This window comes from Gorilla gorilla, chromosome 10 (assembly GCF_029281585.2).
Source record: "Gorilla gorilla gorilla isolate KB3781 chromosome 10, NHGRI_mGorGor1-v2.1_pri, whole genome shotgun sequence".
NCBI lineage: Eukaryota > Metazoa > Chordata > Mammalia > Primates > Hominidae > Gorilla > Gorilla gorilla.
Genome location: NC_073234.2, coordinates 45002795 through 45066051, shown reverse-complemented (window position 1 = coordinate 45066051; position 63257 = coordinate 45002795). Strand labels below are relative to the sequence as shown.

Sequence of the window (63257 nt, the reverse complement as noted above, 5' to 3'; positions counted from 1 at the left end):
CAGAGGCCACGATATTATAGATACTAACAGACCCCGATATGGGGAGAAAAGCAAAAGCAGGAGCCTGAATATTCAGTGCTTTGTGAGCTGTCAGTTCTGTGTATAATGGCAGGAAATCCAAGTCTTAACTGCGCCCTTACTATGAAGGCTTTCAGAGCCGGCCACAGCCTCTGGGTCATGGGCATTAGTCTCACTGACACTCTGGTCACGTAACCCCACACAGCAGCTCACCCCACTTTAGCCACAGATTAGGAGCCGCAGACTAGCCCCTCATCGAAGATCCCCTTTCGTCACATCATTCTCTAGGGCCTCTGGGCCACCTCTCCTACTTGGCAGTCTTCTATGCTCTCTTATCTTGTGCTCCCCAGAGACCATGACACGACCCTGAAGTGATATTCCGCACCACTTTCTAAATCCTCTGGGTAGACGAGGCTTCAGGACCTTTGTGCCTCCCTAAGCCTGTCGTAGTCATTGACCCCAAGGACCAGAGCATCTTATCTACAAACCTCCAGCAGCCCCAAGTGAACAGCCTTTTTTTTTTTTGGAGACAGATCTTGCTCTGTAGCCGAGGCTGGATTGCAGTGGTGCGATCTCAGCCTCCTGAGTAGCTGGGATTATAGGCGCCCGCCACCACGCCCAGCTAATTTTTGTATTCTTAGTAGAGATGGGGTTTTGCCATGTTGGTCAGGCTGGTCTCGAAATCCTGACCTCAGGTGATCCACCCGCCTCGGGCTCCCAAAGTACTGGGATTACAGGCGTGAGCCACCGTGCCCAGCTGTGAATGGCCCTTTTATCTCACCACATAGCAGTAACAAGGATCAGAGGTCTCAGTATCCACCTAAGCCAGGTTTAGATAGATCTCCTTTACAAAGAACCGAGTTTCTAGCTTGGACTTGGAAAAAGAGATAGAAAACCCCTATTTTCTCTTCTTAATTTTCTTTATACTCAGCTTCACACCTAACAACCAATACTCTTCTGGCCTGGGGATCAGATAGTTAGGTCTCAGGAAAAAACTTTAGGCAATGCTCCAGAGGAGCACTGACCTCAGCTACCTTTGAAGACCCCGGTGACTTCAAAGCTTCACTGATCAATATTTGCTCCCCATTTAGCATCTCATAAAGGATTTCCACATAACCCTAGAATAGTCTGACCTGGTTCCTTTTCTCTGGTTAATTATCCACAGAGACTAACCAGCAGACCACAGGACTGAACTTCAGTGCCCCAGGATGAGACTACCAAAGGGACAATTATTGAGAGGCCACAGGATCATCTGTCTTGGAGCTTTAGTGATTGGGTGGGGAACAGCAATGCTCTAAGCCTCTCAACACTGGGTCCCAGAGCCCCTAGTGCCATGGGGACTTTATGGACTTGTTTTGAAGTTGTCCAATCCTGACATCGACTGCTATAAGGGCAATTGGAAATCACAGGATCAAAGGGGCTAACTGGCATCTCCCAGGAGCTGGCCTAGATTCCTTCTCAACACTGATGGGACCTGGGGAGGTGGAGAGAATGTTAAGGAAGAAAGATTGGCATGAATAAAGCAGCCAAGTGAGCTCTAGGTCCAAGTATAACTAAGTGCTTGGGAACTTGAAGGGGCAAGGGAGAGAAGGCTGAGAATTTAGGTTGTTGTGACCTTGGGAGGACCTCTTTAAAGTGTAGGGAGGCAATAGCACCCCCTAGTGGCAAAGGACAAGTGGGCTAATAAAATCTAAATTTAAACCCTTAAACTACAAGGTAAACCAAACTCCTCTATTTAATAGATAATAGCTAAAACTTAAACTGGAGGATCCCTTACTATTTGCAGATACTATCTAAATGTGGAACATGCATTATCTTTTTTTTTTTTTTTTGGAGATAGAGTCTTGTTCTGTTGCCCAGCCTGGAGTGCAGTGGTATGATCTCGGCTCACTGCAACCTCCACCTCCTAGGTGGCACACGCCGCCACGCCTGGCTAATTTTTTTTTTTTTTCTATTTTAGTAGAGATGGGGTTTCACCATGTTGCCCAGGCTGGTCTCCAAAGTGCTAGGATTACAGGCATGAGCCACTGTGCCTGGCCTGGAATGTGCATTATCTTAATCTTTGCAACAACTCTAAGTTTCAAGGTATTAAAAAATAAAAAGAAGAGAAAACCAAGACTTAGATGAAGTATCCTACCCAGTGTCATAGCTTGTAATTGGCATAGCTATAAATTCAGACCAAGGTCAGCATTACTAGGCTGTATTTCTTTTTTTTTTTTTTTGAGATGGAGTCTCACTGTGTAGCCCAGGCTGGAGCGCAGTGGCACAATCTCAGCTCACTGCAACCTCTGCCTCCCTGGTTCAAGCGATTCTTCTGCCTCCGCCTCCCGAGTAGCTGGGATTACGGGCGCATGCCACCACACTCAGCTAATTTTTGTATTTTTCGTAGAGACAAGGTTTCACTATGTTGGCCAGGTTGGCCACTGCGCCTGGCCCTAAGCTGTATGTCTTACATGACGATTGTGATTTTTTTTTTTTGAGAGAAGGTCTTGCTCTGTAACCCAGGCTGGAACGCGGTGGCATGATCGTTGCTCACTGCTGCCCAACGCCTCAAGGATCGCCTCAAGCGATCCTCCCACCTTACTCTCCCAAGTAGCTGGGACTACAGGTACTCACCACCACACCTGGCTAATTTTTCCTATTTTTTTTTTTTTTTAGAGACAGGGTCTTGCTATGTTGCCCAGGCTGGTCTTGAACTTCTGGGCTCAAGTGATCCTCCTTCCTTGGGCTCCCAAAGTGTTAGGACTACAAGCATGAGCCACCACATCTGGCAATTGTGAACTATCAGCTGCAACTCAGTAAGGGGATTTTTGAGTCACTGTCAACTGTCTCCTGGAGACATCAACTCACTGTGTTGCTATAAAGATATTTCGGCCGGGCATGGTGGCTCACGCCTGTAATCCCAGCACTTTGGGAGGCCAAGGCGGGTGGATCACGAGGTCAGGAGATTGAGACCATCCTGGTTAACACGGTGAAACCCCGTCTCTACTAAAAATACAAAAAATTAGCTGGGTGTGGTGGCGGGCGCCTGTAGTCCCAGCTACTCGGGAGGCTGAGACAGGAGAATGGCGCAAACCCAGGAGGCGGAGCTTGCAGGGAGCCGAGATTGTGCCACTGCACTCCAGCCTGGGCCACAGAGCGAGACTCCGTCTCAAAAATAAATAAATAAATAAATAAAAAGATATTTAAGCCAAGCAAGGTGGAATGTGCCTGTAGTTTCAGTTGCTAGGGAGGCTGAGGCAGGAGGATTGCTTGAGCCCAGGAGTTTGAGGCTAGAGTGCGTAATGATCACGCCTGTGAACAGCCACTGTACTCCAGATTGGGCAACATAGTGAGACCTTGTCTCTAAAAAAAAAAATAAAAATAAAAGATAAGGAACTATAGTCTTACTCGTCTGTAAAGACTTTCACATCCATATGTGAACTAGATAATAAATGGTGACTCCCAGAATACATAAAGGTAGGAGAGACAAACATTCGGCATTTGAAATGACCAGAAAGGGGGCTGGGTGTGGTTTCTCATGACTATAATCCCAGGCGTGGTAGTCTCAGCACTTTGGAAGGCCAAGGCAGGAGGATCACCTGAGACCAGGAATTCAAGTCCACCCTGGGCAACATGATGAAATTCCACCTCTACAAAAAATGTAAAAATTAGCCGGTCCAGGTGGTGTGCGCCTATAGTCCCAGCTACTGGGGTGGCTGAGGTTGGAGGATCAGTTGAGCTCAGGAGGTTGAGGCTACAGTGAGCCATGATCATACCACTGCATTCCATGTACTCCATTCCAGCCTGGGCGACTGAGCAAGCTTGTCTCAAATACTACAGCCCAGGCATTTTGGCTCACTCCTGTAATCCCAGAATTTTGGGAGGCCAAGACAGGCGGATTACTTGAGGTCAGGAGTTTGAGACCAGCCTGGCCAACATGTTGAAACCCCGTCTCTACTAAAAATACAAAAATTAGGCCGGGCGCAGTGGCTCATGCCTGTAATCCCAGCACTTTGGGAGACCGAGGCGGGCGGACCACCTGAGGTTGGGAGTTTGAGACCAGCCTGACCAATATGGAGAAACCCTGTCTTTACTAAAAATACAGAATTAGCCGGGCGTGGTGGTGCATGTCTGTAATCCCAGCTACTTGGGAGGCTCAGGTAGGAGAATCACATGAGCAGGGGAAGCAGAGGTTGCAGTGAGCCGAGATTGCATCACTGTGCTCCAGCCTGGGCAACAGAGCGAGACTCTGTCTCAAACAACAACAGCAAAAACAAACAAAAAATGACCAGAAAGGTAAAAGGGGTGTCTTATAAGGAATAGTCAGGAAAAATGGCTGAACAGAGGATATAATGCTTTTCCACTACAGATTACTAGAATCAGAGGGCATACATTCAAACTTGGAGACAGTTTTTCAAGCCATATTTAAAAAGTGCTATACTTTATACAGCCACTTGGAGACTCCACTACATAGAATGAGGTATAACAGAAAGATGACTGGACTAGGGATTAGAGGATCACTGGGGTTGAAGTCTTGGCTCCTTGCTGACTAGCAAGACTCTTAATCTCTCTGAGCTTAGTTTCTTCATCTATAAAATAGGAATAACATCTATTTCTTAGAGTTGTAAAGATTAAATGAGGCCAGGGAAGGTGGCTCACATTTGTAATCCTGGCACTTTGGGAGGCCAAGAGGATCACTGCAGCCCAGGAGTTTGAGACCAGCCTGGGCAAAACAGCAAGATCCCATCTCTACGAAACATTTTTTAAGTTAGTTGGGCCTGGTGATGCGCGTCTGTAGTCCCAGCTACTCAGGAGGCTGAGGTGGGAGCATTGCTGGAGCCTGGGAGGTGGAGGTTGCAGTGAGCCATAATCTCACCACTGTACTCCAGCCTGGACAACACAGCAAAACCCTGTCTCAAAAAAAAAAAAAAAAAAAAAAGATTAAATAAGTGTGTATGTGCTTGTTATACAAGTATTCAACATATATTATTTCCCTTCCCCATGCCATTTATTCCTATTTATTTATGACAGGGTCTGGCTCTGTCACCCAGGCTGGAGTGCAGTGGCAAGATCTCCGCTCACGGCAACCTCCTGGGCCCAAGCCACCCTCCCACCTCAGCCTCCTGGGTGGCTGGGACTACACGTGTGCCCTGCCTGGTTAATTTTTGTATTTTTTGTAGAGATGGGGTTTCTCCATGTTGCCCAGGCTGGTCTTGAACTCCTGAGCTCAAGTGATCTGCTGCCTCAGCCTCCAAAACTGCTGGGATTACAGGCGTGAACCACTGCACCTGGCCCTTGTCCTATATTTAAAGGAATATTGTACCTATGAATGCTTTTTAAGTTAAAAAATCCTATAAAAGTTTTTTTTTTTTTTTTCGGCCAGGCAGTGGCTCATGCCTGTAATCCCAGCACTTCGGGAGGCCAAAGTGGGTGGATCATTTCAGATCAGGAGTTCAAGACCAGTCTGGCCAACATGGTGAAACCCCACCTCTATTAAAAATACAAAAATTAGCCGGGCATGGTGGCAGGCACCTGTAGTCCCAGCTACTTGGGAGGCTGAGGCAGGAGAATCACTTGAACCTGGGAGGTGGAGGTTGCAGTGAGTCGAGATCATGCCACTTCACTTTTTTTTTTTTTTTTTTTTTTTTGAGACAGGGTCTTGCTCTGTCGCCCAGGCTGGAGTGCAGTGGCGAGATCATGACTCACTGCAATCTCAACCTCCCTGGCTCAAGCAGTCCTCCCACCTTAGCCTACTGAGTAGCTAGGACTACAGATGCCTGCCACTATACCCAGCTAATTTTTTTGCATAGACAGGGTCCTGCTATGTTGTCCAGGGTGGTCTCAAACTCCTGGGCTCAAAAGATCCTCCTGCCTCAGCCTCCCAAAGTGTTGGGATTATAGGTGTGAGCCACTGCATCTGGCCTAAACCTTTTTTTGAGTCTCACTTTATTGCCCAGGCTGAAGTGCAGTGGCGCAATCTTCACTGTAACCTCTGCCTCCCTAGTAGCTGGGATTATAGGTGCATGCCACTACACCTGGCTAATTTTTGTATTTTTGGTAGAGATGGGTTTTTGGCATGTTGCCCAGGCTTGGTCTCGAACTCCTGGCCTCAACTGATCTGTCCACCTCGGCATCCCCAAGTGCTGGGATTATAGGCATAAGCCACTGCGCCCAGCCCTAAAATGTATTTCTAAAGGACTAAATTTTCACATAATAAACTTTCCTGTTATATCTGTACCTCATTTAACACTGTCTTCGGAAATGTTTGTTAAGTTCTAACATTTTACTGATAAACTAAGTTAGAAGGCATCTGAAGCTTGATCAGATTTACAAGGTTAAGAGCATATGCTCTACCAAATACTGGGCTATAATTTATTATAATGAACCTCCAGAGGGTTCAGATAAATTCATGCATTCCTTGTGATATGAATTAAAACATGTGCAAAGCCAGGCATGGTGGTGCTTGCCTGTAATCCTAGAAACTCAGGAGGCCAAGGCAGGAGGATTGCTTGAAGCCAGGAGTTAGAGGCTGCAATGAGTTATGATCATGCCATTTCACTCCAGCCTGGGCAACAGAGCAAGACCCCTGTCTCGCTAAGATAGTAATAATAATAATGATAATAATAAAAAAAAAAGAGGTTTACAAAGTGTATCTTCCTGCTGGGCACGGTGGCTCACGCCTGTAATCCCAACACTTTGGGAAGCTGAGGCAGGCGGGTTACTTGAAGCCAGGAGTTTGAGACCAGCCTGGCCAACATGGTGAAACACTGTCTCTACAAAAAACTCAAAAATTAGCTGGGCATGATGGCACATGCCTGTAATCCCAGCTACTTTGGAGGCTTTGTCAGGAGAATCGCTTGAACTGGGAGGTGGAGGTTGCAGTAAGCCGAGATTGCACCACTGCACTTCAGCCTGGGCGACAGAGCGAGACTCTGCCTCAGGAAAAAAAAAACAAAAAACAAAAAAACCCCACAAAGTGTATCCTTAATCAAGCCTAGAAGGTAACATCCACCCTTTCCTATATAGGACATATCCTTTGTGTACCAATGACAAAGTCTCTCCAGCTGGAGAGTTCTTAACAGCTGTACTTTGACAAACCAGAAAGGTGCATCACAAGTAACTTGTTACTGATTAACATTAAATTTATTTATTTAAAACTATGAATAATTTGTTTTCTAAATTAAAACAGTTTTAAGTTTCCAGAAGAGAACTCTCTTTATTGTATTTGAGACAGGGTCTCACTCTGTTGCCTAGGCTAGAGTGCAGTAGTGCAATCACAGCTCAGTGCAGCCTCAGCCTCCTGGGTTCGAGAGATCTTGCCACCTTGGCCTCCAGAGTCGCTGGAACCACAGGTGCACACCATTATGCCGGCTAATTTTTGTATTTTTTGTAGCGATGGGGTCTCACTATGTTGCCTAGGCTGGTCTCAAACTCCTGGACTCAAGTGATCGTGATCCTTCCACCTTGGCCTCCCAAAGTGTTGGGATTATGGGTATAAGCCACCGCATTTGGCTTGAAGAGTACTCTCATTTATACTTCTGATAAGCTTTCTGATGGAAAAGAAAGGCATTTTTAGGCACGAAGCACAAAATGGACAGCACCTTGGGTATACTTTCAGGGACATGAAAAAATGTAATTATTACTTATATGCATCATAGAAGAAAAAATAAGGTTTATAATAGTTGGTTTGGAAAACTAGAGCGAACACAGCATTTCTTATGGATGACGGGAGAAGATGGAATTAACACCAGGCTGATATTAGTTGACAACAAATATCAGAGTGCTTGCTCTTTGCTCTAGTTAATTTGTCAGATTTCACAGGGATTTTTGGTACAAGAAAGCTTTGTGGAATATATGCATTCTATGCGCCAGGCTTAGTGCAAGGTATTATTAGAGAAAAAAGACTTAAAATAGAAGGTACTCTATAGCTATATTAGATCAGATCGGCACTTGGGAAAGTTAGCTTATAGACCCAGTTTTGCCATTAAATACAGAACTTCATGAAGTTCTATGGCTTCTCTGGGCCTCAGCTTCTTCATCAATAAAATGGGCAGAGGTGAACCAGACGACCTCTAAGGTTCCTTTAGATTCTAAAATGATGTAATTTTTAAAACCTTTGAAATGTTTATTCAGGTCTTCTCTCCTTGAGGTGTTCTTGGGACCGGAGATATTCCATTTGAAACCCTGAGACAACCATACCTCAAGCTCAGAGTGTTTAAGAATTTTCCGCCAGGCGCGGTGGCTCACACCAGTAATCCCAGAATTTGCGGAGGCCAAGGCGGGCGGATCATGAGGTCAGGAGATCGAGATCATCCTGGCTAACACGGTGAAACCCCGCCTCTACTAAAAATACAAAAAAATTAGCCAGTGCAGGCTGGGCGCGGTGGCTCACGCCTGTAATCCCAGCAGTCTGGGAGGCCAAGGCGGGTGGATCACGAAGTCAGGAGATCAAGACCATCCTGGCTAACATGGTGAAACCCCATCTCTACTAAAAATACAAAAAATTAGCCGGGCGTGGTGGCGGGTGCCTTAGTCCCAGCTACTCGGGAGGCTGAGGCAGGAGAATGGTGTGAACCCAGGAGGCGAAGCTTGCAGTAAGCCGAGATCGCGCCACTGTACTCCAGCCTGGGCGATAGAGCGAGACTCTGTCTCACGAAAAAAAAAAAAAAAATTAGCCGGTGTGGTGGTGGGCGCCTGTAGTCCCAGCTACTCGGGAGGCTGAGTCAGGATAATGGCGTGAACCTGGGAGGCAGAGCTTGCAGTGAGCCGAGATCGCGCCACTGTACTCCAGCCTAGGCGACAGAGCGGGACTCCATCTCAGAAAAAAAAAAGAAAAAAAGAATTTTCCAAAAGAAGGTATCCTTTAGGTTTTCATCCCTATGCCCCAGTCTGGAATCTCTACACACAGAATTGTGGACAGACTTATAGTCCAGATTGACAATGGCTAGTGATAGAGATAAGAAACATACACTTTATTGTTGCCACTGGCATCAAATTTAAAAGCTTAGGCTGGCAAGCAAGGCCTCTCATTAAACAACCTTCCTTACCTCGTCTGTCCCTATCTGATAAAGCCCTTACTTTTCAGCTGAGTTGGTCACATCCATTTTCCCCTTCCTGTCTCTGTTCTTGCTGGTCCCTCCATCTGGATGGGCAGGGAAGGAAGAATAATGCATATCCGTTATTTCCTTCAAGACCAAGCCCTGTCTTACTTTATGTTTCAACAGCCATGAACACAAGGGATTTCTAGAATTCTACACTACCATACACTATGTTCCCCTGCTTCCTCATGGAGGTTCCTCTATTCTCCACAATTAGACTCTAAAGACGTGGTATTGAGTGGGCACTGACTGAAAGCTTATCTAGTTTATGAGTGGAGTGGAATCTCAGAAGGTAGAAGTTCAGGCCTCTCCTACCTTTATCCTGTATCAATCCCAAAACTCTTCTTTCTCCTCCATTATCTTTCCTGTCTATAACTCCTTATCTTCAAGCTTAATGTAAGGGCAATTCCAGGCATGAAAAGACAACACAGTTTGTACTTTTGGTTTCATATTTTTTCAGTTCATTTCAGTAAAAACATAATATATAAAAGGCATTGCCACCATTTTCCCCTCCTGGGGGTGATCCATCAAGCCAGTGTGGGCTGCTCCAGTGGTTCATAGCTCATCATGCGATATGTGCAGGGCATGGTCACAAAGATCTGCAAATGGCAAATAATTTAAAGGAATATGCCATTCTCATACTGATATATGCCAGTATCAAGAAAATTTCCCAGACCAAGCTGACACAAACATACACCAACCACCATTCTGCAGAATATATGCTTATAAATGATAAAACATCCCCACTGTCCTCTCACCTGTATCTCAGGGTCAAGGGGACACAAATTCTGAAAGCTGACAGAAAATGTGGAGGAACACCCCAAGTCCCTAAGCCAAGGGAAATGGAAGACAGCTCTAGACCTAATAGCAGAGGTTTCTGGGATGGGGGTGTATGGATGAGTTAGGGAATGTCAGGTTCCACAGAGCTACTAGAACAGGAGATAAAGTGGGGGCAGCTTACCTGTTCGCTTACTGCAAAGTTTGTCTTTAACATTGTCAGCCTCTCGGGAAAAGAATTCAATGAGTTCATCCTCGTATTCCTCCACAATGCTCTCACACTGCCAACCCAAGGGAGAAATGGGTGACACAGGGCAATAAGAGGCCTCTTGCCTTCACTTCCAAAGAGGAGGACAAGGATATCAGCCTAACTTTCTAATTGGTTCTCCAACAACCCCTTAATGTCCAAGAACCAGCTACCGATTCCCATAGCTCACCGCAAACTTGAGGGTGCCGCTGATATCTGAGTCGATTCGGATGCCTTGTAGGTCCAGTTCACTGGATTCTCCATTCCGGCCCACTACACGTACGTAGTTCTTGCGATGGGTGGAGGGATCAATCTGTTCCCCATACTCCTTCATCCGGTCACATATCTCCTCCAGCAGCTCTGTGAGGTGGGCCTCTGAGCGGGCATAAGGCACCTAGAAATGTCCTCAGCCTTGGGTCACTCTCTTCTACCTCTGTACATTAGTAATTTATATCCTTACTTTTCTTTCCAAATCTAGCTCCAACAACCTATTCTAAAAAGCTTTCCCTCATTGATTTTAATTAGTTTTGTTTGTTTTTTGAGACGGGGTTTTGCTCTTGTTGCCCAGGCTGGAGTGCATTGGCGCCATCTCGGCTTATTGCAACCTCTGCCTCCTGGGTTCAAGTGATTCTCCTGCCTCAGCCTCCTGAGTAGCTGGGACTACAGGCATGCACCACCACACCCAGCTAACTTTTGTATTTTTAGTAGAGATGGGGTTTCTCTGTGTTGGTCAGGCTGGTCTCAAACTCCAGACCTCAGGTGATCTGCCTGCCTCGGAATCCCAAAGTGCTGGGATTACAGACGTGAGCCACTGTGCCCGGCCTAGTGTGGTTTTCATTTATTTTATTTTATTTATTTATTTTTTTTTTTTTGAGATGGAGTCTCACTCTTTCGCCCAGGCCGGACTGCAGTGGCACTATCTTGGCTCAGTGCAAGCTCCGCCTCCCGGGTTCACACCATTCTCCTGCCTCAGCCTCCCGAGTAGCTGGGACTACAGGCGCCTGCCACCACGCCCAGCTAATTTTTTGTATTTTTAGTAGAGATGGGGTTTCACCATGCTAGCCAGGATGGTCTCGATCTCCTGACCTAGTGATCCGCCCACCTTGGCCTCCCAGACTGTTGGGATTACAGGCGTGAGCCACCGCGCCCAGCCTGGTTTTAAATTAATATGGTTTACTTGATAGTTTCAAAGTACTTCTTTTTTTTGAGACAGGCCTCACTCCGTTGCCCAGGCTGGAGTGCAGTGGTGTGATGACTGAGGCTCACTACAGCTTGGATCTCCCCGGCTTAGGTGATCCTCCCACCTCAGCCTCATACAGGTGCACATCACCACACCCAGCTACTTTTTTGTATTTTTTTTGTAGAGACGGGGTCTTGCCATGTTGCCCAGGCTGGTCTCGAACTCCTGTGCTCAAGTGATCTGCCTGCCTTGGCCTCCCAGAGTGCTGGGATTACAGGTATGAGCCACTGTACTTGACAGTAGTTTCAACTATATGATTTTATTTTACCTCATTGTACAATTCTTTTTTTTTTCTTTTTTTTTTTTTGAGATGGAGTTTCACTCTTGTTGCCCAGGCTGGAGTGCAATGGCGCGATCTTGGCTCACCACAACCTCCACCTCCCGGGTTCAAGTGATTCTCCTGTCTCAGCTTCCCGAGTAGTTGGGATTACAGGCATGTGCCACCACGCCCAGCTAATTTTGTATTTTTAGTAGAGATGGGGTTTCTCCATGTTGGTCAGGCTGGTCTCAAACTCCCGACTTCAGGTAATCCACCCGCCTCAGCCTCCCAAAGTGCTGGGATTACAGGCATGAGCCACTGTGCCCGGCACCTCATTGTACAATTCTAAGAAACAAGACAGTTAACATTAGCTCCAAGTTATAAACAGAATTTTTGGATTAACCTGATCAACTTATACTTCTAATTTCTATAGATGAAGATAATTTTTTTTTAAATTATAGTTTAAGTTCTGAGATACATGTGCAGAATGTGCAGGTTTGTTGCATAGGTATACATGTGCCATGATGGTTTGCTACACCCATCAACCTGTCATCTACATTAGGTATTTCTCCTAATGCTATCCCTCCCCTAGCCCCCCACACTCCAACAGGACCTGATGTGTGACGTTCCCCTCCCTGTGTCCATGTGTTCATTAATATTTTATTTTTGGCCGGGCGTGGTGGCTCACGCCTGTAATCCCAGCACTTTGAGAGGCCGAGGAGGGTGGCTCACTTGAGGTCAGGAGTTCGAGACCATCCTGACCAACATGGAGAAACCCTGTCTCTACTAAAAATACAAAATTAGCCGGGTGTGGTGGTGCATGCCTGTAATCCCAGCTACTCGGGAGGCTGAGGCAGGAGAACTGCTTGAACCCGGGAGGCAGAGGTTGCGGTGAGCCGAGATTGCGTCATTGCACTCTCGCCTGGGCAACAAGCCCTAAACTCCATCTCAAAAAAAAAAAAAAAATTTTGTTTAAATTGAGACTAATATCCTCAGTAAGCACAGTATTAAAGACGTAGTGTAGGCTCTGTGAACAACAGCTATTAAAGTACCATAATCTTTTTTCTTTTCTTTTTTCTTTTTTTTTTTTTTTTTGAGAGGGAGTCTCGCTGTGTCGCCCAGGCTAGAGTGCAGTGGCACCATCTCAGCTCACTGCAAGCTCTGCCTCCCGAGTTCACGCCATTCTTTTTGTCTCAGCCTCCTGAGTAGCTGGGACTACAGGCACCCACCACCACGCCCGGCTAATTTTTTGTATTTTTAGTAGAGACGGGGTTTCACTGTGTTAGCCAGGATGGTTTCGATCTCCTGACCTTGTGATCTGCCCACCTCAGTCTCCCAAAGTGCTGGCATTACGGGCATGAGCCACCGCGCCCGGCCTTTTTTTTTTTTTCAAGACAGAGTTTTGTTCTTGTCAACCAGACTGGAGTGCAGTGGTGCGATCTTGGCTTACTGCAACCTCTGCCTCCTGGGTTCAAGTGATTCTCCTGCCTCAGCCTCCTGAGTAGCTGGGACTATAGGCATGAGCCACCACGCGTGGCTACTTTTTTGTATTTTTAGTAGAGACGGAGTTTCACCATGTTGGCCAGGCTGGTCTCGAACTTCTAACCTCAGGTGATCCGCCTGCCTCGGCCTCCCAAAGTGCTGGGTTTTGGTTTTTTTTTGAGACATGGTCTTGCTGTGTTTCCCAGGCTGGAGTGCAGTGGCATGATCACGGCTTACTGCAGCCTCGACCTCCTGGGCTCAAGTGATCCTCCCACCTCAGCCTTCCAAGTAGCTGTCACTACAGGCACATGCCACCATGCACTGCTAACTTTTGCATTTTTTTGTAGAGTTGGTGTTTTGCCATGATGCCCAGGCTAGCACTGTAATCTTAACATTGCCTTATATATTGCTTATTAGATACACCTTTGTGTACATGTGTGTTGTTTTTGATTAAAATTTCCTAATTATGAGGATAAGACCTTTTATTCTTATTTCTGTTTTTTCATTTTTTATTTTTAGCTCCGACTCAGATTTTGAACGGATGTTTGCATGTATACCACAGTGCTACATTAAAAACCAGTCATGGGGATGTGGAGAAGGGTGCTGATCAGGACTCCCTGTTTGCTAACAAATTCTACAGCAGAAACAAAGTATTAAGGTTTGCAGCCAGGAAGCAAGTGCATGGGGAATAAGCCTGCAGCTTCTTCCAAATGAGACAGAGCCAAATCTTTTTTCTGAGTCTGTTTTCTTCATTTCTATTAAACCAAGGTCCTTTTTAAGCAGTCGAATTTCATCCAAAGCCAGAGTGAGCTACTTTGTTTGGGGGAACAGTAACAGTTACCTCCACCACTGACTGGCTGCCATCTGGATTGATCCGGAAAGATCCCATCTGAATGGTCTTCTTGGGGTCCACCTGGGCAATTTCCCATTCTAGTTCATCCACCAGAGCCCTGCATGCTGGTGGAAGAGGAGAGAATGAGAGCAGGGGACAGGGTAGGGGGTAGGGTGTGAGGAGAATGGGATCAACCCAGGATTTCCATTCATCCTTCTCCCAGGCCTTGGATCTCATGCCCTCCCAAGGCTCTGCTTCCTCCACTTCTTTTTCCCGTTGTGCCTTTACCTCCACAGTGGAGATCCTGGCTCCTCCGAGCCCAGGCGGTTCCCAGCAGGGCCCCCAGAAGCAGGGCCAGCCAACCCCAGCCTTTCATCTTTAGCGTAATGGGGTCGCTCCACCTGGGTTTGAGTGGGAATAAAACAGAAGTGTGAGGAGCCGACTCCATTTTTCCCTGACCCCCCCCAATCCTCACCCCAAGGCTTTCAAAGGCCTCATTGTGACTCTGGCTCTACTTTCCAGGAAATGGCCGGGACACAAAGGGGCTTCTCTGTTCCAGCGCTTGAGGGCTCTGATTCCCCCAGGGTGGTGGGTGGGAGCGCGAGCTCAGGACTTGCGGCTCAGCCCCAGACTCTACGTGGATAGGTGAGGCCCTAAGTGTTGGTACTTTAGCACTGCATGCCTAGGGTTCACGGGGCTTTGTGGCAGCTACAGGAGGTAAGTTGGCGATTACGTGAGGACTACAGGCACTAGGGAACTGCCGGCAGGGAGCCCTCAGTCAGGCCAGGAGGCCAGCGAGGAGAGCAATAACTAGGGCCCATTTGGATCCTGCACCGAAGATTCCTGCGTCCCCACCTCCAGCCCGTAAGTGATTACCCGTACGGACACCAGCCCCCTTTCTAAGGACTCCGCCATTGCTTTCGCTTCAGTCCATCCCCAACCCTCAGCGCCCAGCGCCTCGCCGCCCGCATCCGTCCCACCTCTGCTCCCAGGGCCGCCGCCGTGGCCCAAGCGCTGGAAGACCGCTGGACTCTCACTTTGGCCCCAGTGGCTCCCGAAACTACACCTGGCTGCAGGGAGCAGGGCTGTCCGGGATTCTCCAGAGCGCTTCGCCGCCTGCCACACACGGGGTATCCCGGCGACCGCCTGACCTAGCTCCCCTGACGCTAACTGGTACCTAAGCGGGACTCCAGCGTGCTGCGGTGCGAGCCCCAATCAGACACCGACCCCAAACCCGCCCCACCAAACTCTCGCGCGAACAGGCAGCTTAAAAGAGGCTCCCGAACAGCAAGGACCCCGGTCAATCGCCGAAGGACCCAGACTTGCGTGGCGAACAGATCCACGTGACCACCAGGAGTCAGCCGTAGGAGTGGCCTTAAGCGACGACAGAGTCCGGGCGTGCTGTATGGGAGCGGCTAGTCGTGCGCGTGAGCCAGCCCAGGTGGGCTAGGACCTTCAAAACGGTGCGCTGCCGGCCAGCGAGCAGTCCAGGTTTCAATACCCAGGAAACTACATCTCCCAGGAAGCACCGCAGCACCGGACCCATCTTTGTGAGCAACTACAAGTCTCAAACTATCCTGGGACCTGTAGTTTGTCGGCTTACACAATTAACGGAAACCATACTGTACATCTTCAGTCTGACTTAGGGTACTGGGCAGCTATAGCAAAGACCCAGCATTGCCCGGAAAAGGCATAAATTATGCCCTTTTTTTTCCCCTTTTTTTGAGACGGAGTCTCGCCCTATCGCCCAGGCTGGCATACAGTGGCGTGATCTCGGCTCACTGCAACCTCCGCCTCCCGGGTTGAAGCAATTTTCTGCCTCAGCTAGGGTTACAGTCGCCATCCACCACTCCCAGCTAATTTTTGTATTTTTAGTAGAGACGGGGTTTCACCATCTTGGTCAGGCTGGTCTTGAACTCCTGACCTCGTGATCCACCCACCTCGGCCTCCCAAAGTGCTAGGATTACAGAAGTGAGCCACCGCGCCCGAACTAATTATACCCTTTCATATCCATAACTTTGGATTCCGGACCTTTACCTTCAAAGGAAGGAGAGGAAGACTGAAGCCAGAGAACCCACACTAGCAGTTCTCTAATGAGATAAATAACAAAGGATATTTTATTTTTATTTTATAAAACATGCAGTTTACAACAAAGTTTTAAAAAATGGAACAAAACTTGGGACAGGCGAGTGGGATGGAAGACAGATGCTTCTCAGCCATCAGCAGGAATAAATGAAGCCGGCAGCCAAGCTTTGTCCAGGATCCAAAGGCCCTTTTGGCAATGGTATTGGCAACACTGGTTTGCTTGGGCCACCAACACTCTACTTGCTGGCCCCTCCAGGTATCCCTGAAGCAGTTGGTGACTTGTGCTAAGTCTTGAACTACTGTGGTATCCTCTGTCACTGTCCAGGACTTCAATCCCTAGCCAGCTAGGAACTTACAGTTATGGTTCCAGGAGCTTCTCTGCCTGGATATTAGTCACCCAGGATATTAAGAATACCAATTACTTTCCATCTGGGTCAATTCTAGACTCCATGTCTGTACCACTGTTTTGCAAAGAATGAAGAAGGAATGAATCTGGCTCCTAGAACCTTTGCAACAATTCTGCTGTGTTCCAGTTCAATTAATAGCACCATCTGTGACCCTAGACTCTGAGCACGTCCAGTACTGGAAGTGGACAAGGTATAGCCAACTTAGGAAGCCATCTCCCAGTTCTGGGGCTATAGAACAGTAAAGGGAGAGGGCCGTGGTTCTTTGGGAAGGGTAGTCAGAGCGCCAGCACTGAGGAGAAGACAGCTGCATCTGTCAGAGACAAAACCAAAAGCATGATTCAAGCTGAGTGGAGAAAAAGCATCTTCTCATACTTCCTATGAAGGAAAAATGCAAGAGAAAAAAGGGCATGGACCTTCCCTGAACATTTTAGACTTGGGCAAAAGGAAGTTATAGTTAATGGAGAGTTTCGATAAAATGTATTTTACTGAATGTTAGAAGGATGAAGTGCTTTGTAAACTGTTAAGTGCTATTCTCCATATGTGCAATCAAAATCCACCCAATTGGGGGCGCTCAGGCTCATGCCTGTAATCCCAGCACTTTGTGAGCCCAAGGTGAGTGGATCGCTTGAGCCCAGGAGTTTAAGACCAGCCTGGGCAACATGGCAAAATCCTGTTTCTACAAAAAGTACAAAAATTAGCTGGGTGTGGTGGTGTGTGCCTGTTGTCCCAGGTACTTGGGAGGCTGAGGTGGGAGAATCACTTGAGCCCAGGAAGTCGAGGCTGCAGTGAGCTGTAATCACGCTACTGCACTTCAGCCTGGGTGACAGAGTGAGACCCTGTCACAAACAAACAAACAAAATACAAAATCCACCCAGTCCAGTTTCCCTTGTCCCATCCCAGGTCTTACTCTTGGGACTTGTTTGGCCCTCAGGCTCAGGCACCTTCCAGTCCATCTTTCTGCCCTTCTCATAAAGACCCTTGAGCACCTTGTGGAAAGACTCAGGCTCAGTGCCATTTTTGCTTAGCTCCAGATACTTTCGGTACAGCTGAAGGGCTGTGCGGGCATCCTCAATACTGTCATGGGTTTCCCCTTGAATCTTCAGGTCTGGGGTAAGTAAAGGTGGAATAGTTTGGGACCCAGCAAAGGGAGGTAGGAACATGTCTCCCCACTCCTACCTGACTCCAGAAAACTAAAAAGCCTGACTGCCCTTAAGGAAAATTGTCAAACATCTTCCTCAGTGCACAGAAGGGATATTGAAGTTAATTAAATCCATTAGTAACTGTCACCACTAACTGAGGGTCTCCCCTACTCCCATTTTGTCCTCTAACACTTTGCCTGCTTTTTCTTTTCCCCCCATGCTTTTATTTTTTATATTTAAATTTTATTTTAGATTTGGGGTACATGTGCATGTTTGTTACATGGGTGGGTGGGGACTGGGCTTCTGGTATCCCTAATATGCAAATAGTGAACTATGCACCCAATACGTAATTTTCAACCCTCACCCCTCACCCACCACCCCAACTTTTATTTAGAGTCCCTAATGTCATTCTTATGTCCATATGTACTCATTGTTTAGTTCCAACTTATAAGTGAGAATATGTGGTATTTGATTTTCTGTTTCTGAGTTAGTTCACTTAGTATGATGGCCCACAGCTCCATCCATGTTGCTGCAAAGGACATGATTTCTTTTTTTTTAAATGGCTGCTTCTGCTATTAATGTAGCAGGGGCCTACAAGGCAGAGCAACTCACCCAGAAAGTACCAAGCAAGGAATCGCAGGGAAATCATTCGTTTTCGGGGCATATGGAACAGGTAGACAGTGTCAAGGACTTGGTCCTTGGGCACCTGGCAAGGATAAAAGAGGGGGAGACTTAAGGTAGGGGACCTATAATTCCCCATTCTCTAAAGGCACAATGTATACCCTGAGGGGCCCACTCTCACAAGAAGACTCTTAAAAGAGCCCTGCCAAACCATCAGGTTGATGACCCGGAAGTCCTTCTGCAGGCCATGACCCACAAACTTGACTCCAATGTCAATGAGAAAACGAAGCTTTAAGTAGGTAGACTTGAGAGTTGTTAGGTGCTTGGAGGAAATTTTGGCATCGAGGTCACCAGGCTTTATACCCGAGTATTGAGTCAAGTAATCCACCACCTAGGAATAGAGAAAAGGACAAGCCTTTTTCGGGAAGTGAGATGGAGTCTTCCCCTATCACTCTTCCCTGGGTTCTTGAGCACTGTAAGTAAGCACCAGGGTGTGCCTCACTTGCATCTCCATATCCTAATACCTGCTCCTGGGTAGAGATATAGTCATCAATGAAGGGGATACCCTCATTGGGTCCCTGGCCCCGAACACAGGTAATCCTGGCTACTGACATCTGGCTTGGTTTAATGGTAGACTTGGTACCATCACTGCGTAACTCTGCTTCCTCCTACATGAGAAGAGTTAATAAGGAAATCAGAGAAATGCTTACAACTCCTAATATCCTCAGAGTTCTCTTCCAATGCCCCATCCCTTTGGTCTTGGTTACCTCATTAAGGGTGACAAACTCAGCATCCAGACCCACCAGGTCCCCAATCTGTGGCATCTCATTCAGCATCAGTGGAATAAAGGTAGTATGTGTTTTCCGCTGCTTCCGTGCCAGCGAGGCTTCAGCCAGCAAGACACTTGCCTCAATAGGGTTCTTGACTAGAAGGAAGAATGCAGAGGACACAGGGCTTGGATTGGGAAGTGACTAGGGGACAGAAGCCCAGTGTGGCTGATCATAGACCCTGGGTCTTCACTGTGATCCCTCAATAATCAAAGCACGTGAGAAAAAGATCATGTCTGATAAATGGGATAGGTAGACAGAGCAGGTCACATCACAAAATTATCAACAAACATGCTGAGAAAAAAACAGAAAAGACCACAGAGAAGAAAGAATAAGATTTTCACTTGGACCTTAGTTTACAGAATCCAGAAAAAGGTTACAGAGAAACTATGGTTTAAAGGTACCAAATAGGTACTTAATAAGGAGCTCATAGCCAGGCACGGTGGCTAATGCCTGTAATCCCAGCACTTTGGGAGGCCGAGGCGGGCGGATCACCTGAGGTCAGGAGTTTGAGACCAGCCTGCCCAACATGGTGAAACCCCGTCTCTACTAATTAGACAAAAAAAAAAAAAATTAGCCGGGCGTGGTGGCACATGCCTGTAATCCCAGCTACTTGGGAGGCTGAGGCAGGGGAATCGCTTGAACCCGGGAGGCAGAGGTCGCAGTGAGCCGAGATCACGCCATTGCACTCCAGCCTGGGCAACAAGAGCGAAACTCTGTCTCAAAAAAAAGAATAATTAGATGTAACATCATAACCTAAGCCATTCTGATCAAACATCCCCCCCTCATCTCATTTCCACTCCACTCTCAAGACTTACAGCTGCTTTTTTTTTTTTTTTTTTTTTAAGACAGGGTCTCAGGCTGGGCACTGTGGCTCACGCCTATAAACCCAGCACTTTGGAAGGCCAAGGAGGGTGGATCACGAGGTCAGGAGTTCAAGACCAACCTGGCGAAACCCTGTCTCTATTAAAAATACAAAAAATTAGCCGGACATGGTGGCAGGCGCCTGTAGTCCCAGCTACTCGGGAGGCTGAGGCAGGAGAACTGCTTAACCCAGGAGGTGGAGGTCGCAGTGAGCCGAAATTGTGCCACTGCACTCCAGCCTGGGCGACAAGAGTGAAACTCTGTCCAAAAAAAAAAAAAAGTGGTCTCATCCTATTGCCCAGGCTGGAGTACACTGGTGCAATCATGGCTCACTCACTGCAGCCTTGACCTCCTGGGCTCAAGTGATCCTCCCGCCTCAGCTTCTCCAATAGCTGGGACCACAAGTATATGCCACCACACTCAGCTAAATTTTTTTTTTTTTTTTTTTTTGAGACAGGGTTTCACTCCCGTCACCCAGGCTGGAGTGCAATGATGCAATCTTGACTCACTGAAATCTCCGACTCCCAGGCTGAAGTGATTCTCCTGCCTCAGCCTCCCAAGTAGCTGGGACAACAGGAGCACATCACCATACCCAGCTACTTTTTGTATTTTTTGTAGAGACAGGGTTTCACCATGTTGCCCAGACTGGTTTTGAACTCTTGAGCTCAAGTGATCTGCCCGCCTCAGCCTCCCAAAATGCTGGGATTACAGGCCATAAGCCACTGTGCCTGGCCTACACTAGGCTAATTAAAAAAAAAAAAAGAAAATTTTTTTTTAGGCTGGGTGTAGTTGCTCATGCCTGTAACCCCAGCACTTTGGGAGGCCGAGGCAGGCAGATCATGAGGTCAGGAGTTCGAGGCCAGCCTGACCAACATGGTGAAACCCTGTCTCTGCTAAAAATACAAAAAAATTAGCCGGGTGTGGTGGTGGGCGTCTGTAATCCCAGCTACTCAGGAGGCTGAGGCAGGAGAATCGCTTGAACCCAGGAGGCAGAGGTTGCAGTGAGCCGAGATTGCGCAATTGCACTCCAGCCTGGGTGACAGAGCAAGACGGCATCTCAAAAAAAAAAAAAAAAAATTTTTTTTTCAAAGAGATGGGATCTTGCTATGTTGCTCAGGCTGGATTTCGCACTTCTAAATTTAAGGTCTGATAAGCAGGAATCTCTTTAGTATCTCCAGAAATATTAACACTGGTTACCAATCCTAAGTACTTGCAAGCAATGTCCCAGATCTCATCCTGAAGCCCAATCTAAACTGTCCACACACTTGGGTCTACTATGTAGCACTTACTGTTCAGGTTGTATCTGGAATTGAGATTCCGTTTGACATAATAAAGGATTGCAGGTACTTTCCAATTCATGTCAAACTGCACAGCTTCATGCTATAGAAGAGAAAAAGCACTTATGGCTAATGTATATCACCCTTTTCCTTTTCTCCACTTCAGACGGAGGCCAGGACTCAGGTGCTAGTTTTTGTTTTTTTTCAGGTGCTATTTTTAAGTGCTAATGGTTTTTATTCCTGAGGATTCCTTCCTCCCTCCCTGTTGAATCTGCCTGGCATTCTATAGAGCCCTAAAGATAAGGATGCTAGGAAAAGGGGAAATGAAAGAAGAAACAGAACATGTTGCAACTAACCTTATCAATAGGTTCAATAAGAAAGTCATTGAACAGATACCACTGCTGGTGAGTAACGCCCTATGGAAATACAAAGAAAGCCTGTGGCGATACAAAGTGATGGCTGGACCACTGTGTCTCAGACTCAAGGACAGATCTGGGACTCACTGTGGCCATCCCAGGAGTGTTCCCGCCCTCTACAACCTCACTCACCTCCTTGCGCTGGTGGTAGGTCTCTCCAACTTTGATGTGAGCCACAAGGCTGCCCCCTGTGCGTGAGTCCAGGATGTGTACCACAGTAGCCATCAGGTCATACACACAGACACCATGCTCCTCCTCTGCCCTGGCTGGGCCCCACTGTGAGGGGGGTACCCAGGCTGCTAAGCTAAGTTTAAGGATGGGGAAGGGAGGGGAATGGGGACAGAGGACAGGGAGTTGGGGGTATAGGGGATGGGGGACCAGGGTGGGTTATCTCCATCCTAGCCCATCTAGGACCCCAACACTGAACTGAGTGACTATGGAAAATCCCCTAACAGGTAAATACTAGGCCTTATTCTCTTCCTTTTCCCTCTGCTAAGTTTCACCTTCCCCTGCCCTCCTTTACCTTCTGCCCCACCTTCTCTCCCTTATTCCCTTTCCTCTTCCCGGTTTTTCAACAACCTGCATCTCATCCCCATCAGTCCAATTGCAAACATCCAGCCCTTTGTTTTTGGTCATCTTCATGCGAATGGAGAAAGGAAGCCAGACGTTCTTCAACTCCTCAATGGAGGGACACACCAGCACACCCTCTGGACTCCCTAGTTCCTTCCTATCAGGTCAGAAGAATTGGAAATTTGTTCCGAAAGAGATCTTGATAAGAGGAACCACTGGGCAATTCAATCCTTTGACAGCTCCCAAGACAGCACCTACCAATCAGCCAAAGCAAATTCCTTGTTCTTGGAGATTTCCCCACCGTGTTTCTTTACTGCCATCTTGAAGGCAACCTGAACACAGAAGAAAAACATCCAGTTCTTCAGGAATGTAATCATATATGGAAGTCAGAAGGGGGATAAAATGAAAAATTATTCCGGAAGCCCTGTTTCTAGTCTGAGTCCTTACCTCAGCCTGCATTCTCCAGAAATCAGCCTCTTTTGAGCTGTTCACCTCACAGTTGATGACAAGAATATCTGGCAGATGGCGGATGTTGCGGGTCTGAATCTGACAGGAAGAAACAAACAAGGAATGGCAGGGAATGTACAGGAAAAGGAGTCTGGACAGGGAGCTGGGTCTGTGTCTTCAAACTGGGATTCCTCACTCCACCAGAGATCCCTGGATGGCAGTGCTGACAGAGCCAGCCCCACATGGGATAGTGGCTGAATCTCCATGGCAGGGCCAGGACTCTAGTCCAGTCCAACAGTCCACTCACCGTGGGCTGGTACTTTTCACAGGTGTCACACCAGGCCTGTGTATTCTGGTCCAGGCAGATGCTTCGCTTCAGCACCTGAGCAAAGTCATAGTTCTTCCCAGTTTTATCTGAGGGAAAATTAGATGCTATACTCCTGGTTCTCCCCTCTACCCACAGTTAGTCCCCAACACCCTCTCCCTGATACTACAGGACATTTTGGGGAGCCTTCCCAACTGAGCTGAAGGGTATACCACTTTTGCTACCATCAGGGTAGGAGAGTGTGAAAAGCAGGGTGGATGAGGCTCGCACGGTTTCACTGCCACAGCGGCAGAGGCTGCAGTTCTCCATCTCACAGCTGAAGAGCTGCCCAATAACAGAGTCCCCCGATGAGCAAAAGCTGCTAAGAGTGGAGAGGATGATATATGCACATTGAGGAAGTTAGGAGACCTTTTAAATCACAGAGGGGCCTGTCATGATGGCTTTAACTATTTCTATCCTGATTTCATACCTGCCTCCAGCACCTCGATAAGCCTGTGGTATTTCCAGCTCCTGCATATCTTGATGCAGTTGAGTGAGAATGAAGCGATTCCACCTCTGAATGAGCCTGGCCAGATTGCCCTTGCCTGAGGCCTCATCTGAGTCAGCCAGGATTAGACCAAGGGCTGAGGCCTCAGGAATAGTACGGAATGCCCGAAGAAAATTATTGCCCTGGAAATGTGTTGGTGGAAAGGGGTTATTTTGTCTTTTGTGTCCACCTTCCTTCCCCTTCCATTTTAAGTGTCTCCAAGTACTGACCTGGCAAGGGTCACCACGAGAGAGGTCCAACATGTGAAACAGGAAGCCCAGCTCACATGCCAGACAGAACTCCTTCTGGCAAAGGTGGTTTTGAATTAGACAGCGTACAGGCTCCAGGAAATAGAGCACCTGGAGGGAAAAGCAGAAGAACTGATGTAGGAAACTGGCCTGGGGGTGAGGAGAAATATGGAGGTTAAGTGAGCTGGTGGAAAATACACAGCAGGAGTCCACCGAAGCAGTGAGTCCACCAAACCAGTGGAGCTCAGAGGAGACTTGAAAGTTGTAGAGGCAAGAAAGAATTGTAGAGGAGACCATGGTAAAGAGAACACGGCTGAGGAGACCTGGAAAGAGCAGGGTCGAGAGCCATAGGGAAGAAGAAAAGCAGCAGGCACGTTCAAGTTATAGGAATACCCAACCCTTACCTGGATCATGCAGTTACAGTAGGCGTTGGGAATGTGGGGCTCTAATCCAGCAAACAAGGTCTTATTGTAGTGTTTGAAGTCAAAGTCCTCCAGCCCTAGCTTGGAATATTTGATGGTCACCTAAGGTAGAAATTGTCTGAGCAAGACAAGGATATTCTCAGAGTCCCCAAATCTTTCCAGTAGCCACAGCCTTTCCTAGAGCCTTCCTCCTGGGTCCAGGGTGGTAGTTGAAGGCCTCCTGACTGAGTCCTTCAATCCTTTCTCATATGACTTCCTTCCCAGGGTACCTTTCCCCACATCCCACAGGCCCTGATGTCCCCCAGCACCTTGCGGTATTTCTTAGAAACCATGTGGAGATGTGGTTCCTCTTCTCGTCCTACTGGTGACTCAGTGACCTGGCTGAAGCTGTCAAATTCACTGTCTGACTCCTTGAGTCTGTAGGGTATCTAGGGATTTTAGGAAGAGGTAACCTTGTTGGATGTCTTGTCATCTTTGGCTTCACACTCATTTATCCCAACATTGAAACAGCCACCAAGTCCTGAACCTTCTATATTCATAGCATTCTCAGCATCCGCTGCTTCCTTTCTATTTCCACTGCCATCACTCTGCTTCAGCACAGATGGACAACTGTGATGGCGTCCACACTGGTCTCCCTATATTCACTCTGTCCAGCACACCACTACCAAATTAACCTTTGCAGAATGCTGCTTTCTGTGTATTACTTTCTCTATTATAGACTGGTGTTCAAAGCTTCGCAATCTGGCCACTTCTAATTTTAATCGCTCACTACATCCCAATACCAACAGCTACTCCGGCCAGACTGGTATACTCATATAGTCCCCCTCAGATATGTGTTTTGCATTTATGCCTCGAGACCTTTACTAACACTCTTCTCTCATCTTGGATATTCTCCTCTGTTACTATCTACTTAACTGATATCCCACCTTTCCAGCTTAATACCCAGCTCTTTCATTACACCTTCCTTGGTCACTTTAGCCTGGAATAACATTTTTCCTCCAAACAGCTCTGGCACTAAATGCTTATGACATTCCTTCAGCATTTAACAACAGAACGTAATTTCTGATATGGCTGTCTTCTCTTCACCAACCAAATACTAAACTTCCTAACAGCAAGGACCCTAGCTTCTCTATCTTTGAATCCTCCCTAACACCTAGCATAGTTCCATCAATTTGGTTGGTTACCAACAGGATCTAAAAACAAAAGAAAGACTAGTAAAGGAAAAAGATAGGAGAAACTTCAGTGGGCCAGGGTCGGGGCTGACCCTCCACTCTGAACACACCTGATTGCGCAGCCTGGTGCGGGGATTGGGCGCATAGCCAATGAAGCCCACCTTCTTCATGGTGCGCAGAATCTCTGCATCCACGGGTGGTGCTCGCCTACAATCCAGTATAGTTCTAGGACTTAAAGAGTTGTGGTGTACACCGTTCCACTCCCCAATCCCCAGGGGTCCAGAGAAAAAGAAAATACTGAAGGTAGACAAAAATCAGGAAAGTAGTAGAATAATAACAGGGCTAGCAGAGAATTCTGGTATCTTGGCCCTTTGCCTGTCCCTCCCGCCTTTTGGCCCAGAGGTAGGGTACAACCTGGGAGCTGGAGCAGAGTTGGCAGCAGGCCAATCAGAGAGAAGTGTGTCAGTGGTGAGTGGGACAGGGATGAGGGAAAGAGGCAGCAGGTCCTGGCTCCAGTCCAGAGGAGGCAGTGAGTCCACGAGACACGGCAAAGCAAACTCAGTCTCACGGGAGTAGGGGTTGAAGGAAGGCTCCGGGGAATCAGTCCAGAGGTGCACACAGCCCTCAGAATCCCCAAAGGCCAGAGCCTGCTTGCTGGCTGACACATCAAATGTCATTAGCAGAGGCCCCACAGGATTCACATGAAAGATGTCTGCTGGGTTGGCCAGGCCTGTGGGTTCACAGAATTGGCACTGCCCTACAAAGGAGGAAGAAACCCACTGAACCCTAGAAAGTGAAAGGGAGCCATATTCTTATGCCCTTCCTATCCTCTTCCCCTGATTTCAGGACAAGATGGGCCCCAAATCCATGCCTAGAGACAGAATGCCACTTCATGCCTTCCATAAACCACAGATGGTTCGCTACTCAGCAAAGAGCAATTCTACAGTTATTTTGCCTACTTTATCTTTACCTTTTTCCATGTTCCTCATATTCAAGAAAATAAAAGCTCTAATCTCTGGCCAAACCCAAGTAAAACCTTGGGACCCTGATGAAAGGTTACTTCTTTCCCCAACAAAGAGGTTTCAGGATGAGTACTCCTTCCTGTTCTAGCTCTCTTTTGCTCATCGATCCCTCCTACCCAATCCCATATGCCCTTCATACCTGACTGAGAGATGATAGCAAGACGAGAAGTATATGTAGGAATGAAGCGCAAGAAGGCAGGATCCACATGTACTTGAAGAGGTGTGATGGCACGCATCATGCGCAAATCATACACCTTGAGGAAACGGTCGCAGGCCAGGCCGGTGAGGCGGCTGGAGAAGCCACAGGCAGCTAGCAGGTTGCCATGGACATCAAAGTCTGACAGACTTCCTGAGAAGGCATCAAACTCATGTTCCACCTTAAAAGTACGGAGGTCTCTCAGGGAAACCTAGAAAAAAAAAAATTCAGTCATCTGCAAAATCTGTTATCAGGAAAAATACCTGCCACCTACCTAACCCAGTGGGGTCCCTACCAAAGGAACTAGGGCTTTAGGACAGGGAAAGTTAAAGCACAGAAAAGGCAAACAGAGAAGCCCAGAGCCAGAAGGGGCTTCAGGGAGACTTCATTATCATAGAAAACATCAAGCTGCAAAATAATCTCATAGTAGAACATCACTGAGTAGGAAGTGAGTTCACTCCACTCATCCCTCACCTCCAATCCAACTACACCCCAGAGTTAAGGGAAAGCAGATCCCAATCAGGTATCTAGTGAAACAGGGCCCTGCAGTGGGAGGAGAAATGGAACTTGGCCACCTTGCCAGACGTGTGGCCGCAGAAGAAGAAGCGATTTGTCTGTCTCATGATGGTGACTCCAGGCGTCTCTACTGCATACTGGAGAGAGAAGCAGGAAAAACCAGTGAGAAGAATGATTTTTCCCACAGACCAAGGGAACAGAAAGGTCACACCCACATCTCAGGCACATTACCAGCCCAAGCATACCCTGCCCCCGCAACAACCTTAGACCCCACATAGGTCTTTCTTGCCCCAAGCTTGTACCTTCTGAGTCTCCTGGACAGTGTTAAGATCAATCTCTAGTATGTGATTCTGCAGCCCACCAACGAGTAGAGTGCTGCTGTCAGTCAGTAGGAGACTGTGCATATCCTCATTCTCATCCAGCCTGGTGGGGAGAGGAAAGGCTAAGGGGCCCAGGCCTTACAAGCTGCCAATCCCTTAGCCTTCCCACCCTATGAGGCATCCTCATTCCTAGTCCAGAGCTGAGAAGCCACTTACAGGTAATCAAATATAATGAGGCCCCCACGGGCCATATACTTGAGGTTGTTCTTGGTGAGAAAAAGGATACCATTCTCCAGGCTCTGGATCTGCCGAATATCATCACTGCCATTGACTTGAAAGGATGAGTAGCGCTCCAAGGCTGGGCCAAAAAATGAAGTGGCATGGCCCTATAGAGGACAAAGACAACAGAGACACTTAGAGTGGAGGGGCAAGGGCCACCCTACGGCCAGGTCAGGGACTGAACATGGCTCAGCTTTGATCCTTTCTTGCTTGGCCTTTGTGACTAGGAGCAACTGGGGCAAAAGGCTAGGAACCAGTCAATCTTAGTGATAAAGACACTGATAATACTGTCTTATGTTTGTTTAATGTGTTACACAGCATTTTTGTAAACTCTACCTCATTTTGTCCTCACAATGACCCTGCTGAATAGGTAATGGCTCACTTGGTTAGAACAGTACATAGAAGGTCAGGGACATGGTCCAATTCTCTACTGGCCAGCTGGCTTTCTTATGTTTCACATCTGGGAGGATGTGCATAAGGTTATATGCAAATACTATATCATTTTCTATAACGGATTTAGGCATCCTTGAATTTTGGTATCTGGTATCTTTAGATCTTGGAACCAATCCCACATGGATACCAAGATGATGATGGTAACTACTAAACCTCCTTAAACATCCCATCATAACCTCAAACTCATGACATCCTAAATTAAATTCACCATTTTTATTTCTATTTTTCTTACTGTATTCTCTATGGTACCAAGATCTACCTAGTTGACCAAGCCATATATCTGACAGTCAAGTCCTATGTATTTTTTTTCCTAACCACTAGATAACCAAGGATTTTTTAAAATTTTTATTTATGTATTTATTTTTTGAGATGGAGTTTCACTCTTGTTGCCCAGGCTGGAGTGCAATGGCACGATCTCAGCTCACTGCAACCTCTGCCTCCCAGGTTCAAGCAATTCTCCTGCCTCCCAAGTAGCCAGGATTACAGGCATGCACCACCACACCTAGCTAATTTTTTGTATTTTTAGTAGAAAGGGGGTTTCACCATGTTGGCCAGGCTGGTTTCGAACTCCTGACCTCAGGTGATCCACCTGGCTCGGCCTCCCAAAATTCTAGGATTACAGGCATCAGTTACCGCACCCGGCCAATTTTGCTTCCTAAATATTTCCCAAATCTGAGGCTGGGTGCTGTGGCTCACGCTGTAATCCCAGCACTTTGGGAGGCCAAGGCAGGTGGATCACTTGAGGCCAGGAGTTTGACACCAGCCTGGCCAACATGGTGAAACCTCATCTCTACTAAAAATACAAAAATTAGCTGGGCATGGTGGCACACACCTGTAGTCCCAGCTACTCAGGAGGCTGAAGCAGGAGGATTACTTTAACCTGGGAGGCAGAGGTTGCAGTGAGCTGAGATGGCACCACTTCACTCCAACCTGGGCAACAGAGTGAGATTCCATCTAAAAAAAAAAAAAAAGCCCTTCAGTGGCCTGAAGGTTCAAGTCCAAGGTCCAAGCTCTTTTAACACAGCATATGAAGTTCTCTAGAATGTTCCTTCCCCAGATATCTGCATGGCTCCTTCCCTCCCTTCTAGAGGGCCTAGAATAGTAAAGGAGAGGCAAAAGGATGAGTTAGAGGCGTGGAGCTCTGCCTCTTTGTTCCCCTTTTTGGTGCTGCATCCAAGTCTCTATTCAAATGTTACTTTATCAGAGAGAACTCCTGACCAACTATTTAAAGTAGCAACATTGTTTCTAAAAGAGCCATTAGGAAAAAAGATTAAAATTAAAACAAAACACTACAAAACCAAACAAAATAGCAACATTTCCCACCCTTCATTACCTCAACCCCCTTACTCAACTGTATTTTTCTTTTAATAGAGATGGGGTCTTGCTATGTTGCCCAGACTGGTCTTGAACTCAGGCTCAAGCAACCCTCCCACCTTGGCTTATCAAAGTGCCAGGATTACAGGTGCCACTGTGCCTGGTCTCATTGTATTTTTCTTTTTCTTTTTTTTGAGACGGAGTCTTGCTCTGTCACCCAGGCAGGAGTGCAGTGGTGTGATCTCAGCTCACTGCAACCTCTGCCTCCCAGGTTCAAGCAATTCTCCTGCTTCAGCCTCCCAAGTAGCTGGGATTATAGGAGCCCGCCACCACACCCAGCTAATTTTTATATTTTCAGTAGAGACGGGGGTTTCACCATGTTGGCCAGGTTGATCTTTAATTCCTGACCTCAGGTGATCCACCTGCTTCGGCCTCCCAAAGTGCTGGGATTACAGGTGTGAGTCACCATGCCCAGCCAGTATTTTTCTTAACAGTACTAATCAACACCTGATGTATTGTAATGTTTTTCTGTTTACTGCTTATTCCAAACCTAGACCTTAGAGCAAGGTCTGACACCTAGTATGTGGCTCAAAAAAACACTGGTTGAATGAATAAATGTCTACCTCTTCCAGTCTGGTAAATCCTAATTGCTTGTAGTTCCTGAATTTTGTACTCAGCAAGCTTTGTAGTATCTTGGGAATCTTTGTTTATCCTATGCTAAGACAGCCTTTTCCCATCTTTTTCACCTGATTTGTACTCATGTTGCAAGACTCAGTTCAAGGGTTACTTCCTCCTCGATGCCCTGACTATTCTCCATCCTGTCCAGCATCCAGTACAGATTTTCACACTGGCGCTTAGTACCATGAAATTATCTGTTTTTGTATATGTTTTTTACCTCACTGTCCTGTAAACTCCTTGAGGGCAAGGATTATGTTTTATTTAGCTTTATTCACAGTGCCTAGCATAGCAGTAGACACTGCCTATTAAACTGAATGAATCACACACACAAAAATTCATCCCTTCTAATGGAAAAACAATTCATGACCTAAGAAGTCAATCAGTAAATGAAGGACAGCATTTTTTTTTTTTTTTCTGTTTTTTGAGACGGAGTCTCGCTCTGTCACCCAGGCTGGAGTGCAGTGGCGTGATCTCGGCTCACTGCAACCTTTGCCTCCCAGGTTCAAGCGATTCTCCTGCCTCAGCCTTCCGAGTAGCTGGGACTACAGGCGCCTGCCACCATGCCCGGCTAATTTTTTGCATTTTTAGTAGAGACAGGGTTTCACCATGTTAGCCAGGATGGTCTCGATCTCCTGATCTCGTGATCCGCCTGCCTCAGCCTCCCAAAGTGCTGGGATTACAGGTGTGAGCCACTGGTCCCGGCCGGACAGCACAGTATTTCTTACAAAGTCTTTGGGCACCATAGCATATTGGCAATACGGGTACAGATTTTAAAAAATTAAGATTGATAACTGCTCTGAGAGATATTAAAATCAGCCAGAGAAGACAAAATGATTCAATGTAAGATATGCAGAATCATTCATTAAATATTCTATAATAATAAAAATAGAAAGGTGGGGCAACAGCAATTGAGATTAGATTTGGATGGCTACAGACTAAGTGATGGGTACAACTATCAAGATAAATCAAAACACTGGATGGGCAATTGTGACAAAAGTGGGATGCTGGCCAGGTGCCGTGGCTCACACCTGTAACCCCAGCACTTTGGCAGCTCTATGCAGGAGGACCATTTGAGCTCAGGAGTTTGAGACAAGCCTGGGCAACATAGTAAGACTAAAAATTTTTTTAAAAATTAGCTGGTCTTGGTTGCGCATGCCTGTAGTCCCAGCTACTTGAGAGGCTAAAGTGGGAGGATTGTGTGAGCCCAGGAGATTGAGGCTGCAGTGAGCCATGATCACATTATGCCATTGCACTCTGGCCTAGGCGACAGAGCAAGACCCTGTCTCGGAAAAAAAAAAAAAAAAAAAAAGGATGCCTCCTGAGAAAGAATATGTCACTTACTCCTAGATCCTAGATTCTCCCTTTATCCCTCCAACCAGACCCAGCTGTCTCATCACTACAACTCCTCGGTACTGGCTATCTGCAAAGCAGCTTCCTTGGGTTAAGACCAGATAAAGACCTTCAACATCTTTCAACCCTCACAAAGGGGTACAGTTCTTACCCCGTGGCTCCCCACCCACAGCATCTCCTCGTGCAAGTCAAAGTGGGAGACGGAAACAGGTACACCCACTTCAGCCACCACGCTGTGCAATTCAGAGTAGACACCTTCCATTATGTGCACTGATTCCTGGACGGGAAGAGCCTCCAAGGCCACTCCCTCTGGGTCCAGCTCCACATTCTGTAGCAGACTTGGGTTCAGGTGGGCATCCAAGACAGGGTCCAGGGCAGAATGCATGGCTGGGGCATATTCTGCCAGTCCAGGGTCCAGACCCTCAAAGTTCATGATGACGATGGCAGCTTACACCTGTGTCACACCCTCCCTTACCACAGTCCCTTTAGATGCCTGACCCAACCTTCAGCAAGACAGCACCGATGGGCCTAGAATGGACATCCTGGCCTGTAAGGGGAAAGAGGTAGCTGAGTCAAGGGTAGGCCCAGGTACTGGTACTTAGGGTCTTCTAGGTTATGGGGGCAGGAGGGAGATGAGGCAGGCATGAGGGATGAGACTGCCAGCCAAAGGATGAAGCAGGCGGGGGAGGGATGGGCAGTGGGGGTGGAGGTGGTAGAACTGTTGTCCCTATCTCTCCTCCGCTGGGCCCTCTGTACTCTCCACCACCCCATTATCTAACCTAATCCTTGACTTCCCTTTCTTCTCACTTCGGACTGCTCACTTGCCTTGTTCAGCCCTGAATCATCAGGTGAAGGGAGCGAGAATTGCGGGGGTTGGAGTTAGGTAGAGGGATCTACGGTGCTTTCTCCCAGAATTGGGGGTGAAGACGGGTGGATTGGACGGTGGGGAGAACGAGAAGTCAGTTTCCTAGAATCCTCTCCAATAGCTACCCAGGATTCTCTAGAGGAAAACAATAATGGCCAGTTACCCACAATTGGGGCGGGGGCAGGGGAAGGTGACGGAAACGGCTAGTTACCCAGAATTCTCTGGGGGAACCAGAGAAATCGGTTATCTAGAATTCTCCCATGGCAGCGGTGAGGAGGGGGATAGGGCAAGGGTCAGATGTGTTCCTGGGATGCTTACGGGGAATGGGTCATTACCAAGATTTCTCCATGGCGGATATTTTGGAGCGCGTGGAATTAGAACGAGTAGGGGGAGCGCAAGCGCTGTCAGCTCCGCGGGAAATTCCAGTTTCCCCAGTTCTCCCCCACGCCTAGGGCTCAACCTAACCACTACGGCGCCAAGGACCGGGCTCCGAGGCGCGTCTTCCAATCAGGAAGGCCTCGGGGCATATTTAAGCCAATCAGAAGGGCTCCGGGCGCATCTAAGCCAATCAGAAGGAGCCAGGTACGGCGACTCCAGGAGAGAGCGTGTGACGCACGCGCCGGAAAAAGAGGTTACGGGGCGCTGGTGGGACAAACGCAGCCAGACGCCGGACTTGTTGGGTGGCGTTAAAAAGTAACTCTGTTTTTAGTCTTCTTGAACAAAATTACGTCTAGGTTTGAAAACCAAACTTTTATGCTTTCTATAACTTTAGGAACTCTAAAATAAGGGACACCCAAGGCAAAGCACTAGGAGTCGCTGTTGGGTATTCCCAGCGGGGCTTAGTCTACCTCCTCTTCCTGCGGTGCCCTAGTGAGCCACTCCGCCACCTCTGACCCTGTTGCCCCCAAAACTCGCTGGCATTTCCTATTATTTCCAGATATGGGAGAGAAAAAAAGGAAGCGGGAGCCGGACTCCTGACACAGTCCAAGTGGCTGCATCTTCTACAGGCATCCATCTGAAACTTCCATCCGTGATTGTTCCCTCCCCAGAGACCCTGGTAACATTCCCGGGTAACAAGATGCCCCTGGTTATCAAATTCCCCTAGCTCTTGAGGCTGGCTGGACGTTATCCCTCAGAGGGGGATGAGTATGGCAAATTGGGACTTGTTATTCTGAAGGATTCGTGGGTCCTGTGAACTTTAATTACTTTGAAATGGGTCTAGGTTGTGAGATGTCTCAGAGCACTTTAGCTCAGCTGTTATTACTGTTTCTAAAGGCCACATAAAGGGACTCTGATGGGAAACATTCCTCATGGAGGATTCAATTCTATAACATTTCTCTCAGTAAAGGCTGGTAAATAGACCTTCATTAAAGGAACCAAGAATTTAAATTTCTAGGACTCAGAGGGGTGGGGTCCTATACCCAGTCAGAGGTCCTACCTAGAGCCTAGACCAAGAGAAAAACACAGATGGTCTCTCAAACTGATTTGATCTGACTTCGCAGGTCATTAGATATAGAATCTCCGAAAAAGGTGGATGCTGAGAAACATAGACAGTTCCTACACTTTAAGAAATCTCCATCTTGAGGTCTCAAATTGAGAAAGACTTAACAGACCCATGAGAGTTACAGATCCCTAATAACCTGGGCTAAATAATCCATGTCTGCCGGGCGCAGTGGCTCACGCCTGTAATCCCAGCACTTTGGGAGGCCAAGGTGGGCGGATCACCTGAGGTCGGGAGTTCGAGACCAACCTGACCAATATGGAGAAACCCCGTCTCCACTAAAAATACAAAATTAGCCGGGCCTGGTGACGGGAGCCTGTAATCCCAGCTACTTGGGAGGCTGAGGCAGGAGAATCATTTGAACCCGGGAGGCGGAGGTTGCAGTGAGCCGAGATGGCACCGTTGCACTCCAGCCTGGTCAGTAAGAGCGAAACTCCGTCTCAAAAAAAAAAGAAAAAAGGATACTGTGAGGAGACACAAGAGCATCCATGACATAGATTATTTAGCTCAGCTGTAATTACTCTTTCTAATACAGTAATATTAGATCGTGATCTGCCTGCCTCGGCCTCCCAAAGTTCTGGGATTACAGGTGTGAGCCACCGCGCCCAGCCTTTTTTTTTTTTTTTTGAGACAGGATCTCACTCTGTTGCCCATGCTTAAGCGCATTGGCCCTCTCACTCACTGTAGCCTCAACCTCCTGGGCTCAAGCGATCCTCCCGCTTCAGCCTCCCAACTAGCTGTAACTACAGGCACTGGCCACCAAACCCAGATAATTTTTTTTTTTCCTGTAGAGGTGGGGTTTTGCCACGTTACCCAGGCTGGTCTCGAACTCTTAGGCTCAAGCCATCCTCCTGCCTCAGCCCCCCAAAGTTCTGGGATTACAGGCATGAGCCACCATACCTGGCGTACAGTATCCAGTGTAATGCAGTGATTAAAAATTCAGGATCCAGACCGGGATGGTGGCTTGTGCCTGTAGTCCCAGGGGTGGAGGTTGCAGTGAACGGAAATGGTGCCACTGCATTCCAGCCTGGGTGACAGAGTGAGACCCTGTCTCAACAAAACCCCCCAAAAACCAAGAACAAAAAAGAATGCAGGATCTGATGCTAGATTGTCTGCATTAAAACTCTAGCCACTTAAGCTGGGTGTGGTGGCTCATGCCTGTAATCCCAGCACTTTTGGAGGCCGCAGGCGGGTGGATCACCTGAGATTGGGAGTTCAAGACCAGCCTGACCAACATGGAGAAACCCTGTTTCTACTAAAAATACAAAATTAGCCACCGGGCATGGTGGTGCATGCCTGTAATCCCAGCTACTTGGGAGGCTGAGGCAGGAGAATCACTTGAACCCAGGGGGCGGAGGTTATGGTGAGCTGAGATGGCACCATTGCACTCCAGCCTGGGCAACAAGAGCGAAACTCCATCTCAAAAAAAAAAAAAAAAAAAAAAAAAAGGAATTCTAGCCACTTAGAAGCTCTGTGATCTTGGGCAAATTGCTTATCTTTGCCCCTCAGCCTCCTCTTCTGTAATATAGGGTAACAGTATCTACCTTAAAGGGTTGTTGTGAAAATTAAATAGTTTAGTACATGTAAAGTGCTTAGACAAAGTATTTGGCATTAAGCGAGAGTTGGATATATTAGCCATCATTATTAACCACCTGGGGGAACTTTAACTGATTTGGAGTCTAGGCATACAACTGGAAAGACCTGCCTAGGAGTGTCTTGTGAATGCGATTTGCATAACGGTTTAGGCCCAGCTGACGTCAAGGGCTCCTTATAGCTCCAGGTCAGTTGTAGCCCTGGATGTAGTTCGTGCCACGCAACAGTCCCACAATCTCCCCACCAACCCTTCTTCCTACCCAACTCCTGCAGCACCAGGAAGTGAAACAAAGAGGCAGAGCCCTGTGCCTCCAACTCACCCTTGTCCCTCTCATCCCATCCCCCAGGCTCTACTTCCTCCTCCTTTTCATCTTTCTTTCATCTCTTATCTTTTAGGGCTCCCAGAATGGGGACCAGAGATGGGAAGAACATAGGAGACGTACACAAGTAAGGTGAACTCCCTATCCTGCCCCCTCCCCTTTCCTTATTCCATTTGTGTCCACCTTATTAGGGAGAGAGGCAAAACAGTTCTCACCCAAACTCAGATAATTCTCTGATGCCGGAAATGTTTAATCTAAAGGGTAGAGTTCCATTTTTTTTTTTTTTTTTTGAGACAGAGTCTTGCTCTGTCACCCAGGCTGGAGTGCAGTGGCGCGATCTCGGCTCACTGCAACCTCTGCCTCCTGGCTTCAAGCGATTCTTCTGCCTCAGCCTCCCGAGTAGCTGGGACCATAGGCGCCCGCCACCATGCTGGCTCATTTTTGTATTTTTAGTAGAGACAGGATTTCACCATGATGGCCAGGCTGGTCTCGAACTCCTGACCTCATGATCCGCCTGCCTTGGCCTCCCAAAGTACTGGGATTACAGGTGTGAGCCACTGTACCCGGCCCTTGGTAGATTTAATTTAGAATCGTAATATTTTTTTTTCTTTTCTCAGCTCATACCTACAGAATCATAATATTTGAACCAGAAGTGTCATTGGGCAGTTTTGAATAGCTCTAAGGGAAGGGAGACCTCCATTCAGGACAAGTTTCTCAGAAGAAAAGGGTCAACCTCTTGGGGGAGGCTTTGGGAGCCAGCTGTGTGGTCACCGATGGCCTCATTCTGACGTCTTCGAAATTGTTCTGGGACCCTCCACTGGGGTCGGGGCAGTCCCGGCTTTGGACCACCTTCCACTCCCACGCCCAGCCTCACACTCTTAGCTGTTTCACTCGATGTTGCATCATGGAGGGTGATGAAATCGGTGTCAGTGGATTTTACCCATGGATGCAACAAGCTGAAGGACCAGCCAGAGTCATTGACACTGCACCTTCGACTACCCAGAACTCCTGGGCTTCCTAGCCATGGGGTCCAAAACTGGGACTGCCCCGACCCCAGTGGAGGGTCCCAGAACAATTTGGATGACGTCAGAATGAGGCCATGGGACTAGGTGCTGGAATGTCTAAGTTGAACTTCCAGGCCTTATTTGCACTAGTCCTGAAAAAAACATCATCCAACTCTTATAGAGCCTATGAAATCTTGGGCCACTAGGGTTGAGGAGTCAGGTGGTTCTTAGTCAATAACCCTCTTCCCACAAGAGGCTTTCTAACCTCCACTGTGAGGCCTGAAATGGGGAGCAATAAGACCTCATACTGGCTTCCCAGTTCTCCAAGTTCCTTCATGCCCATTCTCTCCCATGAAACCAGGACCATCCAGTTGAAATAATGCTGTTTCCAACTGAGAAAAAGAAGCCCGTTTATTCCTAATAGGGGGCATCAGGTAGGAATCAAACTTCATTGCAAACAGCTCACCATCCTATTGGGAGATGAATGAATGTTTCTCTGTTTTGCTTTTTCCTCAAGCAGGAGGAAGTGAGGAAATTAGGTTTGGGGTGGGGTAGGGGTATAGCTTTGAGAGGCAAAAAGATCAGGGAAAGATCAAACAGGAAGGAACTTGAGACCAGATTAATTTAAATATTTGTTCTCCCTTACCCCTCCCACCCCATCCCCGCTGCGCCCCCCATCCCCGCCCCTTCTATAGCTATTTCGATTCCTGGAGAGCATTACACATGTGTCCCATCCCAGGCCTCTAGCCACAGCAACCACACTACTCATTTCCCCTGGAACTGAGGCTGCATACCTGGGCTCTCCACAGAGGGGGATGATGCAGGGAGGGGAATCCCACCTGCTGTGAGTCACCTGCTGGTATAAAGGGCGGGCCTTACAATGCAGGGACCTTAAAAGACTCAGAGACAAAGGGAGAAAAACAACAGGAAGCAGCTTACAAACTCGGTGAACAACTGAGGGAACCAAACCAGAGACGCGCTGAACAGAGAGAATCAGGCTCAAAGCAAGTGGAAGTGGGCAGAGATTCCACCAGGACTGGTGCAAGGCGCAGAGCCAGCCAGATTTGAGAAGAAGGCAAAAAGATGCTGGGGAGCAGAGCTGTAATGCTGCTGTTGCTGCTGCCCTGGACATCTCAGGGCAGAGCTGTGCCTGGGGGCAGCAGCCCTGCCTGGGCTCAGTGCCAGCAGCTTTCACAGAAGCTCTGCACACTGGCCTGGAGTGCACATCCACTAGTGGGACACATGGTGAGTGGCAGCCCCTGGAGCCTAACAGGAGTCCAGGCTCTCCAAGGCTGTGGCAGAAGACCGTGACCTTGAGTGGAAGCTGGAGGGTTGAAGGCCATTAGGGAGTAAGAGAAGACAAGAGAGTAGGGTTCCTGGGAGAGTCATGGGCCTGAGGGTCCAGGTTGGCTTCAGAAGTGCTTATCTTACTTCTTCATTCTTTCCACCTCTTCCTTCATTCCAGGAGCTAAGAGAAGAGGAAGATGAAGAGACTACAAATGATGTTCCCCGTATCCAGTGTGGAGATGGCTGTGACCCCCAAGGACTCAGGGACAACAGTCAGGTACCACTGGGATGTGGCTGGGCGATGAAGGAGAGGGGACTGAGAACATGGCTGGGTACCATGGTAAACCAGAAGTTGTGTCTGAAAATAGTAAGAAACTGGGTGAGTCTTCAGTGAATGGAGTAGGAAGAGGGTGTCCTCTTTCATTGCTTTCTTCTCTCCCTAGTTCTGCTTGCAAAGGATCCACCAGGGTCTGATTTTTTATGAGAAGCTGCTAGGATCGGATATTTTCACAGGGGAGCCTTCTCTGCTCCCTGATAGCCCTGTGGGCCAGCTTCATGCCTCCCTACTGGGCCTCAGCCAACTCCTGCAGGTATGAAGTAGGGGCGTGGAGGATGGGGGCTTGCAGGTGTCAGAGACAGAGGGTTGGGGGTTAAGGGTTTAGAGTCTTCTCTGACTGTGTCCTATGTCCTTTCAGCCTGAGGGTCACCACTGGGAGACTCAGCAGATTCCAAGCCTCAGTCCCAGCCAGCCATGGCAGCGTCTCCTTCTCCGCTTCAAAATCCTTCGCAGCCTCCAGGCCTTTGTGGCTGTAGCCGCCCGGGTCTTTGCCCATGGAGCAGCAACCCTGAGTCCCTAAAGGCAGCAGCTCAAGGATGGCATTCAGATCTCCATGGCCCAGCAAGGCCAAGATAAATCTACCACCCCAGGCACCTGTGAGCCAACAGGTTAATTAGTCCATTAATTTTAGTGGGACCTGCATATGTTGAAAATTACCAATACTGACTGACATGTGATGCTGACCTATGATAAGGTTGAGTATTTATTAGATGGGAAGGGAAATTTGGGGATTATTTATCCTCCTGGGGACAGTTTGGGGAGGATTATTTATTGTATTTATATTGAATTATGTACTTTTTTCAATAAAGACTTATTTTTGTGGCTATATGAGTCTAATTTCTAGGCTCAATTGGGAAAGAGAAATCGATGGAAAAATAAGGCCAAGAGACTACAATATGCATCCCTTTCTTCTATTCTGAAGGGCTATGGTGGAGAATGATATTTTCTCATGACCCCCTGGTGTATAGAATAACTGGGATCTCTTTAGTATTAATTCCTATATGGCTGAGCAAGCAGAATGGGATTACCAGATTAGGAAGTGGGATCATACCTAAGGGTCACTTGCTCCCTGATCCAGTATCTCCTTCCCTGCTTTCTTGGCCAAGAGTATATCTGATCAAAGACGGGAGTCCTGATCATTGCAGGATCAAAAGTCAGAGTTCAGTTTTGAGCAGGCAGGGCATTCCAGGGAAATGAAGATAAATATCCCAGAATAATGGGACTTTCCTCTCAAAGGACAATTGGAGTCCCTTTTTTTTTTTTTGAGATGGAGTCTCATTCTGTTGCCCAGGCTGGAGTGCAGTGGCGTGATCTCGGCTCACTGCAACCTCCACCTCCCACGTTGAAGCGATTCTCCTGCCTCAGCCTCCCAAGCAGCTGGGACTACAGGCACGCACCACCACGCCTGGCTAATTTTTGTATTTTTAGTAGAGATGGAGTTTCACCATGTTGGTCAGGCTGGTCTTGAACTCCTGACCTCAGGTGATCCACCTGCCTCGGCCTCCCAAAGTGCTGGGATTACAGGCATGAGCCACCATGCCTGGCCCTGGAGTCCCTTTGGAAGTTTGGTAACTCAAGGGTAGCTGAAATTCTTTGAAAAAAAGAAAAGATGATGGGAAGTGGCTAGTGATTATTTCCTTTCCTTTTTTTTCCATAGTCACAGCATCAAAAAGTGTGGGCTTTGAAGTCAGACAAATCCAGACAGGTTTGTTTTGGCTTTGCCAACAATCAGCTGAGTGACAATGAGACAGTTATATAACTACTCATCCCTCCCCCCACAATGCATATATAGCTCCCAGCACCCCTAGAAGAGTCTAACGGACAGGAGGGGCTACTCCAAACAGGAAGGGAAGAAGAAGAAATATGACAAGAGGAATGTAGAGGGGTGGATGGAAGAGAGGCCACAATTTTCTGACTTCATTCCTGTGCAGCTTGTTGGTGTCCCTAAGAACATTAGCCTTTGTGAGCAGGGAAATAAAGAGGATCAGAGATGAGACATTTCCAGATCAGCACAAAGTTTATTAGCCATTTCTGCTCAGAAGAGCCCCTTTCTGAACAGGACTGTTCCTCTGACATAACAGACAAGAAACAGCCACCTGTGCAGGGCCTTTCCTTTATATCTCAAGCTACATCAGGAGGACATCTTAGAGCAATGTCAGTTGCCCCCTGGGGTTCCCTGGGAATAGCTAAGGTGTGAGATTGTCCAGAGTCCTATGACAGACCTTCAAGGTTTTAAGTTCCACAGACTTGGACTTTGTCCAGGTCCACAACCAACGAATAGAAATCTTCCTTTCAGGTAAACAACATATTGTACAAAAAAGGGGGGATGATAACATAATAGAGCTAAGACCCATTGCTTCTCCTCTGTAAAAACACCAAACTTTATCCAATACTATAAAAAGAAATTCCTGCTGGGCACAGTGGCTCACGCCTGTAATCCCAGCACTCTGGGAGGCCGAGGTGGACCGATCACCTGAGGTCAGGCGTTCGAGACCAGTCTGACCAACATGGAGAAACCCCGTCTCTACTAAAAATACAAAATTAGCTGGGCACGGTGGTGCAGATCTGTAATCCCAGCTACTTGGGAGGCTGAGGCAGGAGAGTCACTTGAACCCGGAAGGCGGAGGTTGCAGTGAACCGAGATCACGCCATTGCACTCCAGCCTGGACAACAAGAGAGAAACTCCATCTCAAAAAAAAAAAAAAAAAAAATCCTGGCCAAGCACAGTGGCTCATGCCTATAATCCCAGCACTTTGGGAGGCCAAGGCGTGAGGATCACTTGAGCCCAGTTCAAGACCAGCCTGGGCAATATAGCAAGACCTTGTCTTTAAAAAAAAAAAATAGGGCATGGTGGCGCATGCCATGGTCCTAGCTACCCAGGAGGCTGAGGTAGGAGGATTGCTTGAACCCAGGAGGTTGAGGCTGCAGTGAGCTGTGATTGCACCATTGCACTCTAGCCTGGGCAACAGAGTGAGACCCTGTTTAAAAAAAAAAATCCCCAGCAATCCTACCATCCCCAGCCTCCAGGAGTGATCTGTCTCCTAAGCACTGAGAAAGTGGAGACTAGGTAGCATAAACTAGTGTGCAAAGCTTCACACTCACATTAGATTGGCAGGATCATTTTATGGGGGAGGAACAGGTACAGCCAGCTTAGGGGCAGAGTAGGGGAGGAGACTGGTAAGAAAAAGAGGTCTACTTCCTATCCATCCCTTTCTTCAGGGTAGAGTTTCACATGGTAGGCTAAGGCAGAAAGCTCTCAACCCCTGCAGGAAAAGAAGAAATTCAGGGCTTGAGTCAGGAGTAAAGGAAAGAAGAAAGCAAGTTATCCTAGACATGAAGGAATGGAAGAAAGAAATGGAGTCCTATCCTGTGTCTGTGCTCCCCACCAAGGGCCAATGCCAGTGTGCACCAGTTTAGCCTAACCAACTATTAAAATGTTGAAATCCTTCCATACTGAAAGAAGCCACTGCCCTGAGCCCTCCAAGTACCTGTCAACTGCCCTGGCCTGCCCCCAGGACCCCTATACCTCCCAGCACAGCAGGCAGCCTCCAGGATCCTATTTAGACCTATGGCTCAGCATCTGTTCTGATTCATTGTTGTCCCCTCTGTACCCATGTTATGCTTTCACCTCTCACCCCAATGGAGTCACACAGGCCTGAGTTTGAACAGTTAACACAGCTTGGAAGGGACATATGCCTGATTCCCATCCTTGGAGAACAACATCATGCTGTGAGGAGTAGGAAGGGCAAGAGATATGAAAAGAACAGAGGAAATGTGGTTCCTAGAAGTCAGAAGGCATCAAGGGTCCATCAGTGTAGAAGTGGCTGGGGCGGGAGACGTAAACCTCATCCACGGTGTTCTGGCCGGCCAACAGTGGGTCACCATTCGGCATGATTTCTTCAATCTTTACACAGTTTCTGAAGACTAGGTAATCCAGAGAGAAAAGTGAGGCCCCGATCTTAGGAGTTCCCAACCCAGCAGGGAAAGGGAGGGAGGATGGCAGGAAAGGCCTGGGAAGAGCCTGAGTGGGAACTTGTGGGATGAAAGAGCAGGGAGGTGGGGGAAGGCATGTGTAATTCCTAAAAAAAGGAATCACAGAATGGACCTCTCTCCAATGAGGAGCTTGGAGTTCAGCTTTTTCTGTAATGGGAGAGGGAGAAGGGGTAGGAAAGGGAATGTGTGCCATCTTCCATAGCTCCATCGCATCACTTACTTTCCATTGGCTCAGTGTTCAAATATCTCAGATCACAGGGCAAATCTGGCTCCGGCACTGGCTGTGACAGAGGTCCTCGGTCTGGCTCTGGCACTGTTTGTGATACCATGCACAGTGTGGGCTCTATCACAGGCTCCAGAGTGGACTCCAGCACAGACTCTAGCTCTGGCCCCAGATCCAGCCCTGCCTTTAGCAGTTGCTCTAAGTCCAGGCTGGGCTCTGGCTCTGGCACCAGCCCTAGTTCCAGCTCTAATGACTCCAGCTCTGGCTCTGGCTTAAGCTCCAGCGGTTGTTGCAGTTCATCCACCTGTCTGGATACCCAAAGACAGACAAAGGGGCAGGGCTCAGTGGTTCAAATGAAATAGGGAATGGTAGAATAAGCAGAAGCTAGTCTAAGAAGGCAGTAGGGCGGAGGGCTAAAGAGCATGGGTTTGGAATCAGGCCTCCTGGAGTTTGAATCCTGGCTGGGGGACCTTAGGCAAGTGGCCTAACTTTTCTGAGCCTCAGATTTATCATCTATAAATGAGAACAATACCTAGTAATTCTTGAGAGGCAGTAGGGTGGTTAAAATCAGGGCTATGGAATCTAACAGACCTGTATCATTAGCCACGTACCTTAGGTACAAAACTTGACTACTCTAAATCCAGTTCCTTAGCTGAAAACAGTAACAGTGTATACTTCACAGGACTATTTTGTAGATTCAATAAAATGAGAAAATAAATGCAAACCATTTAGCCTAGTGCCTGGCGCATAATAAACTCTCAGGCCAGGCACGGTGGCTCACACCTGTAATCCAAGCACTTTGGGAGGCTGAGGCGGGCAGATCACTTGAGGCCAGGAGCTCAAGACCAGCCTGGCCAACATGGTGAAACCCTGTTTCTACTAAAAATACAAAAGTTAGGCCGGGTGCAGAGGCTCACGCCTGTAATCCCAGCACTTTGGGAGGCCAAGGTGGGCAGATCATGAGGTCAGGAGTTTGAGACCAGCCTGGCCAATATGGTAAAACCCTGTCGCTACTAAAAATACAAAAATTAGCCAGGTGTGGTGGTTGTGCGTGCCTGTAGTCCCAGCTACTCAGGAGGCTGAGGCAGGAGAATTGCTTGAGCCTGGGAGGCAGAGGTTGCAGTGAGCTGAGATCGTGCCACTGCACTCCAGCCTGGGCAACAGGGCGAGACTCTGTCTCAAAAAAAACAAAAATTAACCAGGCATGGGTGGCGCTCGCCTGTAATCCCAGCTACTCAGTAGGCTGAGGCAGGAGAATTGCTTGAGCCTGGGAGGCAGAGGTTGCAGTGAGCTGAGATTGCACCACTGCACTCCAGCCCGGGCAATGAGAGTGAGACTCTGTCTCAAAAACAAACAAACAAACAAAAAAAACTATCCCCAGCCAAGTGCCATGGCTCATTCCTATAATCCCGGCAATTTAGGAGGCCAAGGCAGGAGACTGCTTGAGGCCAGGAGTTCAAGAACCAGCCTGGGCAACATAGTGATACCCCATCGCTACAAAAAATTTAAAAAATTAGCTGAGTGTGATGGCGTGTGCCTGTAGTCTCAGCTACTTGGGAGGCTGAGGCAGGAGCATTGCTTCAACCCGTAGGTCAACGCTGCAGTGAGTCATGATTATACCACTGCACTCCAGCCTGGGTGACAGAGACCCTATCTTAAAAAAAATAAATAAATAAAATAAAATAAATATATATATAGGCGGGGTGTGGTGGCTCACGCCTGTAATCCCAGCATTTTGGGAGGCCAAGGTGGGTGGATCGCTTGAGTCCAGGAGTTCAAGAACAGCCTGGGCAACATGGTAAGACCCCATCTCTACAAAAAACACACAAAAAATTAGCTGAGTTTGGTGATGCATGCCTGTATTGCTTGAGCTCAGGAGGTCGAGGCTGCAGTGAGCCAGGATCACACCACTGCACTCCAGCCTGGGCGACAGAGCAAAACCCTGTCTGGAAAAAAAAAAAGCTCCATGCTTGCATCAAGTAGGTACCCATTAACACCAGTGATTATGATCATTATTATCCAGAAACCCCTGTGGAGACAACCTAAGGATGGCAGCAGAAAAATACAAGATAGGAGAGACTAGAACCAGAAAAAACTAGAGTGGGCTAGGAGGGAGGGAAGGCTGGGGAGACTGGAATAGGGCAGCTTAGGAGAAGGCAGAAAGGAGAGGCTGTGGGAACGGCAGGGCAAAGCAGCTGACCATCATCCTGGTGCTCCACCCAGGAGAAGGTAATGCCCCCTTTTGACGATTCACTGAAGCAGAGCCAAAAAGGATTAGGGAGGATGAATGAAGAGTTCATATCTCACCTATTAGAGACCACAATGAGCCTGTGTTTCAGGTATTTCCTCCGTTCCTGGAGATTAACTGTGAGGAACATATACAAGAAGCAGAGAAGATCAGTGGGCCAGACATATAGCCTGAGGTTCCCCTAGTGCAGATGGTCCTGGCAGTCTCATCCCCATAGTAACCAGCAGTATCCCATGGATGAATCCCTTAACTCCTCTAGATATCAGTTTTCCCAGGCTTTAAAGGAAGGAGTGGGATCTATGGATGTCTGAAGATCTCTGCAATCTACCAATGAAGTATGTGAACGATTCCCACCTTTCTCCTGGTAGTAGCACCCAAAAGCTTCATCCCGGGGGATTCGGGGATAGAGGAAGCGCAGTGGGTTTTCAGGTATATTCTCCTCAGTGAGCAACTGGTAATGGCGGATGATTTCAGTCAGCGGGAGTGACTGCAGCACCTCCTTCGTGTACGGTTGCACAGAGTAGATGAGCACCTTGTCTGGAGAGTGAATGCAGGAACAGGTGGGCTTGAGGGAAGAGGCCGGGCCTTGGAGCTCTCTGCTCTGGCTGCCCAGTCCCAAACTGGCTGAGGGATTCAGTTCAGAGCCAGGGAAGCCAAGGGCAGGCAGAGGGGCAAGAGGGGAGCCAGGCAGAAAGGAGAGGCTGTGGGAATGGCAGGGCAGAGCAGCTGACCATCATCCTGGTGCTCCACCCAGGAGCAGGTAATGCCCCCTTCTGACGATTCACTGAAGCGCAGTAGAAAGGTGCCAGAGATGGTCTTCTTCAGCAGCCGGCGCTCCTGGCTCCGACTCACAAAGCCCATGATGCGTCTGGAGCACAGAGAGCAGCTGTGAGACACCGCCCAACCCCCTGCCCCACCAGGCCCCTGCCTCCCTGCTCCCCTTGTATGGAGAAACAGCCCAGGTTTGGAAGCCAGGTTTTGGACCAAGCCCTGCCACTTAGCTTTTTTTTATCTTTTACAAGTCACTTCACTTTGCTGACAATAGCCACCTTCCGAGGGTTTGAAGAAGTATGAAGATTCAGTGAGATCACACAGATGAACAGCACTTTTTTTTTTTTCTGGGAGACAGGGTGTCATTCTGTCACCCAGGCTGGAGAAGAGTGGCACGATCACAGCTCACTGCCACCTCGACCTCCCGGGCTCAAGCAATCTTCCCACCTCTCAGCCTCCAGAGTAGCTGGGACCACAGGTGCACACTACCATGCCTGGCTAACTTTTGTATTTTTTGTAGAGACGGGGTTTCACCATGTGGCCCAGGGTGGTTTTGAACTCCTGGGCTCAAGTGATCTGTACGCCTAAACCTCCCAAAATGCTAGGATTACAGGCATGAGCAACCACGCCCGGCCATAAATAGCACTTTTGTTTTGTTTTGTTTTGAGACAGAGTCTCGCTCTGTCACCCAGGCTGGAGTGCAATGGCACGATCTTGGCTCACTGCAACCTTCTCTCCTGGGTTCAAGCGATTCTCCTGCCTCAGCCTCCTGAGTAGCTGGGATTACAGGCGCCCACCACCATACCCGGCTAATTTTTGTATTTTTAATAGAGATGGGGTTTCGCCATGTTGGCCAGGCTGGTCTCGAACTCCTGACCTCAGGTGATCCACCCACCTCGGCCTCCCAAAATGCTGGGATTATAGGCATGAGCCATCGTGCCTGGTCATGAATAGCACTTTTAAAAGCCAAATGCTACACAAATTGGTAGGCAGTGTGGTGAAAAGAGCATGCGCTTGGAGTCACATAGGCCTGGATTTGAATATCAACTCTGTCCCTTGGGTAAGTTCTTTAACTTCTCTGAAACTTAGTTTCTTCACATGAAATGAAGCTGGCAAAACCCACCACTCAGCATGGTTGTAAGGATGAGATGAGAGAATTAATGAAGAGCACCCATCAAGCTCTGGAATGTAGGAGATGCTTCACAAACACTGTTTATGGCTATTATTGTTTTTGTTTTTGTTTTTGTTTTTTTGAGACGGAGTCTTGCTCGTCACCCAGGCTGGAGTGTAGTGGCACAATCTCGGCTCACTGCAAGCTCCACCTCCCAGGTTCACGCCATTTTCCTGCCTCAGCCTCCCGAGTAGCTGGGACTACAGGTGTCCGCCACCACGCCCGGCTAATTTTTTGTATTTTTAGTAGAGACCGGGTTTCACCGTGTTAGCCAGGATGGTCTCGATCTCCTGACCTCATGATCCGCCCGCCTTGGCCTCCCAAAGTGCTGGGATTACAGGCGTGAGCCACCACGCCCGGCCTTATTATTGTTAACAAATGTGAGGAGACGTGGCCTGCACCTGTCTTTGCTCTCTCTCCCTGCTTGCCACGTGAGGGTGCAGAGACTCCACTCTCAAGCCTGGAAAGCACAAGCCCATGAGGGAAGGGTGACCAAGGCCTTACCCATCATTCCAGAGATCCTTCAGATGGTCATGTACCAACTCCAGAATTTTGTCCAGCCATGTCCAGAATGGTAACTTGCCAGGAGGGCTCTCTCGCTGGAGGAGGAATGGAACGGTAGCAAAAGCTGAGGAGTTGCCTCTGGTGTAGGGAAGGAGGGACGTGGGAAGGCCAGTATTTGGAATGTGGGCTAGATCCACAGCTCCACAGGATTCAGGGAGTTACCTTAGTGAAGTCAGCCCAGGACAATAATGGATCCTCAGTCCTACAGTTCTGCCCTGTGGGACAGATAGCCACAGACAGATGATGAGGGAAGCCAGGGGTCCTGGGATAGATAGGACAGAGGGACAGAAAAGACTAAGGCTGGGGAAAGGCTGAGAGAAAAGGAAATCTGTACCGAACAGCTTGTTTCTCAGCATGCTCAGCTGGTCTGAGTTGAGGCCTCGGCCAACATAGGAGGAGAACTGCCAACTGAGAGCAGGGCCCAGCAAGCTCCAGGGGGCCTTGGGGGGGTTGGAGAAGAACTGCTGGTTCTGCAGGGGTGGGAGCAGTGCAGGCTGGCTCAGAAGCAACCTATCACACCAAGCTTCCACACCCCTCCTCTCCCGCCTTGACCTGTCGGCCTCACTCCCTACCTGAAGGTTTGGGCTGAGCAAATTGAACCAGAGAACTGAAGCCCAGGCAATTGAGAGCTGGTTCATGTTGGAAATAATCACCACAGGGAGGGTGTCCGTCTGGGGAGAAGACAGGAGTCACAGAGAGGGATGTGATGTTTCTAGCTGCAGGTATTTGTTAGAGGAAAGGAGTGCTAACCCACCCCAAGAGGCTTCTGTTTATCCCCTTCTTATGCCTTCTTCCAAAGCTGCTTTCTCTCTCCTTGCCCTCCATTTTCACTCACTTTCAGCTCCTGCTTCAGACCCTGGTAGGTATATTTGACCATGAAGCTGATGATGTGCAGTTCCTCTGTCACACCTAGTGGCCCCTGGGACAGCCAAAGACATAGTCATCAGAAGGCTCTTTGGCAAGCTCCCCCTGCCCCCGAGTCCTCTGTCCAGACCTCACCTTATTGCTGCCCTTTCCTGAACCACCTGAACGTTGCTCCACCAGAGTCTGTGAATTGAAGGGAAGGAGAGAAAATGCCAGAGTGGGCACCCTAGTGTCCCTGGAACCCCTGTTTGGCTCCAAGACCTCTCAAGCCCTGGGAACTTCCCCCAACCCCTGTTCCTTTGGACTAAAAGCAGGCCAGCTGTGGTGGCTCATGCCTGTGATCCCAGCACTTTGGGAGGCTGAGGCGGGTGGATCACCTGAGGTCAGGAGTTCGAGACCAGCCCGACCAATATGGTGAAACCCTATCTCTACTAAAAATACAAAAATTAGCCGGGCATGGTGGTGTGTGCCTATAGTCTCGGCTACTCAGGAGGCTGAGACAGGAGAATTGCTTGAACCCGGGAGGCGGAGGTTGCCGTGAGCCAAGATGGCGCCACTGCACTCCAGCCTGGGGGACAGAGTGAGACTCCGTCTCAAAAAAATAAAAATAGTAATAAAAGCATAGGTCACAAACTATTCTTACCAGGTAACCAAAGTCCCAAATCAAACCCTGACTCTGCCCCTTCTCGGGGGTCAAAGTTTTCTGGTTTGAAGTCAGAATGTTGAACTTCCGGAAGCTGTTCCAGGAGGAAGAAGATACATGGAGACAAGGAATGGAATTATTCTAAAAACTCAGCAGAAAAAAAAAAACAGAAGTTCCACTTCATTTCAGATCTCGCCATCTCCCTTTGTCCATATCCCAAATCCCCCTCCTCCTTGTTTGTGCCACCAGGGCTGCCGAATGTGGTTCTGCAGGTCATACACTGTACAGATGTTTGCAGTGTCCTTGTCAAGCACCTACCCTTGTAATTGAGGAGGATTCCTGAAAAGAAAGAAATTAAAAAAAATCACTGGGAAAAAGAGTATGGAAGTTAGGAGTTTGGTCTTTGGGATCAGATAGACCTCGGTTCAGACCCAACTTGAGCTCACTAGCTATGTGGCCTTGAGAAGAGATGTAATCAGTCTCTCTAAGCCTGTATCTTTGTTTGTACGGTGCACTGGTAATAGTTAATTCATGGGGTTGGTGTGACAATTAAATGAGTTGCTGACATGCTGCATGTCACAAAGTAAGTGTTCGACAAAAGAAATGAATTATAATTTCTATGAGGTAGGGTTGGAAGGAGGAAGGAGATAGCCCTAGGGCCCTGTTGTGAAGAGTGAGTATCTCCTCCACCCCAGCAGCCCGTGTCCTGGCCACCCTTCACCTGCTCCAATTTACCTGTCAATGGAGACTTCCACAGTCAGTGACTCGTTGCCTTCCTGGAGTCTCACCAGCAGCCTGGGGGAAGGAAGGGGGATAGGGGAAAGCGGTCAACCTCAACCTTCCGGATAGACTAGATGTTTGAAAAAGAGAAGAGGGATTATAAGAGGTAGGGAGATTGCAGGGAAAGAGAAGAAAAAGCCAAGAGTGGGAAGAGCTGTAAAGCCAGAAAATACACAGTGGCAGGGTTGGAAAAAGGAAGTGGGAATGAGTTCTGGAATGCCAACCTTGTTCGGACGGTGAACTTGCTGCCAGTCTTGAGGATGAGGGGTCGATGGGGAGTTTGGGGCATGCAGGGCTGGGTTTCTACCACAAAGGCTCTGAGGAGAGAGAGGTGTGGAGAGAATATATAGCTCAGTATCTGTAAGAATGGCTTCCCTTGTTCCTTCTTTCCCCCAGGGTTCCTGCCTGGCCTCTAGACCTGTGGAGCAGACGCTGTAGCAACTCTGTGACCTGGGCGTTGCGTAGGTCCACCCCTTTGGTAAGAGGGTCATCCTGATAGCTAACCAGGCAACTCAGTCCCTTCAGCTCCTTCAGCAGCTGCCTCAGGTGAAACAACAGCTTTGCTCCAGCTGTGAACCTGGGTGATAAAATTCAGGAAGAAGGAATCCATGAGTTTCCTGGATTCCCCCATCCAGGTTCCAAGACCTCTCTGTAAATATGTGAAGAGTCAGAAACTGACTCGGGGTAAGAAAAAAAAAGAATCCAGGAAGCATATAAAGGATTATTCAACATGATTCATAATCCAAGAAATGAAAATCAAAGCTATTTTCACATATAAAACTGCTAATAGATTTAACATAAGTTTTCATATGCTATGTACAACTTATATTAAGCCCTTTCCACATATTAATGCATTTAATCCTCAAAACAACCCTCTGAAGCAGGTACTATTATTTTCCCCACATTACAGATGACAAAACTGAGGCACAGAAAGGTTAAGTGACTTGCTCAAGGTCATACAACTAGTAAGGGATGAAGCTTGTATGTGATCCCAGGCAGTCTCATTGTACAACTCACACTTTGTTTTTTTTTTTTTTAGACAGTCTCACTCTCTTGTCATCCAGGCTGGAGTGCAATGGCGTGATCTTGGCTCACTGCAACCTCCACCTCCTGGATTCAAGAGATTCTCCTGCCTTGGCCTCCCGAGTAGCTGGGATTACAGGCATGTGCCACCACGCCCGGCTAACTTATATATATATATTTTTAGTAGAGACAGGGTTTTGCCATGTTGGCCAAGCTGGTCTTGAACTCCTGACCTCAGGTGATCCGCCCGCCTTGGCCTCCCAAAGTGCTGGGATTACAGGCGTGAGCCACTGCACCCAGCCCCAACTCACATTTTTAACTACTGTACTTTACTGTCTCTATAATTAAAAATAATAATAATCAGCAATGTGGTGACAGGAGAACAACCATACACCACACATGAGAAAATAGATTCAATTGGGACAACTATTCTGGGAAACGTTTGTAACTATCTTTTTTTTTTTTTTTTTTTTTGGTGAGGGTGGGGGTGGGGGTGGTTTCTGGCAAAAACCTGAAAGCCTGCTAGACAAATTCTAAAAGAGCTGTAACACTTGGAACTATCTTTTAAAAAGCCTCACCAGCTGACATGGTGGCTCACACCTGTAATCTCAGCACTTTGGGAAGCAAAGGTGGGCAGATCACTTAAGGCCAGGCACTCCAGCCTGGGAGACAGAGAGAGACCCTGTCTTAATCAATCAATCAATCAATCAATGCATGCATGCATGCTGGTCCTGTACCATAAGTACTATATGCCTGTTTTTCAATCTACCTGAGCAATTGTGGTATTTTTTTTATCTACTTTTTTTTTTTAAGAGGTGAGGGTCTTGCTATATTGCTCAGGCTGACATCAAACTGCTGGACTCAAGCACTCTTTCTGCCTCAGCCTCCTCAGTAGCTGGGTATTATGGTATGTGTACATATATACTTTTAGAGACAGGGTCTCGTTCTGTTGTCCAGGCTGGACTACAGTGGTATAATCATGGCTCACTGCAGCCTCCAACACCTGGGCTCAAGCAATCCTCCCACCTCAGCCTCCTGAGTAGCTAGGGACTACAGGCGTATGCCACCATGCCTAATCTTTTTTTTTTTTTTTTTTTTTGAGACGGAGTCTCGCTTTGTCACCCAGGCTGGAGTACAGTGGCATGATCTCAGCTCACTGCAACCTCTGCCTCCTGAGTTCAAGTGATTTTCCTGCCTTAGCCTCCTGAGTAGCTGGGAATACAGGCATGCACCACCACACCTGGCAAATTTTTGTATTTTTAGTAGAGATGGGGTTTCACCACATTGGCCAGGCTGGTCTTGAACTCCTGACCTCAAGTGATCTGCCCACCTTGGCCTCCTACAGTGCTGGCCACATGTGTGAGCCACTGTGTCCGGACATGCCTAATTAAAAAACAAATTTTTTTTTTTGTAGAGATGGGGTCTGTTATGTTTCCCAGGCTGGTCTCAAACCCCAAGCCTGAAGTGATCCTCCTGCCTCAGCCTTCCAAAGTACTAGGATAACAGGCATGAGCCGCCATGCCTGGCCTGGTATATTTCTAAAAGACTAAATTATAATAAATTTTTAAATGAGAAAATATTGAAAACAGTAGGTATTTTTCAAGTATGTTGGAGGACACACTAGTGATTTTTCCACATCACAATATAATTACCATAAAATATAGCGTTTCCTGGAAAAAGGTAACAAGAAATTGAAAATAACCTAAATAGCTGAAAATAGGAGTTCATTAATTAAATTATGTTACCACCATATAGGGGACTGTTCTGTGGACATAAGAAATAACATGGATAAATATAATATACTGTTGGCCAGGCATGGTGGCTCACGCCTGTAATCCCAGCACTTTGGGAGCCCAAGTTGGGTGGATCACCTGAGGTCAGGAGTTTGAGACCAGCCTGGCCAACATGGAGAAACACCGTCTCTACTAAAAATACAAAAAAACTAGCCAGGCATGGTGGTGTGTGCCTGTAATCCCAGCAACTCGGGAGGCTGAGACAGGAGAATTGCTTGAACCTGGGAGGTGGAAGTTGCAGTGAGCTGAGATTGTGCCACTGTGCTCCAGCCTGGGCAACAGAGTGAGACTCCGTCTCAAAAAAAAAAAAAAATATATATATATATATATAAATATATATTTATATATATATATAAAAAATACTGTTAAGCTTAAAAAAAAACCCATGGATTTCAAAATAGTATGGACAATATGATTCCATTTTTGTTTAATAAGCTAGGTAATAGGTAATTTTCTCTTCCTCCTTCCTTCCTTCCTTTCTTGTCATTGTATTCGTTGCAGTAAAAAAAAAAAATACATATATATATATATATTTCTGGGTGATTAAAAAAGAAGGAAAAACCAGATTGTGGGTTAATTCATTCCTTTCCCTGAAGGAGACTGGGCTCTGGGCTCCCTGCGTGGTGAGGATGAGGAGCAGAATAGAGCTGCAGTCAGCAGGGAGCAGGGCTCATTCTGGGGAGCAGAGACAAATAGAGAACAGTATCTCTTGCTATATGCAGGGCACTGCAACTTACAAATCACAGCGCGTGGCGAGGACGAGGGTTGGGGTGGTACCTCTCACCATGTCTCCAGCTGTTCCAACCCGTGGTCAATGGGAGCTCTGATGCAGGCTTTTTGCTGCTGGGCCTTCCACTCCTCCAACTTTGGCAGCAGTAGCTCGATTAGGGTAGTTAATCGGCCTAGCAGTGCTTTGGAGGCATCCAGCACCTCCTGGGAAAGAGATAATGTGAGTGTTGAGCATCTCTCCCTTTCACCCTCCACCACCCAACTGGGGATGAAGAAACAAAGAAGCCAGCGCTAGAGGACCAGGGTCCCCACATCCCTCATTTTTCCAGATCCTTGTTGCCCACATGTTCTGTCCTCTGTCTCCCACCTTTCTCCTTTTGTCCAGTTCATTGAGAGTTTCCTGCAGAATCTTCTGCTCTTTGGTCTGATGGGGGTCCAGAGAGGGTGTCTTCCCTGGATGGTGGGAACAGGAGTCAGTCCAGGGGTTCTTTCCTCTCCTTCCTGACTGGGGTCTCAGTCAGAGTCAGGAAGGAGGAATTTTGTGGAGGAAGAAAGGGAAACCAAGCAAAGCACAGGCACCTGTGGGACCCTCAGGCAAATTCTGAATGGTCATGCTTGGACCAGACACCCCCTCAAATAAAACACTGTTAGTTTTCCATGCATTTCCTCAACATTTACTGTCTCTCAGCTGCACCTCCAGCTCAACCTCCACAAAGCACTTCCAGCTTTGCACAGCAGCAGGACTGTAGTCAGTGGGGTGTGTCTGACAGTGACTACTGCTCATCGGAGCTTTCTCCTGTTCACTTCCAGCTCTGGCTTCTCAGCAGGCACTTATCTTTCTCCAGCCCCTCAATGTGCTTCCTACCTTTGGCCTGGATCTTATATCGGAAGCAGAAGACATCCTGCTGGTCTTTCAGTTGGCTGATGGATTTCACCAGCTTCTGCAGAGGGGAGAGGACCCCGATGAGGCTGCTTCTCAGGGAGGTGTTAGGCTGAACACTGTCCACCCTAACTCCTACCACATCTACTAACCTCCATCATAGCCCTTAAATCCAGGATCCGGGATTCAATCTCATGTTGCTGGCTCTCCACAGGTGTTTCAAGAACTGGCTCTCCTTGTTCCTGAAAAAAGAGGCTCTGAGCACGTTTTAACTCTGGCCTTTCATGCCTTAAGTTCAGGCCTGAAATTATACCACAGGATGTCGGGGGGATCCTGTTCCGAGACAACTCCCTGAGTCCTTTCCATGGTTCCTCTCTACTTCAGGAGTTTCCAACATTACCACTGAATTGTCCTCACCAATTGGGCCCTCTGAGCCTGGATCAAAATTCTTTTTTCTTCCAGAAGGAGGTTAAAGATCATCTCAGCCAACTGGGTAGGATCCTGGGAAAAGGGCTAGAATAGGTAAACAGAAAGGATTGATCCAATTCAACCACTCTCAATGACCTATTGCCCTAGACCCTCCCCACCAATGTCCACAGTATTTCCTCCTCCTTCGGGGTTCCTAGCCCTTTGTCTTTTCACCATAGCATCCTCCCAACAGTGTCATGTATATGCAGCCCTTCTCTCTGCTAGTGATTCCCCAAGTCCAGACTCTGTCCTCCTTTCCCCACATTTGTTCCCGTCTCCCTTTCCACCTCCAGGTACTATTCCATTCTCCAAACCTTACTCCTCTATGCTCAGCTCCCAGTGCTACCCCATTACTCCCAACCGTTCCAAGTACCTGAATGTCCCGGCAGAATTTCCGCAAATTGTGCTGCAGCAACAAGGACTCTGGGTCCTGGCTGCAACGGCCACACTCATAGTTCAGCTGATCCAAGAAGTGGAAGAATAGCATGGTAGCCTTGGAATCATCACTCCCAAGTGCAGCTTCCTGCCTGGGCACCAGGAATAAGAAGTATTAGCGTCTCTGCAGTGTTACTGTAGTCCTGAGGCTTTCCAACCCCTTCCTGCCATTAATGATTCCAGGATCCCGGGGGCCCAGAAGTAAGGAACCACCTTTTTCATTCCCCCAACTTCCTGAAGGCCTCACCAGTTCTGGTCTTCAATCCAGACAGCCAAGTACTGTCGAATGTCCACAGGCAGGAGGCTGTGCGAGTAAAGCTGGTGCAGCTGATCCTGAAAGGGGCTGTCAAGATTCTGCAGCATTTCCCACTGCGCCATTTGGGCTCTGCGTCAGAAGGATGAGGGTTCCCAATTGGATATTTTGCTGGACTAAATCATCCATAGTTTCATGATTGTTCATTATTACTAATTTAAAATGTTTAAATTATACAAGTAATAAAAATACAGAAAACATTAAAATCTATGTTGATCCTACTGCTAATCTTGGTTCTTTCCCCTCCTCTCCAAAAGTAACCACTGCTATCAGTTTGGCGCATATTCTTCCAGGGAGTGCTACCAGTTGAGTATCTGCTATTCCAAGCATTTTGGATTTCAGATTTGTCCAGATTTTGGAATATTTGCATTACTTACCAGTCGAGCATCCCTAATCCAAAACTCTGAAATCTGAAATGGTCCAAAATCTAACTTTTTGAGCACCCACATGACACTCAAAGGAAATGCTCACTGGAGCATTTTGGAGCCAAATTTTTCAGATTAGGAATGCCTAATCTGTATTTTTTTTTTTTTTTTTTTTAGATGGAGTCTCACTCTTTTGCCTGGGCCGGAGTGAAGTGGCATGATCTTGGCTCATTGCAACCTCCATCCCCCTGGTTCAAGTGATTCTTCTGCCTCAGCCTCCTGAGTAGCTGGGATTACAGGCACCCACCACCACGCCCAGCTAATTTTTGTATATTTTTTAGTAGAGACGGGGTTTCACCATATTGGCCAGGCTGGTCTCAAACTCCTGACCTCAGGTGATCCACCTACTTCGGACTCCCAAAGTACTAGGATTACAGGCATGAGCCACTGTGGTCCCAACCTGTATTTTTTTTTTCTTCAGATGGAGTCTCGATCTGTTGCCCAGGCTGGAGTGCAGTGGTGCAATTTCGGCTCACTGCAAGCTCCGCCTCCCGGGCTCATGCCATTCTCCTGCCTCAGCCTCCCGAGTAGCTGGGACTATAGGCGCCCGCCGCCATGCCCGGCTGATTTTTTTTTTTTGTATTTTTAGTAGAGACGGGGTTTCACCGTGTTAGCCAGGATAGTCTCGATCTCCTGAACTCGTGATCTGCCCACCTCGGCCTTCCAAAGTGCTGGGATTACAGGCGTGAGCCGCTGTGCCTGGCCGGCCCCAACCTGTATTTTAATAGCTTCAATAAGTGGGCCTTTGTGCTTTAATGGGAATTTTCTTTTTTTTTTTTTTTTTTTTTTGAGACAGGGTCTCACTTGGTCACGCAGGCTGGAGTGCAGTGGCATGATCTTGGCACACTGCAGCTTTGACCTCTCAGGTTCAAGCCATTCTCTGCCTCAGCCCCTCAAGGAGCTGGGACTACAGGAGTGTGCCATCATGCCAGCTAATTTTTTGTATTTTTTGTAGAGACGGGATTTTGCCATGTTGCCCAGGCAGATCTCAAACTCCTGAGCTCAAGTAATCCGCCTGCCTCAGCCTTCCAAAATGCCGGGATTACAGGCATGAACCACCATAACCAGCCTAATGGTAATTTTCAAACACACACTAGAGTAGAGTGAATAGTACAAGGATCACCATCCAGCTTTAACAAACATTACTATTTCCACTATCTTATTTCATCTATCTCCCTAATTCATTTATTTTGCATTTATGTGTGTGTTTGTTATTTATATTTGATTATGCTAAAGCATTTAAAGATCAGTGTTGATGTTAAGTATTTATTACAGCATGATCCCTGCTGGCTCTGAAGCTTTTTTTTTTTTTTGAGATGGAGTCTTGCTCTGTCACCCAGGCTGGAGTGCAGTGACACGATCTCGGCTCACCGCAAACTCTGCCTCCCGAGTTGAAGGGATTCTCCTGCCTCAGCCTCCCGACTAGCTGGGATTACAGGCGCCCACCACCATGCCCAGCTAATTTTTGTATTTTTAGTAGAGATGGGGTTTCACCGTATTGTTCAGGCTGGTCTGGAACTTCTGACCTCAGGTGATCTGCCCACCTCAGCCTCCCAGAGTGCTGGGATTACAGGGGTGAGCCACCGTGCCTGGCCACCTGAAGCTTTTTTAGGAGCCAAATCTTTCTGGAGGTCAGGTAAGTACACCACATAAACTGCCCTCCATATAGGAAGGAGGAGCTCCATTCTAGAAGACATCTAAATGCTGTGCAATGGGTGGCTCAATCCCAAGAATATGACACGTTTATGACCTGTGAATCTTGAATATGATTATAGGTTATCAACTTTGTGAGATCCTGAAACTTCACTTAAAATTGTTTTTTGTTTTTTGTTTTTTTTTTTTGGCAGGGCACAGTGGCTCATGCCTGTAATTCCAGCACTTTGGAAGAGGCGGGAGGATCACTTGAGGTCAGGAGTTCGATACCAGCCTGGCCAACGTGAAACCCCATCTCTACTAAAAACGTAAAAAAATTAGCCAGGCGTGTTGGTGGGCGCCTGTAATCCCAGCTACTCAAGAGGCTGAGGCAGGAGAATGGCTTGTACCCAGGAGGCAGGGGTTGCAGTAAGCAGAGATCACATCACTGCGCTCCAGCCTGGGTGACAAAGCAAGACTCTGTCTCAAAACAACAACAACAAATTGGTTTTTGCCTGTCACCAAGCAGGCTGTGCCATGCATCTTTCTCCCCACTGTTCCCTGCTCACTGCCAGCTGGTGTCTATTTAGGAAACTGAAACTTATGCTTGTTGCAGCCTGAGCCTAACAGAACAGAATTCATGCATATTTGTGGTCTAAAAAGGTCACATGATTTTATTACAAAGTAAAGAGAAATGCTTGGGGTGGGAGAGTCTTCTACTAACATGAATAACATCAGCTGCCTTTCTACCTCCAGCAGGAACAAGGGAAGGGAGGGATTGGGCAGGGGCTATTTTCATTTTAACGCTTTTAGTAGTGCTTGATTTTTAAAACTATGTATCTGTATTGCTTTTATGATACAAAAAAAAAGTTAAAAAAATGATTAGGTGGCCAGGCATGATGGCTCATGCCTGTAATCCCAGCACTTTGTGAGGCCCACAAGACGGGAGGATGGCTTGAGCCCAGAAGTTTGAGACCAAGCTTGAGCAACATAGTGAGATTCCATCTCCAAAAAAAAATTAATGATGAGGTCCCAATTCTTGAGGATTTAAGTGTCTGATATTAAAGGAGCAAGTCAGCAAAGATTCAAATATGAAAACAAAACAAAAAACCTGGTCTCCCCAAATGGATTGCAAACACTGAGGTTAAGGGCTGAAACAATTTTTTCTCATTATCTCTCATTCTTAGGCACATATTTTGCACTCAAGAAGCTTTTCTGAAATGAACTGAATTTTGTGTGTGACCTTAGGCAATCGTTTCATCTTTCAGTAGCTTATACTTTTTAACAAAACAAAGATAATAGATTTATCTATCTTTGTTTTTAGATTTATCTATCTTTGAACATCGTTTTTTGGTGAAGATAAAAAATAATGCAGAGCAGAGGGAAAAACGTCAGATACCGAACCAACATAACAATGCCAGATTCCGGGTCTCGGAAGCTGCAGGGCAGTTTTGGGAGAGGGGCATTAGGGTTAGGGAGATAGGCTGGACAGAAGAAGATCGAGGACCGAGCAGGCGACAGCTCCTATTTCAATCTGGGGACCGAAGCTACCCTCTCCAGGGCGTAACCCCTGGGGCCAGTCGCCCTTCCCTAGGAGGAACTCTCACTCTCACCCCCACCCCTACCCCAGCACACCCTCTCAGGGCCCGTACCTGATTAGGGTTGCAGTCCCCGCGCCTTCCAATGGCTCTGGTCGCGACTTCCCGTCCCTAGTATGAGCTTGGGTACTAGAACCTCACGCCCCGCCTACAACTTCGGCTAACCCCCTCGGACCCGCCCCCTTGTAGTTGGCAGCGGAAGTCCGGAGCGGCCCCATTCCCAGCCTTCACCCCGACACTGGCTGCCACTCAGTCAAGCCCTTCCCAGACTGCGAGCTCACTGGCGCCGCCGCAACTCCGCCCCTCCGCAGGGCGGGACAAGCTGAGCCGAAACCACACCTGCAGCTTCAGCGATTGGTGGAGAAGTTCAAGTAGGCACTTTCTACGAGGGGAGGAGTCCAATTAGTGGACTAGCCCAAGACTGAAACAGCTGATTTTCGAGAACCCGCGCGTGAGCCACGGAACCGAAACTAGCTTGAGGAGCCTGGAGACGCCAAGGGCTCCATGGGAAGGGGTGGGACCGGAATTTCGACGCCTTGGGATAGGAAGAGGAGGGCTGAGGTAATGAAAACATTTTTTTTATTTTTATTTTTTGAGACATGGTCTCGCTCTGTCACCCAGGCTGGAATGCAGCGGCGCGATCTCGGCTCGCGGCAGCCTCGACCTCCCAGGCTCAGGTGATTCTCCCGCCTCAGCCTCCCAGGTAGTTGGGACTACAAGCGTGCATAACTCCGCCAGGATAATTTTTTGTATTTATTGTAGAGACGGGGTTTCGCCATGTTGTCCAGACTGATCTTGAACTCCTGACCTCAGGTGATCATCCCGCCTCAGCCTCTCACAGTGCTGGGATTACAGGCGTGAGCCACCGCACCTGGCTAATAGCTATTTATTGAAAGTACTGTGATAAGCATTTTAGATTCATTGTATCATTTTAAATTTACAGGGCAACTCATTGAGGTTAAAATCATTCTATCTCCTTTTGAAACTTAAAAACTGATCTTAGTTCAAGAAAGAAGTTACTAGTCAGTGATCACCGAGGCTCTAACAAGTGGAGCCTAGATTCGAAACCAAACCCTGTGACTTCAACACCCAAACATTTACGTTCCTACGTTTTGCTGTACAGACTTCCTCCTGGATAAATCAGATTAAAATTTTGAAGACATGTATATAGCTTGTCAGGGTAGTACAGTTATTAATTCTGTGGTTACCACATTCTTTTATATCTCAAGACTCCCAGCCCCAGGATCTAAGTCATAGCTCTTGATTATGGCCCACCCCCAGTAGGGAGCTGAACTTACTACTTCTGATATGAAAGAAGCCAGGGTAGTTGTTTCTTCCAAGTCACTCACATCTGAGATGGCCCTCAAACCCTCCTTGGTGGTCTCTGGCTGAGAGATGTTTGCGTCTTTCTGATCTTGGTAATACTGGATCAACTGCTGAACCCCAGACCTTAATGCAGGTTTAAGTGCAGCACTGATCGCTAGACCCATAGGCCCCCCTGACATCCCAGCCATGGTCATCAGAAGGTCATATCCCAGATCTATGACCCCATCTCGGCCTCGTTCCCTGGCCTTGCCCAGGCAGTTTTGTGTAGCATAATACAAAGCTGTGCCCAGGTTGTAGAAGGTTCCCACTCCTGGCAGCAGCTGGACTACATTGTGCACACCTTGCTCCTTCTCATTCTCACAGTCCTCTGTGCGGAGGGAGCGCCCGACCCTTCCTGTGCTTCGCTGCTCACTGGCTAACAGCTGCAGGGCAGAGGCCAGGGCTTCCACTGACACGTTCCTCTCTGTGCTTCTGCCTTTCTGGAGCCCTCGAAGATGCTGGATGAGGACCTGTGTAGCATTCACACCACCCTGGCGGTAGAGCTGTAGCTGTAGAGCCCAAACATTAGCCTGACAACCAGCTTCCTCCAGGGCATTCCTTAGAGCCAGGCTTACCAAGAACTTGGGTAGAGGGGCCATGTGGCTGAAACCAGGCAGTGACTTCGGGTGCAGAAATTGGCAGGACAAGGGGTCTGAAAAGGGTGTCTGGGATTCCAAGGACAAAGGAAAGTGCATCAAGACATTTGTCTGCTTTCCATATGAAGTGGCATCCACAGGGTGCAGCAGGAGGTAGCAAAGTAGCAGCTCAACTGGTATCATGATGAGTCTGAGGCCACGCATGTCTGGAGCAGAGTACCCTAGAAAGGGGAGAAATCCGAAACATACAAACCATTTCCCTAAGGGCTATGGTGAGCCCAAGACTCAGTTAGGGGGACACCTCATACATCACCTGCTTCCAAGCTTTTGTACTTTCTTTTTAGAGACAGGGTCTTGCTCTGTTGCCCAGACTAGAGTGCAGTGATGGGATCACAAATCACTGCTGCCTTGAATTCCTGGGCTCGAGGGATCCTCCTGCCTCAGCCTCCCAAGCAGCTGGGACTACAGGTGCGTGACACCATGCCCAGCTAATTTTTAAATTTTTTGTAGAGACGTGGTTTTGCCATCTGGCCCAGCCTGGTTCTGAACTTTGGGCTCAAGTGATCCTTCCACCTCCGCCTCCCAAAGTGATAGGCTTCCAGATGTGAGCCACCGCGCCTGGTCCCAAGCTTCTGTTCTTTTTAGGTAAAGTCCTAGGAAATAGGAAATGCACCCCAGTTGCTCCCACTTGGTCTCCCCCATTTACAGGTCACCAGGGACTTCTGTTTTATTTCCACCCATATATAGGGACCCCAAATTACCACACAGTCCAGTCATTGAGAAGTGAGACTGCCTTGGTAGGTTTGGTCGCTTCCTGATCCTGTTCTGCCTAGTTCTGTGTCCCATGAGGAAAGGAGATATTTGCTTTCCCCTATGATCAGTGAAGGATGTAATCTCTGCAAATATTTGCCCATTTATACTGGCTGCTCAAACCTTGTGCCCCTTGTCACACACTCAACCTCTATACCTACAGTCCTGTTCTTTGGCATTTCCTGTATGTCCCTGCCACATTCCCACTCTCAGCTCATGATAGGAGCCAGGGAAATTCAGAATTAGGAAAGATGAGATGTTTGTGATACTCTCATTTCTCTTCATTTTAAAAATTAAATTAGCGGCTGAGCATGGTGGCTCACGCCTGTAATCCCAGCACTTTGGGAGGCCAAGGCGGGCGGATCACAAGGTCGGGAGTTCGAGACCAGCCTGGCCAATATGGTGAAACCCTGTCTCTACTAAAAAAAAATAAAATATATATATATATATATATATATATATATATATATACACATACATACATACCCAGGCATGGTGGTGGGCGTCTGTAGTCCCAGCTACTCGGGAGGCTGAGGCAGGAGAATCGCTTGAACCCGGGAGGTGGAGGTTGCAGTAAGCCAAGATCGCACTACTGCACTCCAGCCTGGGTGACAGAGTGAGACTCCGTCTTAAAAAAAAAAAGCGGGGGAGCTGACACCTACTAAGTGGAGAGGGGCAAGGCTAACACTGGTCACATATGTGTTTAAGCGAAGAGGTGAAATAAAGAGCATTCATCTGTCCTAAGTGGTCTCCAACATTTCTAACTACTTACTCTGTGCCATCCTTGAATACAGTCCTGGGAAAGGAGACTCGTTATTTATGTGATATTGAATAGCTGAAATGAGCCAGGATCAATTCCTGGATCATTTTCCTCACAAAGCACTTCAGAATAGCTGTGGAACATTTGATAGATTATATTGTCACTGTCCATGGACAATTTAAATGATCTTGAGAGCTTCTTCAACTTTTTGCCTAATTCTTCAGTATGCTCCCAAGACTCATACCTGCAGTTCTTGGTGATGTGGACACCCCAAACTTTGAACTGTGACACCAAGCATCATGGGAGATGGTTTCTCAGCAAACTCAATCACCATCTGAGCTAACTGGTAGGCCAGCTACCCCAGTGGGTATATTTGCCACCATCCATACATTTCCCAGGATGGGCAGCTGGGTGCTGGGTTTATTCACACTTCCCTAAGGGACTACTAGATTCGTCACAATGATGTTGGTATTGCCTTCCTCCCCATTGAACTTTTTGACTCTCACGGATGAGGGTTTCAGTGGTATCCTTTCCTCGCATCTGAAACTGCAGAACATGGGCCTCAGTTGGGCAGCCCACCTCCTCCAAGGGCACCCTCAGAGCAAAGTTGGACAGGTACTCAGGCAGAGGGGCTAGGGAGGGGGCTGTGTGTAAGATATCTTGGCAGATCCTGGGATCTGGGAGAGGAATCTGGCTCTCCATGTTCTCCAAATATGGAGAGCATGTTTGATGGATGCCCAGTCTCTGTTAAAGATGGCTGGAGGGTCAGAGTCTCATTCTGGGCATTTCTTGGAAAGGCAGACACCAGGGACAGCAGGACACAGCAAAGCAACAGCACAGCCTGGACCATGCGGGGA

General features: G+C 47.9%; 5 protein-coding genes and 1 non-coding gene across 29 annotated transcripts; 1 reads left to right on the top strand and 5 right to left on the bottom strand.

Annotated features, from left to right (window-relative positions):
• Nucleotides 1–9529: 9529 nt before the first annotated feature.
• Nucleotides 9530–15156, bottom strand: CNPY2 (canopy FGF signaling regulator 2). The gene is made up of 6 exons (XM_019038211.4): nucleotides 14916–15156; nucleotides 14224–14336; nucleotides 13945–14060; nucleotides 10313–10516; nucleotides 10060–10156; nucleotides 9530–9697 (listed from the first exon to the last, which is right to left on the bottom strand). Exons 2-6 carry the CDS (start codon nucleotides 14309–14311, stop codon nucleotides 9654–9656), a joined length of 549 nt encoding a protein of 182 aa, XP_018893756.1. The 5' UTR covers nucleotides 14312–14336; nucleotides 14916–15156; the 3' UTR covers nucleotides 9530–9653.
• Nucleotides 15157–16029: 873 nt separating this feature from the next.
• Nucleotides 16030–32783, bottom strand: PAN2 (poly(A) specific ribonuclease subunit PAN2). 22 transcript variants are annotated; one of them, XM_063694628.1, is made up of 27 exons: nucleotides 32610–32759; nucleotides 32235–32409; nucleotides 31561–31956; nucleotides 27552–27721; nucleotides 27318–27438; nucleotides 27075–27152; nucleotides 26443–26710; nucleotides 25696–26038; nucleotides 25392–25488; nucleotides 24418–24537; nucleotides 24092–24211; nucleotides 23670–23798; nucleotides 23383–23582; nucleotides 23126–23274; nucleotides 22896–23002; nucleotides 22589–22687; nucleotides 22400–22473; nucleotides 22151–22298; nucleotides 21704–21847; nucleotides 21512–21571; nucleotides 21168–21258; nucleotides 18955–19112; nucleotides 18712–18855; nucleotides 18369–18578; nucleotides 18179–18272; nucleotides 17335–17532; nucleotides 16030–16737 (listed from the first exon to the last, which is right to left on the bottom strand). In XM_063694628.1, the coding sequence occupies exons 3-27, from the start codon at nucleotides 31840–31842 to the stop codon at nucleotides 16703–16705; spliced, it is 3639 nt and encodes a 1212-aa protein (XP_063550698.1). In that variant the 5' UTR covers nucleotides 31843–31956; nucleotides 32235–32409; nucleotides 32610–32759; the 3' UTR covers nucleotides 16030–16702. The 22 variants fall into 22 exon arrangements, with proteins under 22 accessions (XP_063550698.1, XP_055215330.1, XP_063550703.1 ...); XM_055359355.2 differs by having other exon boundaries at nucleotides 18399–18578; XM_063694633.1 differs by having other exon boundaries at nucleotides 23138–23274.
• On the top strand, nucleotides 16737–39142 carry IL23A (interleukin 23 subunit alpha). Of its 2 annotated transcripts, XM_055359371.1 has the most exons (5): nucleotides 16737–17039; nucleotides 35765–35815; nucleotides 38158–38256; nucleotides 38423–38569; nucleotides 38675–39142. In XM_055359371.1, exons 1-5 carry the CDS (start codon nucleotides 17007–17009, stop codon nucleotides 38834–38836), a joined length of 492 nt encoding a protein of 163 aa, XP_055215346.1. In that variant the 5' UTR covers nucleotides 16737–17006; the 3' UTR covers nucleotides 38837–39142. The 2 variants fall into 2 exon arrangements, with proteins under 2 accessions (XP_055215346.1, XP_004053423.1); XM_004053375.4 differs by lacking the exons at nucleotides 16737–17039; nucleotides 35765–35815 and adding an exon at nucleotides 37166–37937.
• Nucleotides 39143–40314: 1172 nt separating this feature from the next.
• STAT2 (signal transducer and activator of transcription 2) lies at nucleotides 40315–59336 on the bottom strand. Of its 2 annotated transcripts, none has more exons than XM_004053376.5 (24): nucleotides 58924–59336; nucleotides 55149–55286; nucleotides 54840–54993; nucleotides 54416–54511; nucleotides 54151–54240; nucleotides 53984–54059; nucleotides 53486–53571; nucleotides 53174–53322; nucleotides 49992–50150; nucleotides 49798–49890; nucleotides 49529–49588; nucleotides 49112–49132; nucleotides 48794–48887; nucleotides 48286–48333; nucleotides 48122–48205; nucleotides 47859–47957; nucleotides 47621–47756; nucleotides 47449–47501; nucleotides 47227–47321; nucleotides 45512–45648; nucleotides 45135–45317; nucleotides 44840–44897; nucleotides 42530–42840; nucleotides 40315–42240 (listed from the first exon to the last, which is right to left on the bottom strand). In XM_004053376.5, the coding sequence occupies exons 2-24, from the start codon at nucleotides 55277–55279 to the stop codon at nucleotides 42098–42100; spliced, it is 2556 nt and encodes an 851-aa protein (XP_004053424.4). In that variant the 5' UTR covers nucleotides 55280–55286; nucleotides 58924–59336; the 3' UTR covers nucleotides 40315–42097. The 2 variants fall into 2 exon arrangements, with proteins under 2 accessions (XP_004053424.4, XP_018893744.3); XM_019038199.4 differs by having other exon boundaries at nucleotides 54416–54499; nucleotides 58924–59143.
• On the bottom strand, nucleotides 51086–51149 carry LOC115930303 (U7 small nuclear RNA). Its single transcript, XR_004066946.1, has one exon. It is a non-coding gene; the product is annotated as a U7 small nuclear RNA (small nuclear RNA).
• A 95-nt stretch (nucleotides 59337–59431) lies between the features above and the next one.
• Nucleotides 59432–61719, bottom strand: APOF (apolipoprotein F). The gene is made up of 2 exons (XM_004053377.5): nucleotides 61592–61719; nucleotides 59432–61051 (listed from the first exon to the last, which is right to left on the bottom strand). The coding sequence occupies exons 1-2, from the start codon at nucleotides 61674–61676 to the stop codon at nucleotides 60087–60089; spliced, it is 1050 nt and encodes a 349-aa protein (XP_004053425.1). The 5' UTR covers nucleotides 61677–61719; the 3' UTR covers nucleotides 59432–60086.
• Between the last annotated feature and the right edge of the window lie 1538 nt (nucleotides 61720–63257).

What these genes read in the sequence shown, in the direction of transcription:
- CNPY2 (XM_019038211.4), bottom strand. Translation starts at nt 14,311, where the DNA reads ATGAAAGGCTGGGGTTGGCTGGCCCTGCTTCTGGGGGCCCTGCTGGGA. An exon ending in CCAGGATCTCCACTGTGGAG is followed by an intron (nt 14,061 to 14,223) that starts GTAAAGGCACAA and finishes CTCTTCCACCAG; the next exon opens with CATGCAGGGCTCTGGTGGAT. An exon ending in GCAGCCAGTCAGTGGTGGAG is followed by an intron (nt 10,517 to 13,944) that starts GTAACTGTTACT and finishes GGACATTTCTAG; the next exon opens with GTGCCTTATGCCCGCTCAGA.
- PAN2 (XM_063694629.1), bottom strand. Translation starts at nt 31,842, where the DNA reads ATGAACTTTGAGGGTCTGGACCCTGGACTGGCAGAATATGCCCCAGCC. An exon ending in AACTCTGCTCCAGCTCCCAG is followed by an intron (nt 25,489 to 25,695) that starts GTTGTACCCTAC and finishes ACTGGATTGTAG; the next exon opens with GCGAGCACCACCCGTGGATG. An exon ending in GCACCAGGCTGCGCAATCAG is followed by an intron (nt 24,538 to 25,391) that starts GTGTGTTCAGAG and finishes TAAAATCCCTAG; the next exon opens with ATACCCTACAGACTCAAGGA.
- IL23A (XM_004053375.4), top strand. Translation starts at nt 37,776, where the DNA reads ATGCTGGGGAGCAGAGCTGTAATGCTGCTGTTGCTGCTGCCCTGGACA. An exon ending in ATCCACTAGTGGGACACATG is followed by an intron (nt 37,938 to 38,157) that starts GTGAGTGGCAGC and finishes CCTTCATTCCAG; the next exon opens with GAGCTAAGAGAAGAGGAAGA. An exon ending in GACTCAGGGACAACAGTCAG is followed by an intron (nt 38,257 to 38,422) that starts GTACCACTGGGA and finishes TTCTCTCCCTAG; the next exon opens with TTCTGCTTGCAAAGGATCCA.
- STAT2 (XM_004053376.5), bottom strand. Translation starts at nt 55,279, where the DNA reads ATGGCGCAGTGGGAAATGCTGCAGAATCTTGACAGCCCCTTTCAGGAT. An exon ending in ATTTAAGGGCTATGATGGAG is followed by an intron (nt 54,060 to 54,150) that starts GTTAGTAGATGT and finishes TCCCCTCTGCAG; the next exon opens with AAGCTGGTGAAATCCATCAG. An exon ending in GCTGAGAAACAAGCTGTTCG is followed by an intron (nt 47,502 to 47,620) that starts GTACAGATTTCC and finishes TCTGTCCCACAG; the next exon opens with GGCAGAACTGTAGGACTGAG.
- APOF (XM_004053377.5), bottom strand. Translation starts at nt 61,676, where the DNA reads ATGGGACACAGAACTAGGCAGAACAGGATCAGGAAGCGACCAAACCTA. An exon ending in CTCAATGACTGGACTGTGTG is followed by an intron (nt 61,052 to 61,591) that starts GTAATTTGGGGT and finishes TCCCCTTTCTAG; the next exon opens with GGTACTCTGCTCCAGACATG.